General features: G+C 40.7%; 1 protein-coding gene across 1 annotated transcript; it reads right to left on the reverse strand.

Annotated features, from left to right (window-relative positions):
- Nucleotides 1–8,940: 8,940 nt before the first annotated feature.
- On the reverse strand, nt 8,941–59,579 carry kcnk12 (potassium channel, subfamily K, member 12). The gene is made up of 2 exons (XM_074675908.1): nt 58,495–59,579; nt 8,941–10,539 (listed from the first exon to the last, which is right to left on the reverse strand). The coding sequence occupies exons 1-2, from the start codon at nt 58,832–58,834 to the stop codon at nt 9,647–9,649; spliced, it is 1,233 nt and encodes a 410-aa protein (XP_074532009.1). The 5' UTR covers nt 58,835–59,579; the 3' UTR covers nt 8,941–9,646.
- Between the last annotated feature and the right edge of the window lie 698 nt (nt 59,580–60,277).

Consider the following 60,277-nt stretch of genomic DNA (forward strand, 5'->3'; position numbering starts at 1 on the left):
CAAGGGGACAATTTAACTTCCCTGATCATTGTAGCGCCATCAAAACGTGGAAACGTCCCTCCTGACATTTTACAGCCAGAGAATTCAAACTGCGGTATTTCATTTGCTCCTCCTGCCCAAACATCCCCTGGGTTTGACACTTTTCTGTGTCTGCACTGTCGCTGCTCAAGGCGTGCTCACACTTCTCTGACACTACAAGCTTCACACGCATCACCGACAGGAGCTCAGAGCTGCTGCCCATGAGCCTCTGCTGGGGATCATTAAAGGAGTACAGTGACATTTGGGGAAATGCAGCAGATTTTTATACAGCCGCTCTGAAACAGAGAGATGAGAAGGTTCATACCACTCTTAGTCTGTAAATACAAAAGCCTAACCAGTGGAGCGCTTTGGTGTAAAGACTAGAATCAGCTGGCTGAGAGGCAATACTTCCCCTTCGCTTTATGTAAATTTAATGATTAGGTACATTGTATTGTGAGCTTAGATCTGCCTGTAGCTATATTTTATTACCTTGGGATGAAGCCAGGAAGCAACAGCCAGCAGCTGGTTGGCTTAGCAGTGAACAAAGCTTAGCATAGAGGGGACACGACTAGCTTGGCTCAGAGTCTCTGTAATGAAAGATGTTTTATATTATATTAAAAATGGATTTTTTAAACCAGGGAGTCGTATGCCAGGTCGTTTCTTGGCAGGTCGCAGGTTTTACAATGTTCCTACCAGAAGATACTGGATGCTTCTGGAGCTAATTTTGCTCAGGGTTGTCGTTTCAGCAAAGACAATGCAGCTATGTGACCAAAAAGGTCTTTGAAAATTGTTTATAGCTCTATCTCTTGGTTTTCAAAGGCCCTTTGTGGGCTTCAAATTAGAGCATTAAATTCAGTTTGGTGCAGATTTCAGCACCATGGACAGAGACGGTGAGGCTTCAGGGCTGGATGTTGGTTTCTTTCTGTTTTTGGAAGTTAGAAAAATCACAAGAGGATGGTGGTTGAACATACACCCTTAATCATGATCAGTTTTCCTCTAAATAAGCCTGTTTTTAAAGATGCTGTGAGGAGGATCTGTTTTAATGTGACTGCAGCGCCACCTTCTGGCCAGGAGTCTCCGCACACTGTCGTAAAGATGTGACTTTTAACCGGGCTTGCGTTTGTTTTGGAATATATTTTCACATACTGATTTAGAGACAATGTGTAGACTTTGCGGCTAAACACAAAAGCTTTAGGAGGTGGTGGAGACCAAAAATGGAGTTGAAAGAAGAGGACTCCATGCACTAGATACATGCACACAATTGTTTCTGCTGGTTGGAAACATGAGCAGCTGGTTTAGTTCATCCAAAGTTAAAAAGAAATTTATGTAAAAACAAAAACAGTTTGTTCTGGGCAATCTACAGTGAGTTTTAGGGCAGCAGGACGGTTTATATGGCAGTGACCTGGAATAACCTTTGCCTCATGCCCATCAGAGACTGACTGATGTGTTTTATCTTTCCTGAACAAGGCTGGAGATCTTTTTTATTAAACAGCAAAGGTTTTGGTCTAGGGTCTTAAATGAACGTGCCCTGAATAAAAAAGTACTAAACATGTGTCGGAATTTGTTTTAATGTGACTGCAGCGCCACCTTCTAGCCTGGAGTCTTATGCACACTGTTGTAAAGATGTAACTTTTAACCAGGCGTGTGTTTCCTCGTTCAACCTTATGTTTTATAGGATACAACACGACGAGGTTAGGTATTTATCAGTACAGTTCGTTTGTCCGTGTCTGTTTCAAGGGAATCAGAAATATAAACATTTATCTGGACCTAACTAACTGGTCATGTGTCCTCCGCGCAGTGCTAGCGCGCTCCGTCCCCCCTCCTCCTTTCAGCTGTATGGAATGTAAACAAGCTATGCTTCGGGCGCCGGTCACATATTTCTGAAGACTTAATGCACTTAAAAATTATTTTATGTAGCGTACTCTTAAATTGTGGTATTACTTTTTGATTTTAGTTCTTGTAGGCAGAGAAAATAGCCTTTGAATCTGGTACAGTATTTCCCTGTTAGCGTCTATTTCCTCGTCACCATCGATTAAAGTTTGTGTCTTACTGAGGGAGAGGAGACAACTTTCTACTGTATCTAATGTCCTTAGTGGTCACATAGAGCTCATACAACCCCACTTCAAAAAAACGGAACTGTCCCTTTAATGCTGGCTTCGGAAGTACCAGAAGTCGCAGAAATTAACCTATTTACAGCCTGGCTCAAAAAATGTCTCCTGTCGGAGTCGCTAATTTTGCTACCAGCGCACATTGTACGAGGGGGGTGATTTTTTTTCTAACTCGGCCGTTCAGAGGATATTAAGATCGCGAGCTTGTCTAAACAGAGGCCCAGCTCAGGGTCAGGTGACCGACAGGTGCCTTATAGCTGTACGCAAACCCCTGCCACTTCCATTATGGCCGCAATGGCCGATATGCTTCATTTTCCATTTCAGAAACCGGCCAGCTTTATGTAGCGCTACTAGCAGCTACGACGTGTCCGTATGATAACATGAGAACAAGCTAACTGTCAGTTCGTACAGTAGTTTATTAGCTGTCCATATGTACCGCTAACGTTAGTGAATCCTGGTTCTGTCATGCCAGTCATCTACCAATCAGAGCTAACGTAACCTCACTCTTCATTTTATTGATAGACTCTCAAGTTTGAACAGATCACTGCAGAATAACTGCTGACTGTGGGTTGGAGTCAACATTAGCACAAACAGTTTAGCCCTTTTAGCCTTTAGCTCGTGCTCTATCTCTCTCCTGTTTCTCTTTCTTCTGCTCTTCTATCCTTTTTCTGTCTGACAGTTAGGCTCCAGTGTCCACCATCACAATTTCAATCCAGTCTTGCTCAATCTGATCGAGAAGCTATGAAGTAGTTTTTAACCTATATTGGTGCTGATAATCTTATTTTAAAGTGTGGATAACAATCTAAAGTGAGACTTTCTCGAGATTACTTTGAAACTCCTCACAGCCCCTTTAAAAACATGACCATCATGCAGTTTTGAAAAGCAGCTCACATCCTTCTGAAAGAGACTTTGAGTAAATCTAACACGTCTTTCCAGCTCCAGTTTTCACACTGAACAAAGCCAACCAGCTCCAGGTAAAAATGTACTTTTCAGACTTTCCTTTGAGTGGTACCAATCTTCTCCTTTAATTCTCTGTAAGAAAGTGATTTTCCAAAATATCACTCTACTCTTTTACATCCGTAACACCAGTGTCCCTTTTCTGACCCCACATCTGTTTTCAGGGTGGTTCAGTTCTGATTGCTGCATTTTGAGTAAGAGAAATATGACAGTGAGACTTCCTCAATCATTCACATGTAGATATTTGAAAGCTATATGTAGAAAAATAGACTTGAAAGAGTCCTCTGTTTTATATACAGCTATCTCGTATGGCTTTACCATAATGGCATGCAGGAAAAACTAAGACAAGCCTGAAGATTTAACTACCTGAGTCATTTTCTCTATTCCTCTTGGTGACACATTTGAGTACAGGGAATTATTCAGATCTATGCACAAACAGGATGAAAATAACAATGATTCAATTCACACCTTTTTTTTGTAAAAGCGCTTTGTAAGACACCCCGATGCTTTATATATACACAAACATTTATGGCATGTCTCATCGTATTCACAGTGTAAGGGTGATGAGCGTGAGGAGAGAGCCGGGATCTGTGAGAATAAAGGAAGCAGAGGGGTTGGTGCAGAGGGCGGGGGGTCGTCAGGAAATCCTGATTGGTTTTCATTTTGGTTTGAGGCGAGATTTATGTTAAACCTAAGATTGTTCAAAAGATGGACAACATGATTACCTCTCTCGTAAAACCTGCCTCCTTCATGGAGAAACGAAACAATACGAACACAAGAGTCACTGAACTTTTCACAGCGGTGGGTTTCAAACAAGACTGATGGATCTTTGCCGTCTGTTTAAGGAAGTTGAATGTGTTGTTTAGGTTAAAGGAAGGAGCAAGATGCCTTTTCTTTGACTTTATCACCACATAGACTCTGGATCCAGGGCTGTAGCTCCAGTCATAGCTACTGCTATAAAACTATAGCCCCACTTCCACCAAGCAGTCCAGTTTGGATCAGTACAGTTTGGTACAGGTTGGATCAGTAAAACCTGATCCTGTTTTTGTTTTCCTTCTTTTGGGGGCCGTTTACACGACAACGGTTTTAGGCTGAAACGCAAAAGTTTTGATGCGTTTCAGCCTAACGTTTACACAGAACAGGACAACAGTACTGTTGTTACGATCGTCGCAGACTACAGTGTTGTGCTTGTGCTGCTGAATCTGCTGAATCTGCTGACTGTCTTTAACAAAATGAGCATCTGTTGCTCCACTTTTGCAGTTAGTATTCCCCAATACACCAGATGATTGACCCAACTCTACTTTGGTTGAAATCTCCCAAAAGCAGCTTCTGGACAATACAGTTATAGCGCTGACTACAGGCCTGGCATGCTTACTACAGCATTTTCAGTCCCTCTGTGTTTCCGTGTAAACACAGATTTTTTTCACTGCATTTTTGTTGAGTTTTAGCGTTTTCAGATGAAACGTCATGCAAACGAGGCCTTGGTAGCAGATGTGTAAGGTGGATGCCAATAGCTGTGTCAGCTACAATAGTACAATAATAGTGTGATGCCATAGAAGGGCGACACAGTGTACAAATCCAACGAAGAAGAAAAAATGTGACACGGTAAAAAAAAGAGCAACAATGAAAGTCATACAGCAATCAAGCTTTGTTTCAGAGAAGGCTGTGTGCTGCCAGGAAGAATACAGCAGCCTCTGATGCACAGGTCAGTCAGTTCGGTCGGTTTAGCGTCCCACTCCAACTGAAGGGTCCCAAAAAGTGGGACGGTTCGTCTCAGAAACTTGGGGATCTGTCCTTAGGTTGGTCAGTGGAAATGCCACAAAATGCGTGCTGGACCGAGACTAACTGAACTGAACCTCTTGGTGGAAACGGGGCTTGTAATGCTCAACCACCCAGATGTGAACAGGCACAGATGACCAATGACATCTGGTAATTGGCAAGAAAATGGTGATTTAAGTTGTAGGAAGGACTGTGTGTGGTTAAACTGGATTTGATTCCTTTACTGGAATAAAGTGTAACTAACAGTAACATATGGATGTTAATCTGGAAGGAGGACCAAAGGATGGGGATGCTAACACGGTTAGCACAAGCTACACTTCACACACCTTAAAGCAGTGTTTAAATCAATGTTGCCCCACAGCATCCCCAACTTTAGCATCAAATATTTCAACGAGAAGGGTCAGAAATCATTTTTTCTTATTTGTCTTTTATAAACAAAAGAAACTTTGAAATCTGGATTATGCACATTGTTTGATTTCTCCATAAATAGGGGTGTAATCAATGGAGAGGATGTCCATCTTTGCATACAATCAAAGGTTTAAAACAACACACTGGACTGTTTTTAGCTTTTATAGCATTTCAGCAAAGAACTTTTTCATTGGTCGTGTTAAATTTTTAGATGTTTCCCTTTTGAGATCCTGAAGTCACTTCCTTGTTGGATACCTCGTTCGGCCAGTCTTGACATGCCCCTGTGTTTTGGTGCCATGTGTTCAAAGAGAATGCAGATCATGACAGAGAAGAGAAGGAGGAAGTGAGCGGCCTGGGAGGATGTTGGAGTTTAAAGACGGACACCTCGCCTTGGAGAAGCCATCGATTATCCATCGGGCATGAATTTGGATATGAAAGGAGTGGATCAACACCACCAGACTATCTCTTCTGCTGTCACCAGGGCCTGCTTCTACATCACCTCCTCCTTCACCGCCTCACAGACAGTTTAAGTAACAACGTCTCCTCCTCTGTCGGCTGTTTGCGAAACATCAAACACCATCGCGCTGCACTAAATCACTGCTGGCTCGGAAGAGATAGTTGCCTGCTTCCCGGACATTGATCGTGCAGCCTGACAGGAAAGAAACCTCTGCAAACGCCTCCCATTTATTAGACCTCGGCTACACTCTTATGCTTGATTCACGGGGAAAATCAGCCTCTGCTGGCTCTGGGTAAATCAGACAAAAACAACCTCAGAGAAGATAAGAAGATGCAAGAGGAGGAATCCTGGAGGGTTGTGTTTTGTACTCCACATTGACCCGGCTACTTTTAATCTGCATTATTTAACATAATGCGCCTTCGTGATCAATTCATCCCAATTTCACCCTCTCCTTTTCTTCAGTGACTCCTTTACATTTCACTTAAACGAAACTCATGACCTTTTTTCTTTTTCGTTCTGCTTCACAAAAACATATTCTGCTTTAAGAGAGTAATAACACATTGCAAACCTCTATCATTTGTTTTCCTGGCAGACATCTGTTTGCTTCAAAAAGAAAAAAGAGCTGGAAGGTGCCTTCTTTTACCCCTCCAGTCAAAGTCTTTGGCCGTCGAAGCATTTTCTGAGCTGATAAGAAAGCAAGTCCTCCTCTCACGAGAAATGGATTTTCATTCTTCAACCCAAGCTCCAGCTCTGGGAAATTACTCTTTGTGGTTTGTTAGTTTGGCAGACTCACTACAACCCTGTCAGAATCAGCTGAATCACAGCCGCACGCGTCTAAACTCCTCTTTCCACGCCCGTCCGCAGATATGAAATCAATCACCTGAGGGTAAAAGTTGAACCGTGTCAGGAAAAAGTGGGGTTACACAATCAATGGAAGGTCTAGAGATGGTGGTGCAAAAAATGCATGAGAGGTATAATGCATAGATCTGTATGTGCTATATCATTTAGAGATTACACTTTATCAGCATTCAATATTTACATTCAGATGAAGCCCGGCGGCACTGAACGCTCGGCTCCTTCACAGCGCAACAATCCACTCATATAAGTTCGATATATCGATCATGAATCATCGACTTTGTCCTCCGCAGACTAACACTGACATTTAGAGTCTCAGATTTGATCTGCGTAGTGTTTGAGGTTAATGAAATGGCTGATTGGTGGTCCTCACGCTCCCACGTAGGGCTGCCCCAGGCTGAAGGTTTTTCAAGTCGACTCGTGGTCTTTGCTCTGACAGTTAGCTGCTGATGCTGATTTTGTTTACAGTAAGAAAAGAAACATTTAAAGGTCTACTTTTGAGGGGAAGGGGGCATCAGATTGTTGGAGTTATAGAGGGAAGGAGGATAAGTTGGGATATATATTGTGCTACATCACAGAAATGAAATATAAAAGTGTTGTAAGTCTTTCAGAAATTTATCTTACGAGGGCCTCATAAACTGGGCTGCCTGCTAGAAGCCAAAGAGTGATGATCAGGGAAGGAAGCAGTGTTAAACTCAAGCTGGGGTTACAACACCAACACCTCAGATTCATGCATCTTTGGGGAAATAGGGGAAATATTTTAATACCTGTAGAAGAAATTTAAAGGTCCCATATTATGCAAAAATCACTTTATCAAGTCTTTTAGTGAAATTTGTGGGTCTTTGGCTTTCCTCCCAGCCCACAAAATGTGATATTTAATGACTAAACCTGTACGTAGTAGTTCCTGTGAATGTTTAATCCTGACCTTAAACGAGCTGTTTGGATTTTGGGGATTTGCCGATGTCAGCGATTTCCATTTTTGACCAATCAGAAGCTAGTCTAACCTGATTGGTCCACCAAAGCAGATACCCCCGAACCCCCTCCCTGCTGCTGAAGAGAAAGCTCTCCAGCAGCGGGGAGGAGAATACCAAAGTTGAAGAGCCATCACTGCTCTGTTTTTGGCTGTAAACAGCCACATAGTTCCATGCTCAAGCTTCCCATCTCAGAAGAAGACAGACTAAGTGTCTAGAGTTCATTTATCAAGGAAATGTTCCAGCTACACTCAGTAAAACTGTGCATGTGTGTGCTAGTTTCCTCAGTGTCCCCCCTGTCTCTGTGTTAGCTTCAGGACGTTAACTTTAGCTGCGGTTAGCCTGTTGTTTTAGCCTGTAATGTTCTGGTAAACAAGCTTTGCTCTTTTCTAAAGATTGTGCACTCTGAGCTCGTGGCGCCGCTCTCAGTGACGTGGAAGAGCGGGGCGGTATCAGCGGTGGCTCATTTACATATGAAGGCCACGCCCACTAAATCAGAGCGTTCTGAACAGAGGGGCTATGAGAGCCTGGAAACAATGCTGCTGTGCTTGGTTTATTGGCTTTTTGGAACAAAACATGTTACTACCATTTCATGAAGACATCAATGATCCAGATTAAACTGCAGAAAAGGAGCAGGATATGGGACCTTTAATATTATTTAAGAAAGTGCTTCTTAGAAAATAAATAACTTTAATTACTATATTAAGTGGATCATTACTTTAAAAAAATGTGTAGATTTTTTTTTTGTATGATGAGAAATTATAGGGTCTGGTTCAATCCCTGACCATCTTCTCACATGCTTCTTGTCTTACGTACTGTTTTGTTTACGACCTCCTCTAATGCCCATTCTGTATCAAACAACTGTCTGCCAAAGGCCCACAGCACAAGAAGCTGGGCTCGGTCCAGCACAGATTAAAACAAATGGTTCAGAACCAATTCAGTGTGAGCAAGAAGTAATTAATAGAGAGACAAAGTGTTGTTTGGGATGACATGACATCAGCAGATGTGTTTTCTTGCTGAGAGTGCAACCCTGACTGGTTTTGAATAACGGTTTGGGAGACAGCAAATACTTCCTCTGGTGCTGGATCTTTGGGGGTACTTAGGATTGCTCCATACTGGTCTACTTTTAACCCTGCCCATGTTTCTGACTGAATATCTTTCTCCTGATTTAGTTCAAACATAAAGTTTGAAATTTCTTTGCTTTTTTTGTTTTGGTTGTCTTTAGCTTTTGCTTGACACTGCAAACTGGCAAACTGAGCAGCTAGCTCCTTAATTTGTTGTCAATCAAATTTGTTGTGACAGTTTCCTGTTTTATCAACCACCAAACGGACAAATATTTGGACAGCCAGGACGCTTTAATTTAATTTTTTGCCTTTCACAGAATTCGGCCTATGTTCTATTTTCTGTGTATTTCCAAAGAAGACACAAGAATCAAAGCGAAGTCGATGAAATTCTCTGGTCTGTTTGGATATGTTGTGGCGTCATTTGAGATATGTTCAGGTACCTTTGGAAACTTGAGAATCTTGAGACAATTTCGCTAGTTTTTTAAAGTTTTTGGATTGGGTACCCAGCCAGACAGCCCATAGTCCGCTGTACTTTGTTGTATTGCTATGGGAGACTTGAGGCCTGTTTCATGGATATATCAGCTTCAAAACCAACCGCTTTCCAAAAAAAAAAGGTTAGTAACTGGACAAAAAGATACATTAGGTTTTGCAGCATCACAAGCAGCAGCTCCTAAATTTTTTGTGATGTTTTCCTGTTTTACGGACCAAACAGAGACATATTTGGACAGCCAGGACGCTCTAATCGACAGATGTTTGGTCTGTTTTTATGGGGCAGCCCTACTTCAGTATTGATTTACGGGTCTTTGTGGACTCTGTGGTTCTCTCGTCATGCCATCATTGCTACAACCATCACCGTTTCACCTGTTTATTCGACCACAGGCTTGTAATTCCAGCCAGAAGTTTCCAAATAAATGGTACACATCATGCAAAACAAGAGTCACTTGCATTCCCCTCTGAAAGCTGAGTGTTTTTTAAATCCACCTCGAGGTTTGTCACACAGTTCGGAGAGCTCTCCCCGCCTCGCTGCCTCTACCTGGAGTTACTCGTCTCTGCCAGCCTGTTGTTCATGATACCGAGCGCGCCAACCCCCCCAGAGAATCCATTATGGCGTGAGCTGCCGCAGACTGTCCTGGGGTATCCGTTTGCAGACTCAGACAGCTGCTTCTGCATGATGGCCAGCGACACCTTGTTAGAGGCTGCCAAGTCCTTCATGGAGATCATCTCCCCTGACAGTCTGCGTCCCTCAGTGTCACTATCACAAGGTCCGTCTGAGTCAGGCGGCGGGCCAAAGCGGCCCTGGCGACCCTTAGAACCTGGGCGGATGGCGTTACGTCTCCCGAGGAGGAGGTTGGCCTTATTACAGCGCTGGCAAAACAAGCAGCTCATTTTCTCCAGCATCCAGTTGAGCACCTGTTTAATGACGATCGAGATGACGTTGAAGAGCGAGTAGATGCAACAAACTCCCATCAGTATGAAGAAGAAGTTCGCCACACTGTAGAGGCTCTGGTATTCGTAAGCGGCGCTCTGACTGCTCACGAAGTCTCCAAAGCCGATGGTGCTGAAGGTGACAAAGCAGAAGTAGAGTGAGTCTAAGTAGGCCCAGCTCTCCACGGGGGTGTACATGGCTGACGCGCAGCAGGAGATGGTGATGGCTGACAGGCCGAGGATCAGCATCACGTGGTACACAGACGGCTTCCAGCCCGGGAGGGAGTACGCCGAGAAGTCATGGCGGATTCCTGGTGGAAGCAAACCGCTGTTGATGATCCTCCGCTCCCTCACCGCCTTCATCACCACGGCGAGCAGCGTGATGATCCGCTCCAGGAAGAGGTTGAAGAAGAGGATGGTGGCAGCACAGCCCAGGAGCCCGTAAAAGATTAGGAACACCTTGCCTGCAACTGTCACAGGTGTTGTCATCCCGAAACCTGCAGAGACAGGAAAGATAACAGGCAGTTAGTCTGCGAAGTGACAGCGAGAGCAGATTTTCACCCTCTGGTTTCTCTCTTCAGATTTCTCTCAAGAAGTTTCTGATTAAAGGACGGGGAAGCAAAGCGTGAAAGCGAAAAACCCTCAAATCCAAATGAGGTTTTTGAATTAGGCTGAAGTTTCAAACATTTGTGGAAATGATGTAAAGGAGAGGATGGAGCTGAATACACACAGAGAGGTGCAGAAGAGGACAGATTATAAGACTGTAAGCTTCTTCTGAAACATGAGGGTGCAGTATCTCACTGTGACAGACGAAGGGGATGATAAAACATGAAACAGGGAGATAACGAAGAAAGATCTTCGCGCAAATGAAGCTTCATGTTGTTAAGTTAGAAAACAGATGAAGATAAATAACAAACGAGGCTGTGGTGCCGCAAAACAGGCAAAAACAACATAGAGCTAAGACACACTTATAGTCCAAGAGAAACTTTAAGCCAAGCAGTCCAGTTCAGATCAGTACGGTTTGGGACATTTTGGATCGGTAAAACCTGATACTGTTTGTGTTTCCACAACCAACCCTGCCCCCTTGTGGTAGGCGGCGTGTAAGCAGGATGCTGATAGCTGCGCCAGTTATGTTGACCGCATACCAGTGCGAAACAGTGTACCCCTCTAATAAATCAAATGAAGAAGAAAAATGTGACACCGTAAACAGAGTGTGTGCCGCCAGGAGAAGTACAGCAGCCGCTGTTGCACAGGAAGTGACCATTCTTTTGGCCAATCAATGGTAGTCTGAAGGGTCCAAAAAAGTGTGACGGTTCATCTTGGTCATGTGGGGATCTGTCCTGAGATTATAATAACAACTTTATTTGTTTAGCACTTTTAAAAACAGTTTTCAAAGTGTTTTGACAACAGTCAGGACATAAAACAAGGAACACAAGCTTCATCACAAAGAAAATAAAACTTAAGGCTTAGTTTGTCTTAAAAATACTGTAGTGTCACTTGGTGTCTTTCACTGTCAATGCTTGTTTTATATTAATACTGCTCCTTTTTTTTTTTCTTTTATTCTTACTATGAAATGTTGTACTGTCTCAATATGTTTCTATGTAAATGGGACTACAGATGGAAATTTGCGTAAAGCTACAATCCGGCATTTTTACATGTTTTAACATGTTCATCAGTGTGCACTGTCCCGTTCAAACAAATAAACAAAAAAACAAACAAAAAAACATGACATATGAACCCAGACAATACAAGAACCAAACAATATAAAACGAGAGCATGAGGATGAAAATAAAAGCTAAAAACATCAATCATCAAGATAAAGAAAAGGCAATAAAAAGGGATTGACAGCAGAAAACAGGACGGCAAGCATTAAAAGACAATATTAAGAGACTAGTCAGTGGAAACACCACAACATGCGTGCCATACAGTGCCGAACCAAACTGAACAGCTTGGTGGAAACAGGGCTTCAAGGACACTATTTAGACTAGTGGTGAAACCAGAAATCAATCTGTGACAGGACCGAGATAAAACTGGCCACACATTGAAGTCCATAAATCGTGCAGTTGAATCTAGTGATATGAAGAAATAAGGACTGAAAACTACATAGTAAGTCAGTTCAACCCTCAGAAGCCCAAGCAGTTTCTGGTTGTTGTTTGTTTCTGTCACTGCTGTCTCATTCTTCTCTTCACTTTGCCAGACAACCATGGCTATAGGCTTCATGCAGTGAAACAAAACTTAAAAGCTATAAATCATCAAAGAAAAAGAAAAACTTGAACTGAATTTCTCTGTTGCTATCCTTTGAAAATGGGAAAAATAAGAAATTAGTGTACACCACAATTTCATGTACACAGCCTAAGGAACGTAGGAGTAATAGTGGTGATGTTTGGATTTTTTTTTCTCATTGTGGACTCACTTTTCACTGCAGTATAAAGTCCTACACCTCTGTTGGGTAAGGCAAAATTCAAAGGATTTTTGAAGCGTAAATAGGGGGTGTAAGTCGATCATTCAGGACTTTCTGAAAGCAGGAAGAAGCGTAGATTTTTTGCCTTTCACAGAATTTAGCGAGAACAAATGGTTTATTTTCTGCAAATTTTCAAAGAAGACACAAGAATCAAAGCGATGTCATGAAATTCTCCCATCTTTTCTGGTCTGTTGAGACATGTTGCTGGTGTCACTTGAGATGTGTTCAGGTACCCTCGGAAACTTGACAATCTGACAATTTTGCCATTTTTTTCTTCCAGTTTGTAAATGCCAGTAATTTCTAAATGAGTTGTTTTTGGTGCGGCTGGCGGATTTGGGATCCAGGAAACAGAAAGCAGATTAATCGGCCAGGCCAAGGCCCAGCCAGACCCTGCCCATAGATTGGCCACTGATCTAGACCCTGGTTGTGTTGGGTAAAGGTTCCTTGTCTTAGGGAAAAGTTCCTGCAGCTTTGGATGCACAAAATGTGCATCAACACCCTTGAATATATCAATATAGTAAAGTGTTACTGCATGAACACAGTGTATAAACTTGAATCACTCTTGTTACTCCACTGATTGTCTCTAATGATAAGAAGACAAGGAGCAAGGTCAGGGGAGTAACTTTGAGGAGAGGGACAGGTGCCAGCAGTGAGCTCAGGTAGACATGGGAGCATCTTTTTCTCCCGGCTGTCTGCTTTGGCTTCCTGCTATCTTTGGATTTTAGAGTCAATTAGACTGAGTGTTCAAGCCGAGGACGAGGTTACGGGAGGAGACGGGAGGATGTTTATGGATTCAGCCGAAACTCTGAGGAGCTCTTCACAATCTCAAGGAGTGTCACAGGTGCAGCTCAGACTCTGCTGCGCTGGTGTTTGAGCCAGCGGGTGAGTGTGTTTGAGTTTTGTTTCCTCACTCAGATAAAATCATTTCTATTGACTCTGAAAAGAGTTTGACTGCGGAGGAGTCTCATAAACCATTAAAACAGATCATTTAGCTCAGCTTGGTGCTCAAGCTTTGGTTCACAGACTTTTTGTCGAGTCATGCTGAACATCATCTGGATCAATGATGACTGAAGTTTGAACAACTGAAGCTTGTGTGAGGTTTTTAAGTGGTTATGAAACTGACTGAAATTAACAGTGAGGCCTCTTTATGGAAAACCAGACCATTAGCTAAACCGCTGACAGCGTCTATAGTGTGATTTCTGATGTCTGAAACCGCCGTGAGTGGAGGTGTGACACAAGATGATTCACAGCACGGTGCAGAAAAAGCTCTTTGAGGACTTAAGAGTTGAACTGTGTGCACATTATTTAGATAGTTACTGAGACACTGGAGCTCACATCACAACACTGTGGCTGTTACATAATGTCAAACCAGTATGGCTGCTCACATTTTGCAAGCTAACTACTCCAAAGCCCCGATCCGATCCCAGAAGATAGAGCTGAAACACTGCAGACGGTTGATTGGTTGAAAGAATCGTCACTTCCTGTTTGACAGCGGCTGCTGTATTTCTCCTGGCGGCTCACAGACTTCTCTGAAACAAGCTTTATTGCTCTTTCTAACAAAGAGCCACATGCTAATCAGAAAGAAGACAAATTTCTGGTTGTCTTCCATTGTTGCTCTTTGTTTACTGTGTCACGTTTTTCTTCTTTGTTAGATTTATTTGCGGGATACACTGTGTCATGCTGCTATGGCGTCACGTTATTAGGTAACTGACGCGGCTATCAGTATCTGGCTTACACACCGCCTACCAAGAAGGGCAGGGTTGGCTGTGGAAACACAAATAGGGTCAGGTTTTAACATAGACTGTATAAGGAGTGGACAGCGTGGCTCCGCCATTTATCATTGTACAGTTTTTAAGCCAAAATTCCCCCGTCACAGGCGCCACCATCGTAGCAGACAAAACTTTTCTGAAAAAAAAGAGGACTTGAATACAAGACAGCCAAATAATATCTTCAAATCACCACAACAATCAGACGTGAGACACATTTCTACGAGGTGTATTAATTTTTAAAAGTTTGACCACAGCCCATCTGGAATGACTGGGGAGATGGATTTTTTGACCTATACTGCAGCCAGCCACCAGGGGGAGCAGTTTTTGTGGCAGCCTCACTTCGAGCCGAGCAAGATGATGTACATTTTCTTTTACAGTCTATGGGTTTTACCGATCCAACCTGTACCAACATGTACTGATCCTAACCAGACTGCTCAGTGGAAATGGGGCTTAAGAAAGTTTAACGTGTTTAATTATTTTTATGTTACCGTTGATAAACTGATGTAGCTTCAAATCAAAACGTTATCTCATCGCTGTAGACTGTATAATAAAAGGAGAGAGTCTCCTTGACTTCACTCATCTGTTTCTGAAACAGAGCTTTGAATCAAATCGCCAGCAGAGGCCATATTGGAAATAAGGCGGGCTTTGAGCCTCCACACTAACAGCTATAGGGTGGCTGCCTGTCAGTCAGCTGAGTTGCACCTCTGATTGGGCAAACTCATCATCTTGATATCTTCTAAACCAGTGTTTCTCAAATTGTGATCCACGGACCACTAGTGGTCCCCCAGTGCCCCTTAGTGGTCCGCAAAGACCGTGAGGAAATTGTGTTTTTTTTAATGGAACATTCAAGAAAAAAGAAGGGTTGGGGATGCGAGTTGTTCAGCTGCCACGCAAATTGATAAAATCTATAAAAATTGCATTGCATTAAAAAAAAGCATTAAGTAATTTAATTTAACCTAAGTTTTTAAGTATCTAAATACTAGAAATGTTAAGTATTTTGGAATAATTAATCAGTAATGTAGTTATACTCAGATTTTGCTCCCTCATTCTAAAAGAAAACCAACAAAACACCAAACACCAAACTATGAGGAAATGAGTGGACTTTTTTACTCTAGTCCCTGTCATTTTGAAAAAAAACTTGTTCTGAATAAAGGGAATTAAAAAAATAAAATGTATGATTTTAATCATAAAAATAATTGGCGTATAATCCATTTTCAAAATATTCGTTAGTTGCAGCCCTAGCAAGCTGTAACATATATGATTCAAGTTTATATGGGTGTTGTTCCGAGGCTATTTAGCTCTTGGTGGTCAGCAAGATTTTTATGGGGGAATAAGCGGTCCTTGGTCGGAAAAAAAATTGAGAAACGCTGTTCTAAACTGCCAAGCTTTAAAAACCTCTCCACCCATGAAATTAGCGATTCAGACTGAAGTCAGTTTTTTTAAGTTATTTTTGGGCTTTTATGCCTTTACTTGACAGTGGATAGTGGAGGAAACAGGGCAAGAGCGAGGAGTGACATGCTGGAAAGAGGCCACAGTAGAGAGGATCAAGTGCGACAGGAAGTCTTGACCAGAAACTACCTTAAACACCCAGTGACTTTCAAAAATAAAACAAACTGTGTCAAAATCATTTCATATTTATCTTGACTACCACAGCAAATGGACAGAATGAGTGGAGCCAGACCAGGAGTCAACAGGTTTGAGGTTTTACAGCCCAACATGAATGAAGAGAGTCTTCTCAATGGAGCGGGAACTCCTTGGTCTGTGACTCCAGCTGTCTGTCAGTCATGCAGCCGTTGTGAGTTGACAAACGCAGTCAAGATGCAACGGAGTCAGACTGCGGACAGATCTGGTGTATTTTAGGCGTCCTGGAGTGTGAATCCATCTGAAGCTATTTGTGCTCCTGAAGTCAGTTTTTATGCCAGTCTGTAAAGCAGACACTTGACAAAGCGCAGATTTTAGCATTTCTGAACATCAAAAGCTCTGTATTCATCCACTTTCCCCCAAGACAAATGTGTAATTCAACAAGAGAGAAATCTTTATGATGGTGCTCATGGGTAATGTAGTCTCCATCCTGGGAAAACACACACAGCTTTGTCCAAGGGGGACGCCAAAATCAACAAAACATGGAAGCATTTGATGTCTACTTTATGAAAACCTCCTGTGGAGACCCAATTACTTTACTGCCAGTCACTGTTTAGAGATAAGTTATGTTGTGGCGTCCTTCGCTTTAACAATCTTTGTTTTGGTTGAGATTTTCACAATTTGGCGACCAGCTCAGTGACATACTTTGCTTTGTGAAAATCGCCATATTTGGACTCACTTTGCTCTTTTTTAGCTTTATTTTGCATTTTCACATTTATATTCATGAACCCAGCATCTTGTTGCTCTTAATCTTCCAGAAATAAACATATTTTTGTGTCCTCATACTGTCATATTTGGGTGCCATTCACTGTTGCAAAACATTTTAATGCAGAAATTATATTTGTCTGGTGGCTGCTACAAGTTAAACGGGCATATAATGAAATGATATTTTGTATTCACTCTTTTTTGAGCATCCAGTGCTTCTAAGCTCCATTAAATCTGCAAAACTTTGTCAACAATTCAAAAAATCTGCAGTGTCGTGGTCATGCAAGATGGGAAAACTAAGTCTGAGTCGCTTGTGATTCAAGGAGCCGCTCCTTTTCTGGCACAAAACTCAAAACCACAAATGTGACCTCTGGGTGGTGCAACAAACAATCAGAGGATCACAAAACCGGCCCCATCCATCATCTAGAAACCACAGGTATTAGTGTGAAATTGAATATAAATCCATGAAATTGTTGACAACAAACCTCAAACCCTTCAATCAGACTTTACAGGACAGATAACAGTCAGGCCATAAAGATAACTTCATGTTTATCTTGTTTCTGTTTTGATTTCTCTAGAGAGTGAGTCGTGGAGTTGTTTTCCCAGCGGGAACTTGCTTGCTCTTAAGATGATTCATTTCATCATTAAGCTAAAACTTTAATTTAATCTCTAAACCTTTGAAATGTAGAAACAAGTGTTGTGATGTGTGTTTAAAGCTTCAGGTAGCTTGAGCACACAGCTGCATCCACGAGAAACCCACAACATGCTGGTGTTTGTTTAGCCGTGAGCAAATTTTCTGCTCTGCACACTTACAAGCATTCGTGTAACCACACACACACACACACACAGAAACACACACTGTCATTCCCCTTATCCAAAGAACAGCAGATGGTATATTTGTCAACAAATAAAATCGTGCTGAAAGATCAAGCGGTTCACTTCCAGGCCAAGGTTAATTGATTTTTCCATCATGTCTATCCTCCGTTTCTGTCTTCTCAGAACATTAGAGCAAAGCTTTCCCCCTTTTTCAGCCGCCCCGACTGTAATCATACCTGTCAGGTAATAAATGACATCAATATCTGGACAATACTTCCTTTATGATACCCAAAATGGCTTTTGTGACCTTATCTCTGGCACTGAAAACCACTCTCCTGTGGGTTTGCTGTTGACACGCCGGGTCATTTAGATCAGCGCTGATTGATACAGATTGTTTTATGAAGACAAGAGGGACTGCAGGCCCCACATATCCACACACACACACCTGAACACACAGACAGACTTGTGAATGTTTAAAACATGACTCCAGGCTTTGAAGTGTATGGATAGTGATAAAGTTTAGGAGCAGACAGAAGCAGGAGGTAAGGGGCAGCGATTAGCCAAATGAAGCCCTCCACGTTAAACCCTATTTCAGTTTTTCATTGCTAATTAATTAGCAGCCCAAGTCTTTTTAACCCGACTTAATAATAAGGAAAGCAGATTACATCTTCAGAGCGAGTGCACAGACAGTCTCCTGCACCGTCTCTCATTACCGAGTAAATTACCTCAGAGAGGAAAAGGCACCAGGCATCGATTCAGTGTAGCGTTTCAGAGCCATTACTCCAGACCACTGTGTCAAGACGCATTAGAGAAACAGAAGAATAATAGAAAGTAAAAGGAGAAGAAAGCTGAAAGTGAAGATGCAAACGCTGTGCGACTCTGTTTACCGTACGCTTCTGTTTGCTCGATGATTGAGAGGTTAAATTACTTCTTGTGTTATTGTTGATGTGGTGAATTTAAGAAGATTTAGATTTCTCTGGGGCACAAGAGGAAGGGAGGGATATTTATTTTTATATCACTGCTTCTCTACAGTAATTGAACCCGCTTTGATCAGCCTGATCAGTTTCTTCTTTGATCCTGATCTCTGTGAAGACGTGCCCGGGAGATGCGTTAGTCATACATTTAGATTTTCTTTTTTCACTTTGTTTAACAAAAACTTCAGAAAAGTTGTTGCATGCTGAGTAAAAGTGTTTGGTTCAAGATCTGAGTTTTTCCAGTCCAGTGTCTGGCAGATGCACTGTAAAATGAAATTTGTTGAGTTTACTTGAAAAAACTCAGAAAACTGATTGCCTTAAAATTTCCACGTAAATTAGATCATTAATTTTGAGTTGTTAATGGAGAAAAATAAGTGTGTTTAAACAACTTGTGTCATGGAAGTAACCTTGGAGAGGCAGCATTCAGCTTCTATGCTCCAAATATCTGGAACAAGCTGCCAGAAAATGTTAGGTCTGCTGAAACTCTTAGTTCATTTAAATCCAGTTTGAAGACCCACCTTTTTTTCAGCTGCCTTTTATTAGAGCATTTTAACAAATCATTTTAATATCATTTTAATATCTTGTCTTTAATTTTGCACTGCAAATTTTATCTTAAAATCTGTTTTTATCTTAAAATCTGTTTTTCAAATCTGTTTTAAAATCTGTTTTAAAATCTGTCTTAATCTTTTGTTTGTTTTTTTGTTGTTTGTTTTATTGTATCTTTTTAATTAATCTCATTTTAATTGAATTTTAATTGTTTTCTATAATTTGTTCTGCCTGTAAAGCACTTTGAATTGCATTGCTGAAATGTGCTATAGAAATAAACTTGCCTTGCCTTGAGAGTAGCTAACACAAAATCATTTGTTAGGTTACTATAAAATATAAGTTCAGTAAGTTTTGTTATGATGGTGTTTTGTAACCGTGAGTGAGGAGGGAACTCAGTGGATATACGCCACTTGTTATGCACCAATCTAGGGGGAAAGTGCATACCATAAGCATTTAAAATAATGGTACTGTTTTTTCCCAGTCCCCAAACGAAAATGTGAGATTTTTAAAGGTTCAGCTCACTTTCAACAGCTTTAACAGAAAATCTGGATTTTAAACAAAGGAGGCGATAAGCACTCAAAAATAAACTACTCCAGAGAAAAGAGAGCACAATTCACTAAAAAGAATAAATTAAGGTGGACCAGTTCAACAAAGAACACAGGCTAGCTGTATCAATTCACACAAGAAAGGGAGTCAGGATGGTCTCCTCACAACTGTCAGAGGGTTCAGGCTGTCTATGCTCTAAATAGCCCAGACCAGCTGTTTATCTTCCATGACAATGACCTGCTGTTTTGTCTGTCCAAATACTAACCTATCAACACATCTTATTTGTAAGCATAAACACAAAATGCACTGTAAAAATCACTGAGTGCATGGACTCATGCCCTGTAGAACACAAACAGCTTTTCTGTGCAGTGGAGCACAGACAGCTGGTCTGTGCAGCAGAGCACAGACAGCCTGTGACGTCCTACAGTGTATTTTCTCCTAGAACAGTTCGGTCTCTTATTAGGTTTCCTCCTCACTCAGGTTACAAAACACCATCTCAACAAAAAATGTCTTTGCTGCAAAACAACAGTAAAGTACTGTCAGAAGGTTTTGCCACTTTTAAGGTATAATTTTTGTACATTGTTGTATCTAAATTAGAGGTCGACCGATATGGGTTTTTGGGGGCCGATGCCGATGCTGATGCTTTCCAAATTAGGGCAGCCGATGCCGATATGCATAGCCGATTTTTCCAATTTGATATTCAGGCCGATTGTTAAATAAATATATATTTATCACATTTTTGTGAAACGCAGCAATTTCTGAGCAACTAAAAGAAATCTATTACAACAAGTCGTGTCCAGTCCTCTGATAATTTATTCAGCTTTCAAAACAATGAAATATTTTGTCTGAGTAAACACACAATGTAACAAGCAGTAGTAAACATTCACACTCTTCTTAAAATGTCAAAAAAGAAATTTAAACTTATTAATATAATTTGAACAAAAGTATGTAATGTATCCAAGTGGTTCCACAAGTTTGAGGTGCTCATCTTTTTTTGTGCCTGATCAAAAATTGCGTCATTTTATACAACAGATCAAAAATCGGCTTTTTAAAAGAAAATATGGCCGATGGCCAATTGAGACAAATGTCAAAATATCGGCCCGATATATCGGCCAGCCGATATATCGGTCTACCTCTAATCTAAATTAACAGGTTTTTTACAGTTGAAATTTCCAAGTAAACTTACAGCAACTTGTGACAGTGTTCCAAAGAAAACTCTGCTTTCAAGAACAAAAAATTGACTTTTTAAAAAAAAATAAAAAAATTTTTTGAGTTGCCCATTAATGGATACAAAAGGTCATTCACCCAAATGAAATTTAGTGACAGTAGTAAATGACTCAAATTACCTAGCAACTTAAAAAAAAAAAAGATTAAAAAGATGCACCTGGATAACACTCGCAGAAAGTTGATGACATAGGTGTGTTTTATTCCCACTCCCACCCAATTACCTGAATTGTCAAGATGACGTGCATTTGTGATGCATAGGGACATTGATTTTTTAAGATGAAGCATACTTTGTAGTTCAGATAATACCAACCTATAATTATGTGTTATTACAAAACCTTATAATCTTTTGTCATCCTGACTTAAAATAGTACGATAGAGCAACAAATGCATTTTAAAGAGTGGGTAGTGTATAAAACCCACAGCATCATCATGGGCTTAACAATGCAAGAGATCTCATCTCTTTATCAACAGCACAAAAACACCCTGAAAACTAAGTTTTTAGCTGTTTCTGTGCAGACACTGCTTTGCTTTGACAAAGTGTGAGAGTTTAAAGCTCTATAATTAGAGCATGACGTACACATTTCTGTTCATTTGTTTAATCTAGTATCCAGTCAGACAACCGGCCTTGTAATGGTTTGAAATGTTTATTACAGCAGCAGAACACTATTCATTTGGTGTCTCTGCTCTGACCTCATCATCCCCTGCAGATTTATTCTTGCAGAAATCTGATGAGTGATGAGATAATATCTTAAAGCCCGAAGCTGAGCCTGCAGGTGGAAACCGGGGCTGAAATTATGATCGCAGCCTCGGTGCAGGGCAGCAAGGGCAACGACAGAGCAGAGGGAGTGACCAGAAATCTTGCAGCTTAAAAACACCAAATTTTGAGGATTAAGTTTGTGGAATGATGGTGAGATGATTCATGACAAGTGTGAAATCAGAGCAGCTTCAGTTGCCAGGCTGTTCTAGTTTGCAGGTGTCGCACCAAGTGCTGCACTGGATTTCGTAACATAGTTTGGTTTGGTAACTAGAATGAGATAAGAGAAACTACGTAAGGAAATCAAAAGAAAAGGATTATCACATTGCCGAAGATTTCTGACAATGGCAGAAAATGAAAGCAGGGACTTTCCTCTTGAGCTACATGTGTTTTGACCATCAGAACAAGGGTCTAAATCTACTCCTAAAAAAACCCTGTGTGGGAGGTCTTTAGGATGACCCCCAGCTGTGTTGGGTTTGGTTTAATAACTGCTAAACAATAGTCTTCTTTGAGTCTGATAGTGTGAATGTGTCACTCTCAGAAGCGTGCCTTATGTTCCCTTGTTTCTAAGATTTTTTTTTTCCAAAATGTGGTTTTGTTTTTCTAACTTAGAAGTAGAATCTGCAAGATTTCCCTTGAAAAATAAAAAGGCAACTTTTACTGGGACAACCCTGCTTTATTGTCTCCTATGGGCCTCTATACATGTGTATCAGTGTCTGTGTCTGCCTCGAACCCTCTCCTCTTAGCATAATGTTAGCTTTTCATAGCTTTGCTGTCTCATCACTCATGTAATACAGTGCATCGTAGTTGAGTGTGTTTGCTGTGAACGTGTCGCCCTAATCTGATATCAGTTTATCATCACTTTATTAAAATGTGTTCGCTTTGGAAGAGAAGAAACAGTCGTTCTGTCTACAACAGCCATCTAGGGGTGATAATGTAGCAAGAATGGAGTGACATCTCGTTTCTCAGAGATGTGTTTTAACCATAGACTGTAAAAAAAATGGACGTCCGGTTGCTCGGCTCGAAGTGAGGTCTCCACAAAAACTGCTCCCCCTGGTGGCTGGCTGCAGTATAGGTTTAAAAATCCGGCTTTCCAATCATTCCAGATGGGCTGTGATCAAACTTTAAGAAATTATTACACCTGGTAGAAATGTTTCTCACATCTGATTGTTGTGGTGATTTAAAGATATCTTTTAGCTGTCTTGTATTCAAGTCCTCTTTCTTCTGAAAAGTTTCATTTTCATTAGTTATACGAGGTTAAAAACAAGGCTTTACGTCACATTTATCGATGATTGACAGCTGCCGTTCTTGTGTATTTTTTTCGGGGATTGTAAAAAATGTTGGGAGGTAGAGTCAGGAAGTGATTAGACTCTCGAAAGAAAAAAAAGAATTATTATTTTTGTCATCCAGCTCCACTCAGATTCTCCCAGAATCCCTCACAGTCTCTACTGCGCAGAATCTGGCTCCAAACTGCTACAATGGTGGCGCCTGAGACGGCGGTATTTTGGCTTCAAAACCGTACAATGATAAATGGCAGCGCCACGCTGTCCACTCTATATACAGTCTATGGTTTTTACCCATTTCCCTTAGTGGAGGGGTAGATGAAGAACAAGGGGTAAGAGTGACAATTGGGATTACCTTTCTCAAACTGTAAAGAAGTGAAATGCAAACAGAGATCTTGGACAGGAGTCTTTCATCTCCACCAGTTACCCGATCATTGCTCCAAGAAGCTCATAACTTGTAACAATAATTAAATACTTTGTTCCAGTTTCATGTCGCTGGTTCATTGTCAATTTGACTAATTTTCTCTAAAAAAGTTTAACTTTTTTACAAAGTTGCTGTAATAGAACCCATCCCATTTCTTCCTTGGGTAGTTTTTCTAATCTCCAACTTCACCCAGCGCAGTAATTGCTATCTCACTGAGCTAAACCTTCAAAGCCCTTTGTCCCTTTTCACTGGTGACTTCCTGATTAAATATTTGTCATTTACATATTTTTGTTAAATTGGTAGAAAAAGAGTCTCCAATCCAGATCAACGAACCTGCACTGACCTCAAACAAACCGTTTTGTTCAGGGGAACTGGTGTAAGAAACCAAACGTGGACTTAATCCCAGTAAATCAAAGCCGTGGTATGATATTTATTTATCTCATTAAATGTTGAAGTTTCAAGTCAACATGGAAATTAATGTCATGCTCTGATAGCTAATGAGGCTTCTTGCACGTGTAATTACACACTGGGGATTTGACAAGAGGGAGTATGAAAGAAACGGTGCCATCAGTGTCCTGTTTGAAGAAGAAGAGGAAGAGGAACAAGTTGTAGTAGTTATCAGACAGCTTGGGGAGATAAAAATAGATGCGCATTGATTTCATCGTTAAGGTCAAGTTCAAATCAGCCACCCTCTGCAGCAATCAGACCCAATTTAGATTAAAAGGTCTCATTATAAACCAATGGAAACTCACAACAGCTCATTAAGCTGTAGAGTAAACCAGGATGCAAACAAATAGCACAAATTACAGAGCGCACTGCTAATAGAAGTATTGATGGACTCTGCATTTCACTCATTACACTTCACGGACCGTTCTCCTTTCAACAGCAATCAGTCATCAAATCTATATCAGCGAAGAGTCTGTGAGTGAGGGAGGGAAATCTGCTTCAAATCTACAACACTCAACACACTCTTCATTACCAGGAGAGTCTGCAGTGCAGCGCGGTTAATGGCAGCTATTAAATGGTAACCTATAAAGGGCAGTGGGTGAAATTTCCTCAGGCGTTATATTTTATTTTCTGTTATTGTGGAGCAGAGTGTGTTTCTTTAAGCCGAAGGAATGATTTTCCAATAAGCTGAAGATCAGAAACACTCGAAGCTTGTTCAACAAAACAAGACTGATGTAATAAAAACTTGAGAGTTTACGGGTCAGAGGCCTCGTTGATCACATCGGTTTGGAGCTGTTTTCAGAGAATGACTAACAGGATTGCATAAAGTTGTGTTTGTCTGAGTATCGCAGCTTCTTTGCCTGAGCGCAGGGTTGCAACAGCTCTGTCAAAAACTGAGGGCTGGAAGCAGCGAGGATGGTTTTGAAGTCTGTGCAGAATTTGACTGAGAGCCAGTGAAGGTAGATGCGAGTCAGGACCTTGGCAGTGGACTTCTGCACATCCTGGATCCTGTCCAGGTTTTTGCTGGGTACCCCAGGCGAGACTCAGTCACAGTCGTCAGGACAGGAAGTGATAAAGGCGTGGATCAGGCTGTGGGGTCTGAGAGTGATGGCCGAAGTCCTGAGGTGTTTCTTGGGCTAGGGATCCTGAGACAGATTTAAGACCTGGTCTGCCACCACGAATGATCGAGAGGAGGTGGGAGGGGAAGGGGGTACTACATGATTTAGACTCGTAACTGATTATTTTTCCAAATAACCCTCGAGCTGATAACATCAATATGACTTTTTTTCCTGCTCCTGATCACGTCAGAGCCTCTCTGACCTGGGACTGTAAATATAAAACGTGTTCATTGCTGAAAACATGTGGAAATACCTGATGAAATGGAGCAGACCGGGAAATGACATAAACCACATACTGTGTACTGTTACAGCTCACTAAAGCCCTGTTTACACCACGTGGTTCAGTTCGGTTTGTTTCAGTACGGCACGCATTTTATGTAATTTCCCCTGACTATTCCTGGGACAAATCCTCAAGCCGTCCCACTTTTTGGGACCCTTCTGTTGGGGTGCCATACAACACCGATCTGACACATGCCAATCACAAAGAAGACCCATTGCTGGATGTCTTGCATCCCTGCTTTTTGTTTACTGTGTCGTGTTTTTCTTGTTTATTGGACTTATTAGTGAGGTACACTGTGTCACACTTTTATGTAGCTGATATACAGCTATTGGCAACTGGCTTACACACCGCCTACCACAAGGGGGCATAGTTGGCTGTGGAAACGCTGGGGGTGCAGGTTACTTTTATTACCAAACAGTCTCCTGCTGGATCGTTCTGGATCCTTCCGTGGATGGCTTCGTACTGGACTGTGCGCCGGGATCTGAACAGATGCCGGTAACCTGGTTTTCACTTGCCTGTTTTGGGCGACCTTTTTTCTTCCTTGAGGATTTATCTTTCGTTTCTTGTAGATCAACGTCGTTTTGTGTTACGGACTTAAGAGGACCGTAAAATAACACGATTAAAGGAGCGTTTAAAGTAGTGTGAAGAATGACAGCTTGTATTTTTTCGATAGTTGGGAACTTTTTCATGATTTTGGTTTTATGAACATTGAGATTATTGTTTTATTTTGGTTGTAATTTATTTTGGAACGGGAAATACGCACGGGCTTCGCAGGGGTCTAATATATAGATTAAATGATTAACATTGAGTCCGGCTCCTGGGTATTTTTCTTTAGGATTATAGAACACACACACACACTCACACACACACACTGTGCAAATGTGCAAATGGGCGCTCCTTACCACAGAATTTAAGTATATTTCAAAACTGTAAAGGTTTGATTTGGGGGATAAATCAATATTATCTCCTAAGTAAACTGCTTCCTGCCTGTCAATCTGCTCCTGACTGATCAGATGGTGATTTTATTATGTTCATGCTTTAAACTTAAGTTGAACAACAGCAAGCAGCTGCTGCTGTGAAGAAGTCCGCTGTGCAGCTCCTTTAAATGACAAGCGCAATTTTACTTTGACATCAGTCACGTAAGGAGCGGCCAAGGCGGCTAAAATATTTAGCCGCTTTGGCTGCTGTCCGCTTTCTCGGGCATGCTTGCTGCTTTTGCCTCTTTTGCCTCTTTTGGTGTGAACGCACAGTAAGAGCGTGGTTTCCCCTGGTTTCTGAATCACTTTAGATCTAAGAGTCATCTGCTGTGTGGTCAAAACTGGATTTAGATGGATTTACTGTGACTGGAAGGAAAGGGTGGACTTCAGGCTATAGATACTCAGAGGAAAGTTGCTCAAAGAATCCAGATGAGCCACTGTCTTTTTGCCCTCTTGACACCAGATCAGAAATTCAGGACAATAAAGGCTCGGATGAAAAGACAGAACAGATTTTTCCTCAGAGCTGTAACCTCCATCACCTTTTCCTACACACACACACTCACACACCTTCCCAAAACTGACAGGACAACATGCGCTTCAGATGCATTTCTCAGTACGTACTTTAGATTTGACAATGATCTGCTTAAAGATGTGAGACTGTACTTCTAACTCTCTTCTTCCTCTTCTCTTTTTATTTATTTAATAATTTATTCCTCCATGACTCACTGCATCATTCTGGCGTCCTGCTGCCACTGTTTTATTTCATTACTTTCAGCCCTTATGTTTTATTGTTAGCTTTTAATATTGTGTATTATTCATGTACGTCACGTTGTCGCCTGGGGAGACACCAAATGAAGCAGAGAAGGAGGACGCCAGGGTTTGATCCCACTTGGAGTTCAAATGTTGATATCCTGTATTAAAGTGACTTTATTTAACTCGTATAACACCTTAGGGTTAGTTTTGTTACATAACCAGTGACCTTAGCCAAAGCTGGAGTTCCTCAATCTCACAAAACAACAGTTTCTAACCGTTAATTAAGTGAGTAATTGTTGCACTGCTTGGAGTCATAACTGTGAAGCGTTTGTTGGCAAGCTTTGAAAAAGTGACTGAATGCTGCTTATTCATGGTTGCTAGATTGACTGTGAAGCTCTGCACGTGCCAAACCAGGGAGGTGCTCCTGCTGTCACACACACACACACACTCACATTCAGAATGTGGTGGATACACACATTCAACGACAATGTGTAGACTTTGCAACTATACACAAAAGCCTGAGGAGGTGGTGGAGACCAAAAATGGGGTTGAAGGAAGAGGACTCTGTGCACCAGATACATGAGCAGCTGGTTTAGTTCATCATAGGTCAAAAAGAAAGTTATGTAGAAAAAAAAAAAAAAAAGGTTTGTTCTGAACAATTTTCAGCCGCACATTTGGTGCACTTGTGAGTTTTATATATGGCAGTGACCTAGGATAACCTTTGCCCTATGCCCATCAGAGACTGACTGATGTGTTTTATCCATAGACTGTAAATAAATGGACGTCATCTTGCTCTGCTCAAAGTGAGGTCTCCACAAAAACTGCTCCCCCTGGTGGCTGGCTGCAGTATAGGTAAAAAAAACCATCTCCCCAGTCATTCCAGATGGGCAGTGGTCAAACTTTCAAAAATTAATACACCTGGTAGAAATGTTTCTCACGTCTGATTGTTGTGGTGATTTGAAGATATCATTTGGCTGCCTTGTATTCAAGTCCTGAAAAGTTTTGTTTTCATTAGTTATTCGAGGTTAAAAAGGAGGTTTTACTTCACATTAACGATGATTGACAGCTGACGTTCTTGTGTATTTCTTTCGGGGATTGTAAAATATGTGGGGGGGTAGAGTTAAGAAGTGATTAGACTCCTTATTTTTGTCACCCAGCTCCACTAAGATTCTCCCAGAATCCCTCACTGTCTCTACTGCGCAGACTCTGGCTGCACAACTTGCTTGTTAAACAGGTTTTGGTCACAGTATTCAATATATGTTTGAATTTGTCTTAATGTGACTGCATCGCCACCTTCTGGCCAGGAGTCTCATGCACACTGTCGTAAAGATGTGACTTTTAACCAGGCGTGTGTTTGTTCTGGAACAAATTTTCTTTGTTCAAGTCGACTTTTTACCAGATACAACACAATGAGATGAGGTATTTAACAGTACAGTTATGTAGTGCTGTTGTTTGAAACGTGACAACAAGCAAAGGTTGTAAGTTTGTACCATATGTCAGTAGTCGGCTATATGTAGCGCTACTAGCAGCCCCGTGCTACTACAAATCCATAGGCTAACATGACCACAAGCTAACTGTCAATTTGTCATCTACCAATCAGAGCTAACGTAACCTCACTCTTCATTTTATTGATAGACTCTCAAGTTTAAACAGACCACTGCAGAATAACTGCTGACTGTGGGTTGGATTCAACATTAGCACAAACGGTTTAGCCCTTTTAGCCTTTAGCTTGTGCTCTATCTCTCTCCTGTTTATCTTTCTTCTTCTCTTCTGTCCTTTTTCTGTCTGACAGTTAGGCTCCAGTGTCCACCATCACTACAAAATTAATCACAGAAATCGTTTTCAGCAGAGAAAAACTCAGATCTCTCTTCTCTCTACTAAACTTTGTCAGCCAGCGTGGTGTTGCCATGGAGACTTATCAATGTGGTCCTGGTCGACCTGATTGGGAAGCTGTGAAGTAGAAACAACATGTGACTTGTAATATTGGTGCTGATAATCTAATTTTAAAGTGTGGATTACGATCAGGCAGATATCCAGAAGAGAGACTTTTTCAAGATCACTTGGAAAAAAAAACAAAACAAACCAAAGTAACCCCTGCCTTGATCCCACATTGGACTTCAAAATAAAGACTGAAGACACTTTGTCCAAACCAAGGGACAGGTAGGATGAAATAATTCAATTCATACAGAGAGAATCAGAACTAAAATATAATAGTACACATATCTTTGTTACATAATCAGACACAAAGAAGATAATGAAACCTATTCAACACGTTTCTGAAAAAGACGCACTGATTCTTCATCCACAGACCTCCAGCTCCAACAAATAAAATCACATTTTATTCTCAGGGAAGAAAAGTCTGCTTTAGCACCCTGATAATCAAGTTAATACAATCACAGACAGAATTTATGGACACTCCTACACAGGGTCATGATAAAGGGCGGACATCCAGCTCCTTATGTAAGGCTACATGAAACTGCAGAGGGGCAAAAGGTGCCTACATGTGCTCAGTCATGATTCTGCGTCTGAATGATCTGGATGACAGGCATATGGTCTCCATTCACTGGCTTCTCTGAGCCCTTTTGCATCTGAAGGTCTCTGAGAGTCATCGAGGGCACTCAGCTCCCAGAATCCCTGAAATAGACCCAAAGACTCACTCTGCGCCTGCTTTGCAAACCAAAAATCCAACCCCTGCTTCTGACTGCATGTCCCTGATTAATAAGCTTAAAACACAGGCTCCGAGTCAAACCAACTGGGTCCCAGTGGTGGGAGTAGTCTTAAATTGACCTGATAGAAGCTGCGACAGAGAGCGCCACATCCCTCTGATGACTGTGTTTCTGCAGAGAACAGGAAATAATTAGTCACGGGGAGGCGTGGCAGGGGTCTGCGGAGAGGACAGAGGGCTGAGGAAGCAAAAACGTGGCCAGACCCGAGACACAATCACCACACCATCTGCTGAGGAGCTGCAAGGATTACTGGATAATAATAGGAACAGTCACACTCTGCAGCACAAAAACCTTAATGAAGAACGAGCCAAACATGTGACGAGCTCGATTCAACATATAGCTCATTTGTTTCTGTGGGCTGGAAGCCACTGAAAACAGCCTTATGCACAGAAAGCATCACAAAATGCGTCCATCTGTTGGATTTAAGTGGTTTAACTTCACATAAAACTGACATCTGTAAGAAGTGTCCCAGATGTGTTGCCTGGTTTCCTGCTCCATCCACAGTCCTGTCTTGAGTCAACACATAAAAGCTGTGGGAATGTGTAAAATATAATAAAATGTAAGTGTTCCTACAGTGATTGTGAATAAATATATGACCTTCAGAGGTGGAATTATCTGTGAGACATCTGCAGAGATAATCTAAAGGCAGATAGCTGTGCATACACCTGCTCAGCTTTACTCCTCTACATGTGTCTATTGACTCTGAGTTGTACAATTCTACTGTTTCATTTAGCAGATGTTTTTGTCCAAAGCAATGTACAAGAAAAGCATGGATTTAGACAGGAGGAAAAACCTTAGTGCACCAAAGTGCTTCAAGTCCTCATGTAGACTAATGTAGCCATAACTTAGCACAATTAATTGATGCAACGATCTAATTCAAAATTCACCAGCATCCAATAATCAGTGCTATATATTTACTAAGAGCTGGGTCTTAGGCCTTCTGACTCATTCTCCCCCTGAGGACAAAGAGGAGAAAGGTCAGATTAAGGATCTAAGTGTTCCCTGAACGGATGAGTCTTCAGACGTCTCTTAAAGTAGAAAGGGACTCTGTGGATCGTATTGAGTTAGGTAATTCATTCACCATTTGGGAACAACAGAGGAGAAGAGTCTGGCTAGAGATTGAGAGGCAGTTTAGACGAAGGAGGCAGAGAAAACTCAGCATTAGCATCACAATACACCGTTAGCAATTGTTGTGACCGGCTTGAGAGCCGCAACAAAAAGGGAGATGTGCACGCACAAATTAGAGTTCCACTTAATATATTTCATTAAATCATATGTTAGAGAGAATGAATGGGGTGTGACTGTCAGCATCAATAGGTGAACACTGTCCACAAGCGCACCACCAGTTCGCATTGAGTCGTGGACGTGCTCCTGTTTGTTGTTCTCGAGCCAGCTCTTCGTCTCTCTCCCTCTGCATCCTTCCTTCATGGAGCTCCTCGTCCGTGTACTCAGGCTCAAACCGGTAAGGACAGCCGTCAAACTCGAAGTCGTAGTCTGAAGACGGTAGACGAGCTGACTTTATGATAACACTGGCGATGGATGAAAAAATATAGCCGAAATGCCCCTCTTCTCCATGCTTGTTTTGGTTACTCGTCGTGTTTTTCCGCCAATTTCACTTCCGGTCAGCGACAGACATTTACAAAATAAAAGCATGTGAGCAACATGCACTAACGTGCCATAAAATATTTGACAGCGTTAATAGATTGACGGGTTAACACCAAAATAACGCGTTAACTTGCCCAGCACTAATAATTTCACTTGCTTTTTTAAAGGGGACATATCATGCTTGTTTCTCCTGTTCACTTTGCCAGACTAGGATGCCTGTAAAGCATTTCTGCCCTCAGTACAAGTCATTTAGTTCCTTCATTGCCCCACAATAGCGTTCTCAATATCCTCATTTTAGGCCATTCTGAAAATCTCACTGAAACGCTCCGTTTGGAGAATGACCTCCAGTAACCTCGCAACGTCACAGCCCTTTGTGCTCTGATTGGTCAGTTCTATCAGAGGGGCGGAGGGGGTAGAGCCAGGGGGTGGTTTTTGCAGCATGGCAGTATTTACAAAATCGCCACACTGAATGGGGTAGACCGAGCGAGTTTGCTGTTTGCCAAAACTTCACTGTAAGGCATTGACAGCACTAATAAAATGGCAGAGTGTAGGATACGTCCTTTTGTATTGGACCCTGAGTCAGACCTGGACGGTTCTGCAGCTCAGGAGGAAGAAAATCCACCTGGATACAGATCATCTCAGGACGCTTCGGTGTGGTGAGTCAAACCGGTACTGTAACATGTATAGTTTATACGTTTATACTCGGCTCTTGGTGGGTGTATCCCTCGGTGGCGGTTGTGTGACTAACTGACATCACAGAGGAGGAGCTGCTTTATCAGATTACTCCAATAAAAAGAAAGGATCCTCGTGTCGTCATTACAGTCGAAATCTCATGGCCAAATGGCAATGACCTATTTTCAGAGGCATCAAATCTCATTCTAGGATATCAGAAAAAATACAATATCTCATTTTTTGAAAATTCAGGGGGAAAACAAGGTCTTGTTTTCAAATGTATTATTTTATATGTAAGTATTAAATCAGGGATCAGCATGATATGTCCCCTTTAAGAAAAGGACATATAGAATTTTTTTTGCGGTTTTTATACTTTATACAAAATATTGTGAGAAAATCATATCCTTAACCCAGAGTTGGAAATTGGATTGAATCGTGAGTTGAGTGTATTGTTGCATTCCTACTCGATTGGCTTTGCTCTGGTACATGTGACATTACACACTGAGCATGCTCAGCTCCTCTCAGAGTGCCCCACACTCTACAGGATTTCTAGAAGCAAATAGAAGTCCCCCAACCAGAGGCTTTGGAAACGGCGCCGAGCGTACAAAATCACACCCCACACCACATGAAATCACACACAATGTTATTTGCAAACATTCGACAATCAGGTCTTTGCTGGTTTTCATCGTACGGGGGCAGATTGGGACAAAAAAGAGGGACAAAAGAAACCTTTTTGATTGGTTTTCTAATCGTTTAAAATGTTTGTTTATCACTCGGATTCTGTGGGTGCTTAGCCAGACTCACAACATTGATGTATTTCCAACACTCATTGTTATTGATCTAAAATTCCCACAGCTTTAAATCAAAGCAGATATAATTATACCACATTCAAAGTGTCCATTTGTAATATTACTTCAAAGAGCTGGGACAATTTAGCATGCTCTAAATTTCACCCAAACTACCCCCACACAATGCAAATGGAGCCTGTTCTGCATGTCAGGGCGCTGATAACGAGCGCTCTGTGCTACACATGGCTGTGCAATAATTACAAATAATTGACTGAGGTGTTCTGAGTCAATGCAGATATAAATCACAGCTCAGATGTTTGCTTACGGTTCACAGACACGAGATAAGAGCGACACGAACCTGTGAAATAAAACAGTCTCCTCTTTCACGGTTTGAGATCCAATCGGTTCCTGTGATTCTGAATCCACTGTGGAGTTTTAAAGTGTATCTCAGTATTTAATTCACTATCAAACAGAGCCAAGGGAATTGATGCTCTTACTGCTGTCTGTATTGATTTTCTGTCCATATAATACGCAGCATTGTCTCTGAGTCCGAGCCAACAGTTATCTCTTTTCTTCATTTCTCCGTCTCTCTTTGATCTCTGTGGTTTCTTAACTTTAAAGCCGGCATCGTGGATGGATAACCGCGCTGAGCCGTCCTGCAGATAATGAAGCATCTTTTAGCCGATAAGAAGAAATCAGATTAATATTCACACAGCTTTATTCTCCATCTGCAAACAGTGAGGACTGGTTTCGTCCTTTCATGTGACTGCAGCCGTCCTCTCATCAGGCTGATGGCGTCTCCCTGATTGATCTAAAGGGAATGTCCTTGTGTTTCCTATTATCTTCACTGTATGCACAGTCAGTGTTTGAATAAAAGCTTAGCTACATAAAGCCCTCCTGTATTATTCTCTAAGGTAAACACACCTGTCCAGGTGGTGCTTTTGAAACTCTATCCTCCTGAGATCACTGCGATAAGCCTCCATGTTCAGCTTATTAGGTAATATGGTTTCAGGGATCACGGTAACATTACAACACATTTAACGTTCTGCGGTGTATGACGTACATAGATATGAAGTGTCGCATGCAGAGAGACGTGACCACGGGGATATGCGCCGTCACTGAAACGAAGCACTTCACACTACAACAGTGTTTCCCAACTGGCTTTTCTCCAGGAGCCGCCATCATCCTTTAATGGCCCGCCACGACCCAAATCAAGGAAAATTTAAACTTCTCTAATTTATCTAATCAAATCACACTTTGTCCTAGAGGTTTTCTTTGTTCTGTTTCCAGATGCTGCTTGAGTTTGGATGTCTTCATGCTTTAATGTGCCAAAACACACTGAAGTTTTCGTCCCTCTTTGTCCTCAGTGTTAGAAAACCATATCTTATGTAGTCGACCTCTGAAGGTCTTCTGTTATACTATAAAAAGCCAGCGCCAAACTGGGCTCCTCCTCCTTGGATCAGTGCCAGCGGCAGCACACACTAGGGGTGGAAGAGAAAAATTGAAAATCAATATATTGGGATTTTTTGTTTGACAGTATCAAAATCGGGATTCTTTTGCCAAAAAACTTCTTTTTTCCTATTCAAATTCTTCATTTCAGTCTTTGTTTATAAACTGCATTGGAAAAAAGTTACCGCTTTTCTCCAGCAGAGGGCAAAAAGTTTCTCTCTGACTCACGTAATGTGCATTTTATGGGAAAATATGGCTCCTAAAATAGTCCGTAGGTGGACATTATCTAACCTGACACGCCAGACGAACAGTTTCATATATCCGCCACGGAAATATTTCACAAGTCCATCTGGGTAGCAGCTCTTCCGATTTGTTTTCAGAGGTGGGACTTTAAAAAAAATCTGCAGCTGGTGATTGGACGACCGTTCTGATTAACACACTCACCACGGACCAATCCACATCAAGCCACGGTATGACGTAGCTTATGTGAGCCAATGCTTCTAAGAAAGAATAGATGAAGAACTACTGAATCACGAGAAACATCTGTGAAAAATGCGTTAGACGACAGCTTCCGTTTTTATAAATTTAACTTAAGAATCAAAGGAACGCTGACAAGTATGAAAGTCTGCTGACGTCACGTCTGCTCCCACAGCTCCCGCCTCTCTTCCCTGATTGGGCCGGTTAGCATTTAGCCGAGTGAATTCGTTGGTCATTGGAGCCTGACAAGATGGACCTGCAGGAGTTCAGAAACTGAATCAGGCAGGTCCATCTGCTCTGCAAGGTTAGTGGAGGGTAACGGTAACAGCTTCCTGGTTTCAGTCTTCTCGGGCTCCATGACGCTTCGGTAGCTGAGCAGCTAGCTGACGTGAGAGGGGTAGTGGGGAAGGATGAGGTGGGACCAGGGGCATGACAGTGCGAAGCGAGGGAGACGGGATTGGATGGACTAACGCACAAATCCGAAATGAGGGAAACGGCGGTTCAGATTGGTCAGTTATTAAGCCGTTTTGTAGCTGCTGTACTAAATTGATTTTTTTTTGTTCTTTTTGGTTTTTATATTGCGTAGATCAGACCATCGGATCATAACAGCCTCAAAACAGTGTAAATAATAATAACCTAGCTTCAAATCATAGACCATAGCTTTAAGGACACAATCTTATTCTTGACATCTTCCTCTCCAAATCTCGAAGGTGAATGATTTCTTCATTAGTAAAACAAACTCAATGGTCCATTCCTGCCTGTTTATCCATATTGTGGTCCAGTTCATCACTGTCCACTACTCCCAACATCAGCCAATACTGATATTGATACAGATATATCTTGCATTCCATCTTTCCACCAAAAAAGCGTAAGGCGCTTGGCCATCTTATTGATTATCTTGATTTTTCTTCATGCACTCCTCTTTTCAGACATCCATCAGTCTGTTACTCTGCAACACTGTGTTTCACATCACAGCTTTGTCTTGTTGCTCTTAATTAAAACGTTGCTCAGTACCTAACCCTGATTGGTTGTCACCATTTTATAGTATCAGTCACCGGGTCTAATATAGAAAAACAAAGAAAAGAGACAGAAACAGCTGAAAACAGACACAAAGTGTTAAACTAAAGACACAGAAACTGTTAGCTACAGCAGAGAAATCAACAAAATGAAAGATGGTGCATGAAGTAAACACCAAACAGAACACAGTATGAGACATGAAGGTGTTAGAGGACTGATAAATGGAGAAGAAAATGTCACAGACTCTGACAGGGATGAGGCAGAAAATCTGCACCAGGTGTAGCGCTGATTCATGTGCCCCTGCTCACCTTGTTTTCTATCACCATCAGTGGAAATGTGCAGTTTAATGTGAGCAATAACAACGAAGTTAGCTCGTTTTCACAAGGCTGCGGAGTTTAACGTCACTGTGGATGCAACTCAAGCTGTGAGTATTTTCAGTGGGAGAAATATTATCATTTCCAAAAGACTGAAAACACGTCCAAATCAATATTTGGTGTAGAAATATTGACTTTGTAAGTAGGTGTAAAATAAGCAGGATAACGTATTGAAAGTGGGTTGTTATTGCAGAGGACGCCCTTCACACCTGCTGTAACAACCTGCTCTGTACTTTACTCCACAAAATCCAAACAAAGCAGAATATCTACGGATTAAAAATGTGATTTCTTTGCCATTTGATTTTCAGATCACACATGCAAACAGTACAAGATAATAGCTGAAAGACATGCCAGAACAGGGAGCAGGCAAGAGAGAAGGCTTCTGGTGAATCTAACATCTGTGATCAAAGAGAGGAGCTTTACCAAAAAGGGCTGAAAGTGAAGCAGACAGCTCTGATGAAAACACCACAACAGATTATTCACGTCTGATAAATTTACAAACAGGAGCTTAGATCTTCAGCACCCTTGTTGGACACAATTTTTAACCTAAGAACACACTTAAAGCAGGTGATTACTAAGATATCTAGCCCCCTCAATCATCACAATTCAGCAAATTTGATTGATCTTAAGATCTCAGAAGAAACTTGGGCAAAAATTATACAGAGAAAGCTGCCAAAATTGCCAAAAAATGTCCACAGACTTTATTGGTCAAAGGTCAGACAGTCTAAAATCAGGCCAGACCTAGTCCCTACATTTGACAGGTGCAAACAAGGCCCAGCAGGCCCACTCCACATGTTTTGGGCCTGTCCAAGACTACATGCATTTTGGAAATCCATTTTTATCTCCGCCAAGGTGGTTACGTTTTTGGGAGAGTTTGTCTGTCTTTTTTTTTTTTTTGCAAACAACATAACTCAAAAAGTAACAAATGGATCTTAATGAAATTTTCAGGAAATCTTCAAAATGGGATAAAGAAGAAGTGATTAAATTTTGGAGGCGATCTGGATCCAGGATTTTTTTTTAAGGAATCTTTATCAATGTGAGATAGGGCTGTTTTCACCATATGTGTATATAACTCCACCATAAATGGTTGGATTGCTTCGCAAAACAATACAAGACAAGGTCACCATCATTTCTGACAGATGTTAAAGTACGATCCAGATCCTGGGGATATTCTGGATACTGAGATCCAGAATATGAAATATGTTCTGGGTCATCATAATTTTCAACAGTCAGGAAACAAATTATCGTACAAACCTGCAACTAACACCAAATTGTAGCAGACAGTCTGCTGAAAGGGAGTATAACATTAAAGTAGGACTAAAGTGTTGGTGACAATCGCGATATGCTTGGTGGAGGTCTGTGCTCTCTGAGTGCTTTTCTAGTTGATGCTCTTTCCAAAATATTAGAAGTACCAGTAGATCTATCCCCTGTCACTGCCTAATTGCCTAAATAAATGTAAGAATAATCTGCTATCCTTCTGTACTTTGATGGCCAGGCGCCTTATAATGTTTAGGTGGAAAGACCCTCTTCCTCCTAAATATTTTCACCGCATTAAAGAGATTATGCAATATGTCAATCTTGAGAAGGTTTGATACTCTAAAAAGGTCTGCCTTAAGATTTCATGATACCTAGAAGCCTTTCTTGATGTTTGTTGATCATCATTTATTGAACTTCTGTCTGTAGTGGGTGGGGCTTTCTTTGATAGTTTGTGTATATTTTTTTCTATATACTTCTTATTTTGTATATTGTAAAACTTTCAATAAAGAGACCTTGATTAAAAAACTGGAGCTTAGAGACATCCCATGGAGGAACAGTTTTCATGTTTACACAATGTTCATGTCGAACCAGTTTACTCACCTATCTGAAGCTCTGTGTTAGGATGTATTAAGCGTTTGCCATCTGTGATCATAGATACGGAGTAGCAGCAGGGAAAATTGCCTCGAGTTAAGCAGACACAAAGCTTAATGGTTTTCCATTTCCCTGAATGTGAACGCACAAGTCCCTGAAATTTGAGTCTGCACAAGAACTTGATTCCTGTCAGGGGCTGCCAAGTCACTGACAGCTGCAATAATGATCTTGGATCATACAAAGATCACACAGCTTCAGCGAAATGAAGAAGCAATGCTCCGCTGCTCACAATTAAATGTTTTAAATTCCATTAACTGAGCGTGCCCACTACCAGTCTGACACTCTGGGACTGCGCCGGCTCAGAGGAGGCTGGGTAATCTGTAAATGCTGACAAAATACAAGCGTTTCAGTAAATTCAGTCACATGTGATCCTGCTGTTTTGTTTTTTTCTACAGACGTTGATAAATCTTTCATGATGGAAATCAAAATGCATGCAAAATGACTGTTAGAGAAGCATTTCTTGAATTATTTATGCTTTGGTGTGGCTGGCAAAGACCCATTTGCTCATTAAGTAAGCTGCAGTTAGTCCAGCTGATCTGAGGAGATCATATGATTCACTTTTCTGGTTTCCTTTTATCCCGCTAGGTTTAATTCATGACTTGTGGTGCATGTTGTTTCCAGAGCCATTCATCTGCCAAATGAGCTAAATTAATCTCTTTAATCATTTTGTATGAATCATGGATTAATTTATATTAAAAAATGAATCACTTAGATTTCCTTAAGTAAGACTCAACACCATGAGTGATGCAGTCATTTGTAGGGATGGGTACCTTCCACATTTGAAATGATATGGTACCAATGCCTGGTACCTGGTAGTCGGTATCAGTACTCAACAATTTTCAATTAATTTTTCAATTTAATATATTTATTCTTCAATATATCACCTCATAATGCTATGTTCATGTCCAGCATGGAAAATCTCCAACTCTTCCACTCCCCCACAGTCACAAGGATGCATTTAGGTACCCAAACATGGTACCTTTTAATTTCTCATGAATCTGTACCTGGTACTTTTGACAGAATTCAGTTTGTACCTATAAAATTCAGTACCCATCTCTTGAAATAAAAATAAAAACTATACCAGGCTTTAAATGTGTCTAATACTGCTGTTTTGAGAGGATTTTAACTTAAAAATTAGGTGGAAATAACTAACTTTTGGAGGAAGCCTCAAGTGGCCAATAGGGGTATTGCAAGTTTTGGCGCTTCATTTAATATTGCTCTGAAAATTTAAAACAAAAACACTATCCATTGCTATTTTTTTTAATAATAATTCATTCTTAATGTTAGAAAAAGAGTTATAACAACCCTAAATTTATTAAATGATAAATATTTTATTTTCATTGTTGAATACTGCACCTAAAGATTTGCTCCTTGTGGCAGTTTAAGGAACTGCATAGTTTCAACTCCATTAAATAGTAGTGATTTAAAATTCATGTCCTCTGAAAAATAGAAAATAAATAAAAAACAGACAGATAAATTAAAAAAATAAAAATGAAAATAAATAAATAGATAAATGAATGAATAAATGAATAAATAAGGAGATAAATAAAGATAAAATGAAATAAAATAAATAAATAAATAAATAAAAAAATCAAAGCATATGTGACAAATGTCATAATGCTGAACCATTAATACATTTCCTGGTAATTAACAGAAGATTTTGTTATTACATTAAGAATATTTTAACCTGTAGAAGCTCTTGGTGTGTTTAATTGCGCTCTAATGTTAGCCTATTAAATATAAGACTGAATGGAGAGTAACTGACTTTTGAACCAGACCCCATGTGGCCACTATGAGAACTACACCTCCATGTAGCCTTTAATCCTCTCTCCCTCAGCTGTACACATGTAATCATAATTTCCAGCCTTGTGGCATGCCTCTGTTTTATCAAATCCTGCCCTTTAAGAAGCTAATGAAATAAGCCCGCTCCAGCGTTCTGTAATCTGTCTTGAGAGCCGATGTGTAATATGTTGAAGCCATGACTCCCACTGGCATGAATCATGTGATCTTAAGCTCCAGGGATGACAAAGTGGCTCTGTCAATGTTTCCATCCTTTAATCCAATCATAATGACCAACCATCTCGCTGATTCAAGGTTACACTCAAATGTCATGTATGCCTCTGCTCGCCAAGTCCCCGTCTTTTTCTGACTCTGATTGAAAGGCTTTGACTGATGCTCTGCAGATCTGTATTTAATGATCAGCTTCTTTCTTTAAGAAGTATTTCAGCATGTTCGCACACAGGAAGAGATATAGCTCCCTCCTCCGGGGCCGTGTTTCAAACTGAGACAGACCGGTGGCTGCCAAATACCGCTGCTCGCCAACTTGCTGTTAGCATATTAACAATGATAGAGATTAATAGGTCTAACCTCAAATTGCTGATGAGAACTCTGTTGGTTCAGGAGGGCAATATCAATTCATGCTTCCTGCAAAAGGACAAGACTTTTCTGCTTCGTCAAAGGTCACCAACTACCCCAAAGTTCAAGAATTTTCTGCTTATGAGGGGTTCAAACTCTGGTGGCTGCAACTCAGCATTAACACCAGCACTACAACTGATTCTGAGTGTCAGAGGGACCGAACATGATGAAAATACTAACGCCAGAATGAGGCATGAAATGGATTTGGAACTGAAGCCTGATACGAGGCAGGTCACAGGCACACAGAGTTTGTCTTTTCTGTGCAAAGAGCAGAATCAGTGAAATGCTAATCAGTGTGAAGAGGTGGAGGAGGAAGCCCTGCAAATCTGCTGTGTCCTCTAAAACCAGCTTGGTATCACACAGCCACGCTGGTTTGGGTCTGAGAGTTAATACGGGGACATGCCTTAGCGATCCGGGGCTGATTTATGACCCGCTGAGACAACGCAGAGATGTGTGTACGGCCATCCTGTACAGCAGCAGTTAAGATGGAGGATTTATTGAAACCTGTGCCTCTCAGCAGGTTGCCCTCCCCAAACACACACTCTCACACACACACACACACACTCTTAAACTAACCCCACACTAGAAAGCACTAGAGCCCGGAGTAGGTCCAGGAATGGTGGTGTGGTTTTTAACTAGCTGCCTGCGCTCTCTGGAGGAGGATACATTTACTATTTATGTGGATTTGAAGTCGTATTCACTGAGTTAAGTGGTTACACATGATTAAAGTTAAAGAGGTGTTATAATTCAAAGGTACAGAGAGTTACAACAGGAGTATGTAAATATGTGAGGCAGTCTGAGTCTGGATTAAAAAGTGTATTTGTTTCTAATTTCCTCTTCTATGCTAACAAAAAAATGGTGACGGTATAAGACGGCAGCCTCCATGAGAAGAAGAGAGACACATGTAAATACATAAAATCACTAAAAAGAGAAAAATAAATGTTTATTATACTCAGGTGTCTATGCACTCATTTAAAAGCATAAATATTGTACTTCATGTCAGTTGAATCTTTTCTAATAGAGGCCGTTAAATACTACAAACTGCACCTTTAGGCTAATGGTTTATTAGTCTGTGAACCCTGTCAAAACCATTTTGTTTACACCAAGCTTTAATTTGAAACATTTCCCTTCAGCTCCCTTCCAATTATGTTCCTTGTTATGAGAAGGTATTTCCAACAGACTGACTCATTATCAAACCAATTCACAGCTAATTTAATTATATCATAAAGAACAGACTTTGTAATTTGGTGGCTCTGCCATCCAACCAGCTGAGTTATTACCTACAAACATCCACACTGAGTGACATTATCACAGAATAACTTACTACAAACTAAACTGAGTGTCAAACTAAAACACAACCTGACTTACTTCTACAACATGAGACCAACTGAATTTGTTATTCACTTCCATACTTACATAGTCACAGACTGAAGACTAGCTACACAGACTGAGGTAAAAAAATATACAGAATTTTGGAACCTGCTTGTCAACGAGGTGATTTATCTCAAGGGGCTTTCCCATCAAGAAATTATTTCTAGAAATTCAACATTGACTAAATTTAAAGAGACTTACTAACTAACTAAAGTTAAGAATTTAATAACATAGTTAACCTCTTCAAGAAAAGTAATCTCTACCTTTTTGATCTGACTAACTAGACTTCCAACCCACCAACTATGAATGGATGGATGGATGGATGGATGGATGGATGGATGGATGGATGGATGGATGGATGAATGAATAAATAGATCATAGGATGAATGTGGTAGATGGATGTATGAATGTATGGATGGATGAATGGATGAATGCATGAATGAATGTGGTGGATGGATGGATGACGGATGGATGGATGGATACATGGATGGATGGGTTAAGGGATAGATGACGGATGGATGGATGGAGAGATGGATGGATGGGTAAAAGGATAGATGATGTATGGATGGGTGAGTGGATGGATAAAGAGATAGATGATGGATGGATCAATGGATGGATGGATGGATGGATGAATTTGTAATAAATGGATAGATGAATGGATAAATGGATGTGGTGGATAAACAGATGATGGTGGATGGTAGATGGATCGATGAATGGACGAATAGATGATTGATTGATGAATGGATGAATGGATTGGTGGATGGATAGGTGGATGGATGGATGATAGATGGATGGATGGATGGACGTTTGGGTGGATAAATAGGTAGATGGATGATAGATGAATTAAAGAATGAATAAATGAATGAATTAAAAGTTGAATTGATGGATAACTAGATAGATAGATGGATGGATGGATGGATGGATGGATTTTTGGGTGGATAAATTCGTAGCTGGATAGATAGATGAATGAACGAATAGGTGAATGGATGGATAAATACATGGATGGATGGAAAGATGGATGGATGTTTTGGTGGATAAATAGGTGAATTGATGAATAAATGATGGGTGGATCGATTGATGGATGAATGGATAGATAAACAGATTGATGGTTGGATGAAGGATGGATGATGAAGGGTGAATAAATGGATTGTTAAAGGAAGGAAGGAAAGCTTTTGCTGCTGGCCAAAGCCAGAAACACTTTTTTGTGAGAGCAGTGAACTGAAGCCAGATAACTCTGTTAGACCTGCCCCGGTCGGTCCAAACCCAGACCTCCTTCTGTTCTGAACAAACCGACCTTTGGACCTGAGTAAAACCACCAAATGAATCAGTGTGATGATAAAAAGCGTCTTTGTTTCTCTGACAGGGTTTATTGTTAGAGGGGGTCTGCAGGATGAGCTGCCCTAAACTTGTTCCTCTGTGTTCAGTGATTGTTTTAAAGTCCTTCATTAAATTACAAGGATCCTAATGGACACTAATTATCCACATGGGTCTCCTCTTATTTTTAAAACAAATTGACCGAGTAATTAAAGCAGCAACAACACAGAGTAACAGGTTACAAATCTTGGACTCTCTCCAGCTTTCTTTGAGGATGTTTTTGGTTCAGAGCTGTAGCTTTGAATTAAAACACTGATTAAAATCCTTTATCTGCTAAAAGCTGCTGGATTAATTTCCACCCAGTCTGAAGGACTGTCCATACAGCTGTGGTGTAATTTGACTCTTTTTCTCACTTGGGATACCATTTTTTTGCTGAGCTTTTGCACTGCGCAAAATCTAAAGCGACCCCCAGTGCTTTTCATGTGACTGAAGGTCCCACTGTTTTCCATTTTTAACAGTGACATTTTGTCTGAGTCTGTGATTTCACCGAGCAGCCCAGGAGATCTGAAGAGAAGAGAGGGGGAAAGACGTCAGCAGCAGGGATGAGGTAAAGAGAAGAGTCACGATGCCGCTTGTGTAATAGACGCAGACTCTGTTTTGTAACAAATGCAGTGTTGTCCCCTTTGCCTGAATAATTGATGAATGGACCTCGTGATGTCATAAACTGGCTTTTGGGCTTTGAGTTCAGCTTCTTTGGAAGTTTTGAAGAGTGGTTTCTGAGTGAAAACATTTAGGCCCGGAGAGGAGTGAGGAGTGCCAAACACCAAATTATAAACTTTCTGTGTATCCCGCTACTTCATGGGTTAATGAGCTATTAGCCATCACATTTTACTACAGAATTAACACAAAAAGTAACACAACAACTGAAATAATGCAGGGCACTAATAGAGTATCAGAGTCAGAGTTGCACTGCGGTATTAAAACTGCAGTGCTGAAATAGTTTTATAAACGCAGCTGTTAACAGGTGAGCCTTCAGCCTCACTGGTCGGACTGAGAGATTCAGCAGTTCTGCAGTTTTCCAGCAGTTTGTTCCAGATTTATGGAGCATAAAAAGTGACACACTGCCTCTCCACATTTAGTTCTGACTCTGGGGAGAGAAAGGATACCTGTTTGAGACTCCCCCACTTCACACTGAACCAGAACATCACAGTTATATTTTTTACCTCGTTTATACACCAGCGGTACAGGAGTGCTTTTAAATCTACTCCCTGAATGATGGTCAGACCTCAGAGCAGGAACTTTGTGATATGTGATTTTGCTCTGGGTTTTCTGTGCCAGTGTCAGTGTGAGAAAGCGGTGACAAACATGGCCCTAAAACAATCATTTTCCTTGACCCATGCTGATAGTTTTAAAACCCATTTTTGAATATCAGGTCAAGCTTGACCTTGAACAATATGTAAGGGTTAAAAAGTGTAACTACACTTTCATCCAGTAAATAAAGCCTACAGAGATGAATGATGTGGTTTTAACAGAGAATCTGATATATGCTTCAGAAATTCTCCAAATGGCACCAACTACACAAACATGCCAAGGTGATTTATTATACAGCTAAATTAACCAAGGATAAAATAAAAAAATAGATACATAAATTAATTAATAATAAATAAATAAATAAATAAATAAATAAATAAATAAATAAAAATAAAAAGAAATAAAAAAAGAAATAAAAAAAGAAATGAAAATAAAATAAAATGAAAAAAATAAAATAAAAATAAAAACAAGTAACCAAGGATGACCACATACTAGATTATTTTAACCCTTAATGACCAACCATACAAAGTCTGCCTGAGCATATCTTTACACTTTTACATGCAGTAGTGTCAATTTATGCATTAAACTTTTACTAAACATCAACACAACCATTATATCCCCAGTTTTAATGAAATGTATAGACCAGGGTCTGCAACTTGTACTTTCAAAGGAGCTATTTTACCCTAGCTCACCTGGAATAAAGTCATTCAGGGGCCACAAAATGTACTTCATCTTCATAAAAAAACAATCTAGTTAGTTACAAGTTAGAATCTAGTGAATAATTAAGAGTTCAGATATAATTTTTTGAATTTAAAGAACTGTACAAGTGATATCTAAGATTTTTATTCTTAATAAATTTGCAAACATTTCAAAACATTTAAAATTCAAGAAATGTCACAAAAAAATAAAAAATAATAAATGAAATAAAATAATAAAAATAATAAAATTAAATTTTGTAAAACTTTTGAAAGTATTTAAAAAATTGTAAATATAAAAAAAATGAAATTTCAGAAAATTGCAAAAAAAAAAAAGTGCAACAATGTGCAAAAAAAGTACAAAAAATCGAAATGGTAAAAAAAATTGCAAGCATTTCAAAAAATGTAAAATTTAAAATCTACAAAAAATGTAAATAAAAAATGAAAAAAATGAGATTGTAAAAATGTGCAAAAATTAAAAATAAATTGCAAATGTTAAAAAATGGAACATAAGAAAGTTGCAAAACTATTCAAATAAATTTTAAAAAATGCTGAAATGGCAAAAAACATGGAAAAATATTGAAAAATTTGGTTTTTTAGCTTTTTCTTTTTTTTACATTTCAACATTTTTATGCTAAAATTGGGTCTCAGGAGCTTATAGAGCCTAATGAGGCTTGACCCTCTTTTTGAGTAACCCCATGTGGCCACTGGAGGAACTGCAGCACTCCACATTGGCTTCAGAGCTCAGCTTTAGAAGCTGTTGCTTTTTTTCCCACATTAAATTAAAAAGTGCTTTAGGGATTGAAATGATGGAGTGTTTAAAAACAATGTTTCATCTCTGCTGGCTAAACACAGAGGAGACGATAGATTTACAGATGTTAGACAAGGCTGAAGACTCATGGGAATATCTAGCGGCATTTCTGAAGTGAGAGACAGAAGGCGAGAACAAGTGTGAAACACTGCTGCATATCGATGAATCTGCTTTCACAGATTGCAAACCTTTCCCACCCACCCGCTGAAAGCACATTTATAACATACACAAGCAGTAACACCAACACAGATGGTTTTGTCCCAGCGAGGCAGCACAGAGTGGTTAATCTAAATAAGAACATCAAAGCAAAAACACAACCTGCCTCCAGGGATCCTCGCCGTCTATCATGTGACATTTCAAAACACTTAGATGCTGAACACACGCTCTACTGGACTGAGGTGTTGTAATCTCCAAGACATGTGAATTTATAAAGCCCTGAGCTGTGCATTCAACACAATTGGTCGGCTGTTTCATTCCCGACGCAGGGTTTTTGGTCAGACAAGCATGTCGTAGTTACACAAACCTCAAAAAGATGCCTCAGCTGAGTCAGATCTTTGGTTCCTGAGGTAGACTCGGAAGATGAACTCATAGTAACTATGAGAGAGGATGAGGAGAATCAGACACATTTGTATATCATCTTCTTTACATTTTAAGCATTTTAAAGGTAACTCAGCCATAATTTATCACCCTTAACACTTTCTTTGTTCCCTTGATACTATTTTGGCCTCACTGTATTCATTATCGTCACTTTGAGACTACAGGATAATACGTTTGTGAAGCAGAAGACAAAGAGCGCGACACATAATTACACGCATGTCTTCTCCGGCCTTGTGTATAGGAAGGATAAGGTCAGATCTATCTGCAATTATCAGGACTCTGCAGACTCTTTGCTGAGTCTGTAACATCTCCAGTGGTTCTCAAGCACTACACGGTGCAGAGTTACTCTAAATAAGACAGGATGATGCATAGCCTCTTACTGTGGGGGACACTAATGTGCCTGATATGGCGGCTATGGAGCTTCATTAAATTTTGCAGATAAACCCAATGTAGCAAACGCAGGAAGGTGAGTTTTATTTCTTCGTTTAAATCTGCAAAGACGGAGGAAGAAGGCATTTTGGAGGAGTGCTCACAAACTAAAGACTAAAGTCCATACGCCTTTTGTTAAACTTGTGCTAATGTCAGGAATCGGACTACCAGGCTGTGAATGTGCAGAGATCGCATCGTGTCGGGCAGGTAGGGACACCTTGTAAAGTATCAAAGACTCAGGATATTGCTAAAAAGACGCCATTGGCTGCTGAAATAGTTGGATTTCAGCTGGTTTTAATTTCTTCTTTATTTAATAACCACAGCAGAGAAACACCAAACGGAAGACCTTAAAGGTAGAGTCTGCAGGATTTTCCGAAAATGGAAAATATCAACTTTTACTGAATTAATTCTGCTCAATCGTCTCCTATAGGCCTCTACATCTGTGTGTCAGTGTCTGTGTCTGCCTCGAATCCTCTCCTCTGCCTGTATGTTGATGTTAAGGTTGAATCAGGACATTTCTGGGCCAAAAGTAAGAATAGTTAACAATGTGTAAGTGATTTTGCGTGTTGATGATCACAAGTGGAAGAAGCTAACCAGAGCGGCTACGATAGTTGACGTTGCACAGAAAATGAAAAACATAAGCAAAGTGAAACGAAACAAAACAACAAACAGATAAAGCTTTTTCCTACAGAAAGGTGAGGCTTGGCTCAACTTTCACTCGCTTTCAGGCACTTAGAAGCAGCTTGGGATGAAAAACGCCACAAGTTAGCTTTCTGCTAACGACGTAGGTGTGAAATACCCATGATTAGCTTGTGCCAACATGCCAAGTCAGCTGCACGACACTCAAGTCTCCCACGTAGAAATGCAATGCTACAGGTGGTTGCTCGGCGAGTGAGTGTGTTCATGTAGTCATGACAGGAGGCAGTGGGTGTGTGCTGCCGCTGGCACTGAGCCAAGGAGGAGGAGCCCACTCTAGTAAGTAGGGTGTAACGGTACATGTATCCGTGCCGAACGGCTCCATTAGGCCGTTTAGTTCGGTACAGTGCTGTATTCGAATGAGTACAGTAAGTTTACGTTACCCGCTGCACATGGCTCTTTAATATTCACGTGAGTACTCGTCTATGATTGGCTGAGCAGGGAAGGCGTTTTAATATTCATGAGGAAAGTGGTCTGTGATTCCTGCTTTGTGATCATGTGCATATCATGTGGACGTGACGTCTCACGGTGACCAATCAGAAGATGAATATCAAAGAGCTTCAGCAGCCACAGGAGCTTGTGTCTGAATTGTGCATCATGGCTGCTGCTAACGACCAACCGGAGCTTGAAGAGCCTCCCCCCTCGCTGTGTAATGGAAAGTTTTTGGATTAATAAACATGCTAAACAAGCAAATGGTTTTGCGTTGTTCCATACTGTACCCAAAATGTACCGAACCGTGACCCTAAAACCAAGGCACGTACCGAACCGTGATTTTTGTGTACTGTTACACCCCTATTAGTAAGAGCTTTTACACTCTGGGAGCATGCTCTACCAGCAACAAGAGGATGCACCCAGACTGTACAAACTGTGGAGTGAGTGTGCAGCCAGGCAGGGAGTCGGGCAACGCTGGGAATCCACCAGATGCATCTCCAGTCTGGCTCCACTCTGTTGCATGGTCCCCATGTGTTCTCTCATCTGTCACCTCACACTGGCTGCATGTTCAGTCCGGCACCAGGACCACCAGACAGCTGGGGTCTGGAGACAGAGGAGTTCTCTTGATTTTCCACCCCAATGAGGTGCCTCTTCTCTTTCATGTTGGGCTGTATAGCATGAAGCCTGTTGACCTGTGGCCTGGCTGCACTCCTGGTGCTGGTTTGTTGTTGTTGTTGTCATAGTTGAGGGTGTTTTGATGTGGTTTTCATGCATGATTTCCTGTGCTGCTAAATCTGCTTTTTGTAAATCGAAGAATCACTGCTCCATCCAGCAAAAATAGGAGTCTACCAACCATGGCTGAGATGGATGCAGCTGTGGCTCTCTTTATTTTTGGTTGTGTTTGAACCTGTATGAGTGCAACATCATCTCCTTCCTCTTCTGGCAGAGCACCATAGCATACCAAAACCTGCAGAGTCTAACCATAGTCCGATAAAAACCACATCATCAACGTGCGTTAATCAAACTATGTTAAGTTCATTCTTAGTCCGACTAAACTGTTTACATTTGTCTTAATTAGAGCTGTCACTGTCATGAGTTAGATCAATAAATTACACCGGGATATTGCAGCGTCTCTTTATGCCTCTGTCACCTCTCATCTTCTCCTCATATCCATGCTGAGCTCTCATCCGAAAAGCACACCGCTCTCACCCACAGTAGTTTACGAGCAAGATTTTGATTATTTTTTTTAATCACCTGACAACACTAGTCTTAACAGTCCGATCTCGTGCTGAACATGGCTTATAGTCTGATTTCTGTAACTGACTTTACTAGAAAACCTATACTATCTGGTGCCATGAAGGAGCAGAGCTGAACTGGGAGTATATCTGGTGTGTTTTTGCTGTACGGGGACAGGTGAGCCATCTGGTCTTTCTTTTCAGACCAGAAGAAATGAGGAGAGAGGAAAATAACAGGTCTGCAGCAGCCACGACAAATAATTTTCCCCTTCATGGTGAAAAACACGGCCTGTAACAACCATTTTCCTTGACCTACGCCGGTGGATTGATAATCTATTCTTGGAAATCAGATCAGTTTTGACCCAAAAGGGTTAACTGATTGCTTTCAGGGCGTACAGAGAACTTCAAGTAGAAACTGCAAACCTAATGAAGTTTAAATGTTAACCACGGATTGACTGACTCCCACAGGCTCAATCGAGCTGACACAGAATTGAGTGGAGGAATTAAGCAGCCGATGGGGACGCAACAGCGTCTTCATAAGAAGCCGTGCAACAAGTGCCTCTTCACGTAAAGGTCTTTCATTGAACTGTGTTGAGGTTTATTTATATTCCCTGGATCCCGATAGATAATTCTGCCCATAATTAACATGTTTGTCCGTGTTTCTGCATGTTTTCCTGGCAGCTCACAGGTACACACTGAATCCTGCTCTAACACCAGAAATCATGAAGATAGCAACGTTTTAAGACCACTACTTCGGGCACGTTAGTGTTCCTGACAGAAAGAGACAAAGAGAAATCCTCATCCTGATGAAGTGAAAGGTTTTAATAATCTCTATTTGAATGAGCATCTATTATAAAAGTTAATGGAATAGTAATGTGGACAGGAAAATGTTGATTAGTGAGTGCCCAGTTCTGTCTACACCAGGGATTTGCAACTTTTACTTTCACAGGAGCTTTTTTGCCTTAACTCACCTTGATTAAAGTCATTTAGGAGTCACAAAATCTACTTTATCTTCACAATAAATACTACAAAATTATACAAATAGTTAAAATCTTGTTAAAAAAAAATCTAAGAAAGCAGTTTTTTTGAATTTACATAATTGTATATGTGATGTTTGTTTTTAAATTTTAATAAATTTGGAATATTTTCAAGAAAAATCGGAATTGCAAAGTTTTGCAAGAAATTCAGCACTTTTGAATTTAAATTGATCAAAAAAAAATAAATATCAAAAACATCAAAAATATTGAAATCTAAAAAAATCTTAAAAAATTTGAAATTTAAAAAAATATGTAGAAATTTAAAAAAAAATTGAAATGAAATAAATGTTCAATTTTTCGAAATTTTAAAAAATTGTAAAAATTTGAAAAAGGGAAATCTATTTTTTAAAAATAAAAAGATGTTTTAAAAATTTGCAAACATTTGAAAAAGGGAATATTATTTTTTTTAAATTAAAAAAATGTTTAAAAAAAAGCAAAATTATATTAAAAAAATGAAATTAAATTAATTTGCAAAAAGTCAAAATTTAGTCAGAATTTGCAAATCTAATCTATTTCAACATAAATCAATAATATTTTTTTGTTGTTTGCTGATGTCTTGCCACATTTCAAGTATGTATATTAAGCTGACATGTTGGCAGTTAAATGAATCCATCTGCACAGAATTAAAATCTGTATTTTCTTCCAGATTATTCTTTTTGTGGATGTAGTTATCTTCCCAGGCTGTAAAACTTGAGGTTAGCCACAGGTGCATGGAAAGTTGGTGGTAGCGTCATTGTCTTTAATCATCAATACTCTCTGTAAGAAAAATAAATATTCTTTATTTCAACAATATTTTTTGATGTGTAAGGAGCCACTGTAGAGAAGTTGAGAGCTGCAGGTTGAAGACCCCCTGGTTTACACCCTCTGTAAAAGAAGCATGAACGAGCCTTCACAGGCCAGTTACTCTAGCATATTTTTGTTTTAGGCACCCTGCAGACATCAGAATGAACCGTGAACACATCAGTGAAGGTTTTTCAATCCCTAAAGGCTTCTTTAGATCAGAGCTGAAACAGCTTTTCAGTGAAAGTCAAAACATCTTCAAAAACTTTTCATCAAATCCAGCAGCTTTTTGGATTAAACCTTGAAAAGGAAGACACAACTTTCACATGATATCAGCATTTAGAGTTGAATCGGGCTTTTTGTTTCTTGGTCTCCGTCAGGCTGGAGGGAAGAATCTGTCTCTCCAGCTGCTAAACGCCTTTTATGTTCACGAGTTGTTGCAAACTTTGAGAGTCTTTCAGAGAAGTAGTGTACAGTTTTATTCAGGTTTTTGCTGAACACTGCAGAGAACAATCCAAATAAAAGCACCACATAAGATCACTTCATGAAATGATTAACAAGAGCAGCTTTGAGCTACACATTGATCTGCTTTTCTAATAAAGTCTGACAACAAACTGCAACCTAAGAAAAAAGGAAACCCTCCAGTCTCTTTAACACCTCTCCTTACAGTCTGAGCCTACACTGTACTTCACTGTGAAGCCATTAGCTTAATGAGGCCCCTCTGAATATCACACTGTAACCTGGAATCAGTGCTTTGTGAGAAAGAGCTGATGCCTGTCCGTGCGTGTCCTGAGAGGAGAGCTCGCTGCCGCAGCGCATCTGTACAGACACACTGTAGCAGGATTTAATCTTCCCTGAACTCTATCCAGTCCTGACATTTCCTCGTTTCGCCAGTCATGGACTGCCTGGTGCTTGAATAGACCGTATTTAGGAAGACAAACTGCACCAGTGTCTGTTTTGTGCTATTTGTTAAACTGTCCTGTTTGCTTTGTCTGCTTTTGTGGCTTTTCTGAGTGGGCGGATAATCTTGTGATGGAGCAAGAAGCTGCAGTGGCTGCCAGGGGCAAGAGGAGGCGAGTAGAGTCCATCCCAGGGAATAAATAACCCAGAACCAAATCCAAACCTGCAGATAAACATGAACAGAAACCTGCCAAAGGACTCACTGCACTAACTGGTTCGTCTCACTTAATCTTGACAAGTTAAAAGTCTCAGAGTCTCAGAGAGAGGCAGCAGTAAGTACACTTGAATCAAAGACGAGTGCTCCCCTTGGGCTACTGCAAGCGGGACACGGTATTTTTCCAAAATGTCATTACAGCAACTCACAATTACACCCAGAGGCCCACAAATGGCTACAGAGAGCCGTCCTAATTGGCAGTCATCAGTTATCAATCAGCCTGGAGCGCTAAAAATAGCTTTCTTATTAATAGAAACAAACTCTTGTGCCCTCTTTAAAGAGTGTGCTTACAGTGTCAGAAAATGTAGGGCATGACAACACAACCCAGAGTCAGATGCTGACAAAAACAGCCGCAGACTTTAATCCAGTGCTTCAACAATGAGAAACAAAACAACAGAGAGTGCAACCTGAGGTCTGAGCGTCCCTGTTGGCAGCAGCAGGTCTGGGTTCACTCCTGCTCCGGGCCAGAGCCTGATGTTCAACAATCTGGAGTCTGGCTGTTTGATTGACACGTCAAAAGTGTCCTCAGGTCGAGCCAGTGGTGTGTGAATGTAATAGATTAGAGCCTGATGGGCATGTTGGCAGCTTGTATGGCAGCCGTCGCCCTCAGTGTGTGACTGTGTGTGAAAGGTTGAATGAGGTATGGAGTGTAAAGAGCTGTGGGCTGTTTAAGAGACACGTTAAAGTGGAGTCTATTTACTGTCTACCAGATATGAGGCTGGACTGAAACAAAGCAGGCTGTTAAACTGGATGGCCCTGTCAATACTGACATGATCACAAAGGCAGTGGAACCAGGCTGATGTTTCACTGATCGATGTACATTTTATTACATTTGTGCAAGATCAAAAATATTTGAAAAAATTTTGAAATTTCAAAAATTTGCCTTTTTTTTTTTTCAAAAAATGAAGTTAAAAAATGTGTTAAAAATAATCAAAATTTGAAATAAAAAAATTGCCAAAATAATATAAATTTGCAAAAATGTAAAAAAAAAAATTAAAAAATTTACCAAATTTTCATCAAATTTTCATCAAAAACTGTATTGAAACTATTTACAAAAATTTGCAACACTTTAAAAAAAAAGACGTTAAAAAAAAGTTTTAAAAATTCCTAAAATGTTGAAATCTAAAAATTATCCCATAATTTTATAAATTTGCAAAATAAAATCAAAATATTTTAATTTCAAAACTTGCTTATTTAAAAAAAAATCAAAAATTTGCCTTATATTTAAAAATTTCTGAATTTAAATAATTTACAAAAATTTGCAACCTGTTTTAAAAATAAATAAATAAATAAATAAAAATAAGTGAAAAATTCCTACAATTTTTATATTGGAAAAAAAAAATCAAAATTATATTTATTTGTAAAAAAATCGAAAAATTTTATTTCAAAAATTTGCTCAATTAAAAAAAAAATAAAAAAGATACACAATTTGCAAGAAATACAAAATTAAAATAATTTACAAAAGTTTGCAACATTTAAAAAAAATAAAATTTTAAAAAATGTGTGAAACTGTAATTTCAAAAATTTGCTTCATTTTTTTAAATTTTAATATTCTTAGAATATATTGAACTGAAATAAATTACAAACGTTTGCTTAAATAAATTTTTTTTTTTTAAATAAAAATTTGAAAAGATGTAAAAAAAAAAAAATTCTGAACACCTCAAGCTGTTGGTCACACTTGGTCACACAATCTTCTAGCGAAATCATCCAGAAGTCTTTGAGCTCTTACAGTCTGGATGTAAGCTGTGAACTGATTGAATGGCCAACCTTTTAACACTCCAATTTCCATCCATACACCACCACAGAGCCAGGGGCTGAGACTGAACGCCAGCTCTTTATCTTGGAAACATCACTTTGTGTTTTGCTGCCAGCTAAGACATTTCCATGACAGCAGAGGAGGCTGTGAATGAAACGCTACAAGTGCTTTTCTTTGAGAGTCAGGGTCAAGGATAGACTTTATAACTTGACTTCACAGACCCAGGAGCGCTTTGAGAAAAATGGAAATTTGAAAATCTTCAACTTCAGGGCAGCTGGACCTTAAACTTATTAAAGAATTTAAGAAGTGATTTGATGAAGAAGCTGAGGAGCAGCTGTTTGGTGAAATTTGAGATGAAGCAATTGACTGTAGTTTTAGAGACAGAGGAAACATGGAGTCAGAGAGAGGTATTGAACTGTGCAACAAGGACAGCAGTGTCTGCACACGGGATGCCCGCTCCACCAACTTAGTTAAAGCGATGCCCTGGATAATAGGAGTCCTGACCTGGGTGTCCTTGTTATCACTTGTTATAATAACTCCTGGCTCCACTGGAGGCCCTTTGCAGTGTGATTTTTGTGTTTCCTCCAACATTTCCTGAATCTGGAAAAAGAGAACACCAAAATATGAGCCATGACTCCGGCCAAACCTCTGCGTAAACAAGGCTCTGGACCAGCCGTAGCTCCACTTTTATTCTTCAAAGCCACGTTGTGGAGGCACATCAAGGGGAGCAAAGTGTCAGAGCTGATTTGAAGCCTCAACAGAGTCGGAGCAGGGGTGTGTTTGTGAGGAGTGTGTAGAGTTCACAGAGGGAAGCCAGGCTGATAGAGATGTGAGGGGAGGCCCCCCCAAATCCCTTTTATATCACCAGCTCACAAGCGCGTTGAAAAAGTAGCACAGAAGCCTAAGGGATGGGGAGGGTGGAGGAAGAGATCAAAGAGAGATGGAAATCCAGACAGAAATCCATGCAAGAGTAAGAAAAAGACAAAAAACTGCAGACAGACACCATCCTTTGTTCCCCCCCAAGCAGCTGAGTCAGTTTATCTGATCCGCTGGGGGAAGACTGCACTGCTGCATGACAACCGGAGCACAAAGAGAGTCAACCTGCTTCAGACGTGAGCACAAACACAGCTGCTGTGGTTCCCCTCCTGTGACTGGGTGAGCCGAGTGCGCCCTGAACGCCCTGAACGCTCCAAACGCTCCGAACGCTCTGAGCGCTCGGCGTCAGGGAGCAGAAAGTGGAGGAGCCAATAAAGCTCTCTGACAGGTTACAGTAAATAAACTTCAGACAGGTTTCCTGCTCATGTGGATCCAATCCTCCTCCAGCAACACATCACTTTTCTGTATCACTTCCCTCACCGCTGTCCTCTATTAATAAGAGGTGCTGGACGTGTGTGTGTGTGAGTGTGTGTGTGTGTGTGTGTGTGTGTGTGTATGTGTGTGTGTGTGTGTGTGTGTGTGTGTGTGTGTGTGTGTGTGTGTCTTCAGGGCAAGGTCAGAGATAGACAGATACTGTCAGCTCAGATGATCACCTGGACTATGTTCATTTGCTCGCCCACTCCCCCCTCACTAACTCACTCGTGCCGTCAGAGTGGGAGGGGCAGGCTGGGGGGGAGTAATGGATTACATGTAGCAGTGTTACATAAATAGGATACTAAAAAATGTAACTGTAATCCATTACAGAACAGAAAAAAATGACTCTTTGCGACACAACACCACAACAAACCAACACGTAGGGATGGGAACTGAATTAGGTATTTTTAAAGGTACCAACCAAATTCTGTCTTTAGTACCAGTAGGGCTGCAACTAATGATTATTTTTGTAATCGATTACTATTATATTAACAATCTATGAATCCAGGGAAAAAAAGAACATGGATGTGGGCTGAAAAGGCAAGGCCAGACAGTACACTGCCTCTGCCCTACCACTATCTGTAGCAGCTAACGCTAATGCTAACGGTGAACTTGTGGTTTTCAAACAGGGTGACGATTTAATAAAAAGCCCAACATGTTTGTTTGATCATTGCAGTCATACTGCCGTGCCATGCGAGGTCATTTTTGTTGATTAACACGCTGTGTGCTTTTACTCAGCGTGAAATTCTCCCAAACTCTGGATTTTTGAGACAAACAGCTTCTCTGGCTCTGCTGTTATTCACGTGTTCACTTGTTTCCCTCACCTGCCGGCTCGGGTTCTCCTCTACCACGCTGATCTGTTTACATGTGACGCATACAGCCCCACAGCCCAGGTAATCTACACTCCAGTCCAACAGGTGGCGGTAATGCACTTTCAGCTCGTTGCCAACCACTAAATAATCCGACAAAAATGAAGAAGACAGATAAACTGAAGACAAACTAATACATTGATTATGGTAAAAAGTTGTCGACGCTTTTACTAATTGATATTTATCAATTTTGTTGATGAGTCTTTGCAGCCTTAAGAACTGGGAACCGATTCAGGTAAAATCGAAAGGCCTTACAAACCTAGGCGCCTAGATGCAGCTTTGTGACAGTGAGGGAGAGGAAGAGTAGGAGATTTTCCACACTGGACGTGAACACATCATTGCAACGTTATATATTGAAGCAAAAATGTGTTAAATTGAAAAATGTTGAGATTTTATTATTAAACAAATTGACATTTTAACCACATAAACACAAAAAAAGTACAGAGAATTGGTACTACTGGGTACCGACACTGATAAAGGTACCCATTCCTATCAACACCTGAAGCAACTACCCATGTAGTCCGAGCTGTATGTAAACATAACGTAGCCTACGGTTGTTCATTGTTCAGTTCGCTGCCTTCACTGGGTGGAAACTGCATCATCCTTTTGAGTTTAAATCAGAAAAGGGGAACAACGTTATCCCACAGTACAAATTATCATCTAGGGACTCATGGTCCAACTTGAAAAAACCGCTAACGTTTGCTGAAATACACAGAAATCCAGTAAACTTAAGCTCAGGTCTGTTAGCATGCTAACCTGACAATAATTACTGCACTGTGTGGACACGGTTTGTTAAAAAAAATACAGTTGAGGCTCTTAAACGAGTGGTTCCCAAACTTTTCAGGCTGTGCGACCACTTTTACCTCTTGGCTTAGCTGACGCACCCCCAATACTCGAAACAAAAACATAAAGGCGTAGTCTTTATAGCCACATAGACAGTATCAAGTTTAGTAAAAAAAAAAAAAAAAGGCTAACGGCTAAAAAAATGATCTCTCACATTAGAAACAGTGGGGAGAATAACAGTAAGTAATGATATAATTATGACAATAATAGTACTTGAAAGCCAAGTACCGTCGCAGAGTGATGAATAGAGGTCATTACTGTGTAACAAAAATTAGGTATTTAAATATTTTAACTGTTTACCCCCATTAAAAGTGCTTAAATTATTTATTTAATTATTTATGTATTTATTTATTGATGCAATATCAATAAATAATGGTGCTCAGCTGCCATTACGCTTATGTCGCCCCCTAGTGGCGGCTCGCAAACCACACTTTAGAAATCCCTGTCTTCTCCATGTTTACCTCTTAAAAGGAACATATTTTCTGTTTATTTTGTAAACAATACAGTTTTTCAGTCAAATACTTGGATAATTTGGAATTAGTAGGTGTTCTGCCTGAATTTGCTATATAGTTTTAATTTTCTTATTTATTTTTTTCTTTTTTTTCTTTATCAAATTCAGTATGTGGACATCTGATTGGTTAAAAACACTGTGTGTTCAACTGGAACTGCATGTCCTGTTTGCAGTATAAAAGAAGTTTTTTTTAACTGTTTTTAGTTTGATGACACATCTTTTATACACTCTTGTCTTTATGTGCATTGGTATTGAAGTAATCCAAAAGTAACTTAAAGTAATCAGTTACATTACTTTAATATTGTGATACTCAGAGGAAGTTACTGTTTACATTTTCTAACAGGTCACTTGTAGTTGTAGTGGATTACATTTTTAAAGTAGCCCTCCCAACCCTGGGAGGAGCAGAGAGTAAAGGGGGGAGGAGGGAGGAGGTGCAGGGGCCATCAGGCATGCAGTGCACCTCCCCGCTGGCCCCCGGGCTGCCCTGCGAGGGACACTTGCTCTTTTCTGACCTATCGCAGGAGTAAATGTTAAAATGAGGGGGAGCAGACGGGGCTTCTCATTGACATTCCTGCTGGTTTTGAATGGAAATGTGGCAAAAAAGGAGACTGCACCCATGGGTGCTGTCCTATAGCCAGAGATGAGTGTGCTGTTCCTGGCTTGCAGGCAAGTCAGATGTTGCCTGTGCCAAAATCCCCCATCAGCCAAAATGTAACACATGACTGGAAAAAACAGAAATGTGAATCTGTTATTCTGCGTGTGAACCAGAGCAGAGAGGAGCCAAGAGGGAGTGCAGCTCCAGCCCTCCTGACACCCAGTCTGTCGGTGATGTTATGATTAATAAACAGAAGAAAATTATCCATGTGATTGCTATTTATGCTTTTTTTTATTATCCTGTGTTGGGATTGATTGGAGAATTAGGTCCTGGAATTAGCCAACAAACATTCAAAGATGAAAAAGATGGGATTATAATTATTTGTTTTGGCTTAAAACATGAATTTTATGTAAGAACAGAAGATTTGAAAAGTGTTTAAAGGACACCTTGCCTGAAAGGTCAGAGGATGAGGGATTGCAGCTCAGATCACTCACCTATAGTCGACACCACAGTTCCAACAAAATAAAAAGCTCCTGTAAAATCCCATCGTGGCCTCAGAGCGTCAGCCCGGATCCCAGCCGCGATGGCAGCCTCATACTCCCGCAGGAAGGAGTTGAGGTCCTGCAGGCTGATGTTGAAGGTCTCGCTGAAGTTGTGGAGCGTCCCGTTCCAGCGGCCGTGAGCCTGGAGCTCCGAGGGCCTCTCGATGGCCGAGAAGACCGCAGCGCCGCACAGCAGGTAGAGCATGATGAGGACGGCGAGCAGCACGAAGCGCCCGTTGTCCTCGTTCAGGTGCAGGGAGCGGCAGTCTTGCAGTCGCTGGCTCGGCATCATCCAAATTTCAGCACCACGCGCGCGTCGGACAGCGACAAGCTCCACATCGGAGACGGCATTCACTCGTCTGCAGGTGCCCTCTGGAAGTCACTGTCCTGCTCCCTCACTCCACTTCTGTTGGCAACATTTCCTCTAGTAAACCCTCCACGTTGTCCCATTGTAGTTGTAAAGTGAGGTTATGTAAAGCGGGGAGGCAGAAAAAAAACGCTCCACTTGTGGATTTTAAGTCTGTACATCCACGGAGGAGTTCATGAGAAGAGCTGCAGGCGCGCAGTTTCATGTTAGACACATTTCCCTGAACAGTTGTTGCAATGCAGTTGGTGTGAACTGGACTGCAGCTCGGATCCAAACAGACGCGCTGAACGCTCCTTTGTGCAAAAAGCAAGCAGTGGTAGTAGAATCCTGTGGGTCCCCTGCACCAAAACGTTTCTCCGCAAAACACCAAAGAGACGCGCGAAATTCAGCAATTAACAGGTTTAAATCCCAATCATGTGCTCACAGAAAGTCATCCATCCCCAGGCTCGCAGAGAGTGAGTGCGGTGCTGCAGCTTTCATGTGGCACATTACATCCTGTCAGCGCATATGGTGAGATCACTCCTCGATATGAACCGGAGGCTACGGCATCCCGCCACTTCAGGAGGAAAACTGCAGATTGAAGGAGACGCTGAGATTGTGCAGTCAGCTGAGGAAAAAAAACAACAGTTTCCACCTCGTGTCTTTGAGTTGAGGTAGTCCTCTGATGCCACAGAATTTACTATGACATTAGAGTACAGCCGTGTCACTGCGTGCCATGCGCACTGTGGGGAATCCACTCACTGGGACTCACATGCAGAACAAAATGCACACTCATGAGCCAGAGAGACCGAGAAAGTTTCACAGGAAGAAAACAGAGAACAGACTGAAGGGAGGAGAAAGTGTTTGGGTCATTTGCATGAGTAAAATAAGAGATGCAAGTTATGCAACAGTGAAGAAATACTCCTCTCCAAGTGAAAACATGCTCTCACATCTTTCTGGAGTGAGATCTAAAAGTTAAAGTTTAACTACCTTTCTTACAAAAAGACGACAAGCAAAAAGATCCAGATTTGATGTTTTATTGGTCATGATGCAGCAGAATCCACCTGCAGACATCTACATTTTTAAAGTGGATAAATATATTTCAAATATTTCATAGTTTAATTTTGATTTTTATCATTTTCTGAGCTGTAATGGCTGCACAAAACAGTCTGAGATCAGAGTGCAGTGCTGGTGTATTCATTGTCAGTGAACCCAAATGGAGTCAGCATCATTTAAACAAACTGTACTTTCGAAATCAGGTTGACATCTTGCCAATTCACAGGGGTGGTGTTATGGGTGGGCTCGAGGTTCCCAGGCCCACCCTAAACTTTTCTTATAATTTTTAAATACAAACAATGGGGAAAATAAGTGTTGAATGCATCAACTTTT

Source organism: Halichoeres trimaculatus, unplaced genomic scaffold, assembly GCF_033239565.1.
Source record: "Halichoeres trimaculatus isolate MK-OKI-2021-1 unplaced genomic scaffold, fHalTri1.1 fHalTri1_scaffold_8, whole genome shotgun sequence".
NCBI lineage: Eukaryota > Metazoa > Chordata > Actinopteri > Labriformes > Labridae > Halichoeres > Halichoeres trimaculatus.

Excerpts from the sequence above, each read along its gene's own strand:
- kcnk12 (XM_074675908.1), bottom strand. The coding sequence starts at position 58,834 with ATGATGCCGAGCCAGCGACTGCAAGACTGCCGCTCCCTGCACCTGAAC. Across the intron at positions 10,540-58,494 it reads AACTGTGGTGTCGACTATAG|GTTTCGGGATGACAACACCT; the intron begins GTGAGTGATCTG and ends CTGTCTCTGCAG.